This window comes from Papaver somniferum, chromosome 1 (genome assembly GCF_003573695.1).
Source record: "Papaver somniferum cultivar HN1 chromosome 1, ASM357369v1, whole genome shotgun sequence".
Taxonomy (NCBI): domain Eukaryota; kingdom Viridiplantae; phylum Streptophyta; class Magnoliopsida; order Ranunculales; family Papaveraceae; genus Papaver; species Papaver somniferum.
Window position 1 is genome coordinate 31,972,242 of NC_039358.1, and position 72,089 is coordinate 32,044,330.

Consider the following 72,089-nt stretch of genomic DNA (forward strand, 5'->3'; position numbering starts at 1 on the left):
AGTATCGTCCATATCAATCGGCTCACCCACGGAATAGATCTTGCCAAAGGAGAACTCTTGACATGCGACAAAAATAGATAGCGGAGGACCAACGTTTTCTTCCATTGGTTCCGCAGAAGAAGTCAATCCGACGCCTCCACCAGGGGAAGCTTCTGTCTCTACAACTCCACTACCTCCAGGGGCAGGCTCTTTTTCCACATTTTCACCTTCACCAGGGGAAATATTCTCCTCAACAACATCATCATCAATATTCCGACCATCCTCGTGATTAGGAGGAGAAGTATCAGTACGTTCCTCGTCATCAGTCAGATCTTCGTCTTCCACTATGAACTCTTCGTTCACGAGGCTGTTAACCTCCTCAAGAACCTCTGTTTCATCAGCCGCAGCAGTGGAAGATTGAAGAGGCCCAATTTTCTTTTTTTTTTGGTTACCTAGAAAGATAACATGGAATCATTACGACGACTATTTCCTCCTTATTTTGATTAAAAATCCAAACAAAGAAGAAAAGGGGCAAGTATACGGTGTAACAAGAAGCCATACCTTGGAAGCAACATTACTCTTTGAAGGAAGAGCGGCATCAGAACTTTCTTCTTCATCCATATCAGCGGCATCGTAGGCGTAGTCAAAATTCATGCCTTCAAAATTCAACTGCCAAGGGCAGAAATTACCATAACGAGTCGGGGCACTCTCACGAGCTTGACTGTCAGCAGTGGGACGCCATCCATGCGGACCGGGCACCCAGCCATAAGCCCAAGGACCAACAATCTCGATAACGGTGGCACGCCACTCATAGTCATGATCACGCTTTATCCGCTCACAAGCAGTAAAAATCTTCCTGTGGGGAGTCCCTTCGGTACCAGGAACATACTTCAGCTTTGAATCACTTACTTCACTCAAGAGCCGAATCTCACCACGAGGAGCAGCAATGGTTCGAAGGCCGATGCTCCATGGTTTACAGTTCTTACCATTAACATAATCCCCGAAGGAATTATTTAAATTATTGGGAGTATACCAGTGTCTCTCAGCAGGATTAGGAGTGTAGCAGGTCATCATCATTTCTTCTTTGCGCCGAAGATACACTACAAAAATACTAAGTTTTAGTCACGCCAGAAGACCGTGGAAGTTGATCAAAAATCCGTGGCAAAAGATATCTTTCCACGGCTAGCGTCCCGTAACAAATAGTCCAGTGGATAATTCTATTTGCCACGACGATTGCCACGGTTTTTGTGTCGTCTCTATTGGTAGAAGGCCATTTTCCACAGATACATCCGTGACTGATTAAGAATTATGTAGGATCAGAATCTCGCAGCAGTAATGCCTCAGCGAAATTATCAACAATACAACACAACAGTGTAGCAGAACAATTTCAGAAATAACATAATAAACGACGTCAGCTAAATCATAAGAAAAATGTGATGGTCCTGCGAAAATTAGAGAGTTTGCGAGATTAAAATTTGTAAGGTTGCGAGAATATCGCAGGCCATATCCGAAAATAAAGGACAGATTAGATGTCATCCACTATGTAATTCCCTATAAATAGCCAATTCAGTTGTAAAGGAAAGAGGGAGATCTTTTTTGAGTGAGAAGCAAGTAAATAGGAGAGAGAAAATCTAGAGCAGTGGTTATTCTTGATTCCTTTATATTTTCTTGTAAGATTGTTCAAAGATTCATCAATAAAATTAAGATTGTTAATCCAAAAATGAGTTTAATGTTAATATAATCTTGTGAGGGGGTGTAGTGTAGGATTTCCTGCAACTACATAATGGCGCTAGAAACAGGGAGGTTGAAGATTGAAAGTTGAAGATTGTTGTTGAGGTTGTTCAAATCAAGAAAGTGATTATACAAATTAATGAACCAGTTAAAAGAAAAATGATTAGAATCAATGAAGATGATAAAAGATTGGAGTGTAATATGATAACAAAAACAATGGTTAATGAATTCCATGAAAACATCAAATGAAGAATACATAAACGAAATTTTGAAGGAAGGAAGGTTATGGCGGTAGAAAAGACATCACCCTTGAAAGATTGGGAAAAGCAAAAAGTCACATTCATGGCGGCAAAAATACCAAAAGAAAATTTGAACCACACATCTCCATTGGTTATTAAAGTACCTATTACGCAAAAAGAGAAGGGGACAACAACAAAATCCACGGAAGAATGGATATTGAACAGAACTTTAGTCGATACAGGAAGTTCAGTGGATATAATATTCTATCATGCGTTCAGGGGAATGAGATTTAAAGATGAAGAAATGTCCAATTCAACATATCTTGTTCATGGATTTGTAAAATCCACAACAAAACCTAAAGGAGAAATAGTGGTACGAATTCCACTAGGAGAGATCGAAACACACGTGACATTATGCGTGGTAGATATGGAATCGCCATATAATATTTTTCTAGGAAGACCATGGATACATGCGATAAAAGCTGTAGTATCAACGTTGCATCAATGTATTAAATTCCCCACACCAAAGGGAATAGGTGAAATCAGAGGAGATGTTGACAATGCGAAATTATGTCATCAAATTGAAGTAAAGCATTATGAAGGACGAGCAAAAAAGAAACAATTTCGCAGAAAGTTGGCAAAGGAGGCAAAGAAAGAAGAAGAATTCATAGTGTACACGATAAGGGCAAAAGAAGGCAGGGGAATACCCAGCGAAATTTCGGAAGAAGGAGAAGGACCTGTGAAAACAATAAAAGAACCAACACCAATGAGAGAACCCAAGTCCATTTACACTGTCGCAGAACCAACAAAAGAAGTAAACGTTGGGACTATAGAAGAACCTCTAATATTGAGAATTGGAACCAAGATGGATGTAGAAGAAGAAGAAAGAACTGTTAACCTTTTGCGAGAATATAAAGACATTTTCGCAGGGAGCATGGATGAGATACCGGGAATAGATCCATCAATTGCATGTCACAAGCTGGAGATTAACAAGAATGTGAGACTATTTAAACAAAGAATAATAAAAATCGCAACAACCTACCATTCCCAGATAGAAGAAGAACTACAGAAAATGCTTGATGCAGGAATTATAAGAGAACCTAAATACCCAGAGTGGATAGCGAACATGGTCATTGTTCCAAAGAAAAACAAAGGAATAAGAATTTGCATAGATTTCACTGATTTAAACAAAGGCTGCCCTAAAGATAGCTTTCCGTTACCAGATATTCCTCAAATGGTGGAATCAGCAGCGGTAAATGATAGGGTATCATCTTTATATGGGTACAAAGGATATAACCAGATCCCTCTCGCTGAAGAAGATCTAGAGCATACTGCTTTTTTCGCCCCTAGAGGTTTATATTGTTACACGAAAATGCCATTTGGTTTGCGAAATGCAGGAGCAACATACCAAAGAATGGTAGAGAAGGTGTTCGCGAAATGGATACACAAAACATTAGAAGTATACGTGGACGACATGTTAGTAAAGAGTAAAGAGGCCAAGGACCATGTACAGGACCTGAGGGAGATTTTTGAACAAATGCGGCGGTATAACATTAAACTGAATCCTGAGAAGTGTACTATTGGAGTTGCATCGGGAAATTTTTTAGGCTACATTGTATCAAAGGAAGGAATACAGGTTGATCCTGAAAAAGTGCAAGCAGTTCTTGACATGCCAACACCAGCAACAATAAAAGATGTACAGAAGTTGAATTTAGCTTCGCTGGGGAGATTCATTTCGCGATCATCAGACAAATGCAAGTATTTTTCGATATACTCAAGAAAGGTGCGAAATTCAAATGGACTGATGAATGCGAAAAAGCTTTTCAAGGGATCAAAGAACATCTTATGAATACAACTATTTTATAAAAAGCAGAATCAGGAGAAGAATTATTAATCTATCTTGCGACGACGTCGCATGCATTAAATGCTGTATTATTGCGAATAGGCGCAGGAGTGTAGAAACACATCTATTACATTAGCAAAACTTTTAATATTGCCGAGAATAATTACTCAAAGATTTAGAAGATAATATTAGCATTAGTTTATGCATCATTTAAGCTCCGCATATATTTTCAAGCACACAAGATAAGGGAATTAACAAAAGTACCAATTGAATCAGTGATGAAGAATTCAAAAAGATCAGGAAGAGTGGAGAGATGGAATGCACAAGTAGGCAACTTTGATATTAAATATGAAATTTTGTCTTCACCAAAATCACAAGTTGTTGCAGCTTTCTTGGCAGAATTTCCTTTAGAAGAAGATGAAGCGGTAGAAGAAATGATGGATATAGAAGAAGAACATGGAGATCCAAAAGTCTTATTAAAAGAACCAAATAGATGGGAGATATTGGTAGATGGATCATCAAATGGAGAAGGCAATGGAGTTGGAATTGTTTTAATTTCGCCAGAAGGAGTGAAGATGGCTTTTTCATTCAGATTGGAATTCGCATCCACTAATAAAGAAACGGAATATGAAGCTGTGATACATGCCTTAAAGTTCGCAATAGAAATGAAACTAGAAAATGCCAGGATCACTAGTGATTCGCAGCTAGTTATTCGCCAAATAAAGGGAGAGTACACTACAAATGAACCATCCTTGAAGAAATACAAAAAGCTCGTTGAAGAATTGTCATCGAAAATCCCAAAAATAAAATGGAGGAACATTTCAAGGAAGGATAACAGACTCGCAGACGCTTTTGCTTTCATCTCAAGCATGATGACAGATCCAACTGCGAGATGCATAAAAATACAAACACTTCTGTCACCATCAATCAATAAAGAAGAAGAAGAAGTGAACGTGATGATAATAGACGGTGAAGAATAAGAACAAACGAACAATATCACGGATTGGAGAACATAACTTCATGCATATTTGGCGAAAGGAGAAACACCAAGAAATAGACTTGAGGCACACAAGTTAAAAAGCCGTGCAACAAATTATGAATTGAGAAATGGGATGTTATACCGAAAATCCTTTAATGGACCATCACTCAGATGTCTGACACGAGAAGAAGGAGAAAAGGTGCTAAAAATGTTACATAGTGGAGATGTTGGCAATCATAGCGGGGGAAGATCTTTGGCACATAGAGCAAAAATGCAAGGCTATTACTGGCCATACATGCACGAAGATGCAAAAAAAATATCAAGACATTGCGAAGATTGTCAGCGGCATGGAAAGAAAATACATGCACCTGGAGCACCATTGTCATCTTCAACCAGTGTGTGGCCTTTTGGAAAGTGGGGCTTAGATATTGTGGGGCCATTTTTACCAGGATCTGGACAAAGAAGATACTTAATAGTCGCAACAGATTATTTCACAAAGTGGACAGAAGTGAAGGCTGTAAAACACATTCGCGACAAAGATATCTTTACATTCATATTCGAAAATATCATTTGCAGATTCGGAATTCCTGCGCAGTTGGTATCTGATAATGGGAAACAGTTTGAAGGAAAAAACATAGAAATGTTACTTAATGCATTTAAGATAAAATGTAGAAAGTCTACTCCTTTGTATCCACAAGCTAATGGGCAGGCAGAGGGAACAAACAAAACAATTGCAGATTTATTAAAGAAGAAATTAGAAGGACACAATAGAGCATGGTGCGAACAAGTACATAATGCAGTATGGGCTTATAATACAACTAGAAGAGAAGCTACTGGAATGTCACCTTTTTGTTTAACATACGGAGTTGAAGCGGTGTTACCAACAGAAGTTGTTATTCCGACAACAAAGAGAGAAGCTTGGGAGAAAAATCTTAGTGCGGGTTTGATCTCAAACAAACTTGATGAATTAGACGAAAAAAGAGAAAGAGCTTTACAACATATGGAGAATTATCAGCGAAGATTAGCCCGAGAATATAATAAACGTGTCAAAGTACACGAATTCCAACCAGGAGATTTAGTTCTGCGATAGACACCAATATATCAGCGAGAAAATGGTGGAAAATTAGCGAAAAAATGGGATGGACCTTACATCATTAAGGAGATAGTTGGAACAGGAGCTTATAAATTAATGGATCCAGAAGGTAGAGATGTTGGTCATAGACTTGACAGACCATGGAACAAATTGTACTTAAAAAGATATTATCCGTAAGAAGCTTTGAGAAGTTATGGATTCTGAAAGAATAATTGCGAGATTATTCATATCGAAACAAGATCATGATGCGCGAAAATTTCGCAGAGATAATCATAGAACAATGACATAAAAGAAAGGGGCGAACCTTTATGGCGTACACCCTAGTTCGCGAATAAAATTTCGCAAGAGGCAAATGTAAGACCTAAAGTACGTCATATAAGGGGGTACCTGTTGCATGGCTCAGGGAAAGGCTACACCGCCACCGGAACCTGAGTCATGGAGATTTGGGGTCAATAAAGCCCATCCGGGAGAGGCACCTTGGATTCTCAGCTTAAGCATATGACTTAGGTTGGGCGACTAAGGTAATAAGGACTCTCCCAAGGAGTGCAGAATCTGATCAAGGCGCCGAGGTACACGGTTGAGTCAAGAGTGCCAGGGGCGTCTGGAGCGTACCTTGCCATTCTTGACAAGTCTTGGCTTATACTGCACTCGGCCCGAAGAAAACCCCACTTAGGGTGCAGTCTCGTAACCATAAACCCTATAGGTAAAAGGGATAAGAGGCTGCGAAAACAACTGGTTGTTGTTAAGACTGGATGGGAGGAGCTAACCTTGTATGGTAGAAGTACGCCTCCTTGAAGGGGCAACCAGGGGGAGATAAGGGCGGCACCCTCCATTAGGGAGCTGATAAGTGTCTTAAGACGCAAATGTCATGAGGCTTTTTACTCGCAAGGGTATTAAGGCTTGTCATATTTGTGCAACAATCCTGAAGAGGCAATAATACTAGAAAAAGATAAGACGAGATCAATGGGTTTTCGCATGAAAGTGCGAAGACGTCCTGCGATTTCGTCGCAAGACGGCAATGTAATGGGGCTTTATTTTCGCAAGAATATTTAGGCCTATCATATTGTCGCAACATTCCTGAAGAGGCATAATACAAAAGAAAAAGTTAAGGCAAGATCAATGGGTTTTTGCATGAAAGTGCAAGGACGTCCTGCGATTTTGTCGCAATGACAAGAGGTGGCATAATAAGACCTTTAATTAGGAAGCAAAATAAGACCACATGACAAAACAAAATATTTATAAGTATTCATAACAGATCATTTCTCGCAAGAAAGATAATGAGAGGCAAGTATGGGAATCAGTAAACAAGAGGCATTATCTTTCTCGCCAGCAAAATACTAAAAGGAAAATTAATTCCAAAGTTGGTTGAAGAATATTATTCGCAAAAATAATAAAGATGAACAATTCAAGAAGATAGAACTAGATAAGAAGCTCATGCTTCAGTATTAATTCCAGTAGAAGGAGATAATGGACGCTCTTCGCCAATGTTCTCATTATCGCCAACCTCCTTCATTTCGATTCTGATCTTCACCAACAATAATTCCTTTGAGGGACTTCTTTTTCGCCGCCACCTTGATTATCGCCAGCAATTACTTCTTTAGAAGAGATTTTTTTTCGTTTTCATCTTGATTAGCACCAGCAGTTGCTTCCTTAGAAGGGATCTCTTCTCCATCTTCCAAAAGACTATTCTCTCCACCACTTTCATAATCATAATCACTGTCAGCAGGACGAGGAATTTCATCATCATCTACTTCCAAAGGTTCGATTGATGTAGGAGGAAGAGATTTGGACAATAAAATATCATTTACAAGGACTTCAGCCGGAGATGAACTTGACGAAGAAGTGCTCTCTGATGATTCCTATCTTGAATATCCTTAAAGTAAGCAAGATAATCAAGTCTTCTTTCTGCTCGGTCGCGAGAACCAGTAAGGACAGAGACGAGTAGTGCATTTTCTTTGCGAATTTTGGCATATTTAGCCTCCAAAACAGAAATGGAGGAATGAAGATTTTTCTCAGACTCTGCGAAAAGTAGAATACAAAATTTCAGTAAGATGAAGAACTCAAAAAGATATGACAAAGAAAAGATAGTTAAGGCAGTCAAACTATTATGACTACCTTCCTTTTGCGAAATAAGGTGTTGAATCAAGGTCAGACAACTATTCTCCCAACGGTCCATCGCATCATCAAATTTATCTCCAACTAAACCTTTAAGTCGAGACTGAAGATTTTTCTCTTTAGAAATAAGAAAGGCATTTTTCTTCGCAAGAGAATAAGATTCTTCTAATTTGGAATATTGTTCTTTAAGTTGATTCGCCTTTACACTTAAAGCTATTCTACCTTGAATGAGTGTATCTCTTTCAGCGATAGATGACTCTGTTACTTCTTTAAGTTCATTTCTCAAAGAGCGAAGAGATTGTTCTTGGTCATCACATACTTTCTGAAGGATGCTAAGTTGTTGCGAAGATATCGCCATCTTATTTAAACAAATTCGCTTCTCTTGAGATAGAGTTTTATTCTCATCTGATAAAGATTCCATCCCTAGATTAGCTTTAGTTAAAGAATAAGAGAGGCGAGATTTCATTACTTAATAAATCTTGCCTCCGAACTAATTGGGTATTTTCATTGGTAAGATTATTTATATGATCAACAGAGTATGAATAGAGGTTATCTAATTGGTTATATTGATCCATCAAAATCTTTATCAACACGGGCTTCTTCAACAGCAGATTCAAATTGATATCTCTATTAGTTTCTGGTTTAAGGCTTAACATGCGAAAGAGGGATTTCAAGGATAATTAAATATGGAAAGGATAAAATCATTAGAAAGGCAAATTGAAGACACAGATAAGGAAATCATACCTCTCAGTTCATCATTCTTCTTGCGAAGATTGTCGCGATCCAGCAAACATTCTGGAGCTTTTGATTTTCGAGACGAAGAGCATTACACTCTTTTTCCAAAGTGTTTGCGGAAGCAGCTCTGTCAGAGCCAAAATACTTACTCAGAATTTCGCAAATACCAGACTTGACAGGATCAATGGGAGACTTCTTGCCATCATCCAGGACCTCAGACAAAACTTTGAAAGCAATATCTATTCCTTCCACGGTTTCTTTCGAAAAAGGAAGAGGCTCAGGTAGAGAACTGGCAATGATAGAAGGTTGAGAAACATTATCAATAGGAGGAAGAAGTTTCATTCACAGAAGGATTAATAAGGGGGGTTTCAATCATTGAAAGGTCAGTTGAAGAAATGAAATCTGAGGCAGCCTTTTCGCGAATTGGAGATAATGGTTTAACTTGCGAAGATGTCGCAGGAGATTTAGAAGAGATAAGTAAGTGGAATGGAACAGAGGTTTCAACGGTTTTAAGGTGGCGAGATTTCTTGAGAGGTTTGTTGGCATCCTTATCACCCTGCGAATTACAATCCAGATAAGAAACAGAGGCAACAATATTGTTATTAGAAAAGAATAATGTTTCTTACTACCTTCTGATTCGCAGACTTTCTTTTGTTTACAACAATCTTATGCTGCGATTTGGGAATATTAGGGTTCTGAACCGTAAATTTGGTGTTAGAGGCGTTTTTGCTGAAATAACAACAGTATGGGAATCACATAAGCATCATCATCAAATAAAGCAGTAAGCAAGATCAATTTCAGCAAAACCCATAAGAAAAAAAAAGAAAACTAACCTCGATGAATCCATGGAAAACACCAGCAGGAAGATTAATTCGTAAAAGTTAAGAAAGTTACGAACAGTGAAGATCTACAGAGGGACCAATATGGAGATGAAGAAGAAAATAAAAAGAGTAAAAGAAGAAGAAAGAAGAAAAGTTTCAATGCTAGAATTTATGGAAGAACAATAGAGTTGCAGAGATGAGAGAATAAAAAGAGAAGAGAAAGTAAAAAGAAAATGGAAAGAAGAGTAAGAAGAATATATAGAGAAGATTTTTTTACTCGAAGAGATAAACACCATTAATACGAAAAGACGTGAGCGGTTAAAAAGCAGCGGTTACAGAAGACGTGTCAAGAAATAGATGGAAGAAAGGATACGTGTGATAAATGCAGAATATGAAGAGATGAACAACTGCGGCATTTCTCACATCGTTCTCTACTTCGCAGAGAAGATATGAGAAGAGGCAAGATGTAGGATCAGAATCTCGCAGCAGTAATGCCTCAGCGAAATTATCAACAACACAACACAACAGTGTCGCAGAACAATTTCAATAATGACATAATAAACGACGTCAGCTAAATCATAAGAAAAATGTGATGGTCCTGCGAAAATTAGAGAGTTTGCGAGATTAACATTTGTAAGGTTGCGAGAATATCGCAGGCCATATCCGAAAATAATGGACATATCAGCTGTCATCCACTATGTAATTCCCTATAAATAGCCAATTCAGTTGTAAAGGAAAGAGGGAGATCTTTTTTGATTGAGAAGCAAGTAAATAGGAGAGAGAAAATCTAGAGCACTGGTTATTCTTGATTCCTTTATCTTTTCTTATAGGATTGTTCAAAGATTCATCAATAAAATTAAGATTGTTAATCCAAAAATGAGTTGAATGTTAATGAAATCTTGTGAGGGATGTAGTGTAGGATTTCCTGCAACTACAAATTAGGATGCACATGTTTATGGTAGTTTGCTACGATATATGCCAGAGTTTGGCTATTGGTTCAACTACTTGCTACCGTTATCTTGTTACAAAATGCCATTTCCCTTGTAATATTTTGATGTCAACAACTTCAGATTGACCTGGAAATGATATTTATTACACTGCAATCTTTCCAACAACATCATTTATTCATTCAAAAAAGAATTACAAGGTCTAAATTTATTACATTCAAGCAACACAGAAAATCTTAACACCACAGAAATTCAAGTTCAGTGCTGAGTTTCCAACAAATGATATAGTTGAAGGTTAAAAATAAAACTATAACAGATGGATTAAGTAACATTTCTTCACTTGCAGATTGGTCTACCCGGGAGTTTGGATGTGTTTCCAGAAATATAATCTCTCTTAAGTATGAAGTTACTTGTCCTCCCAGCAAGAGGTGCATGATATCCTGATCCAGTGATATAATATCAGTAGAGAATGAACAGTTAGAAAACATGACACATTAGTTGTCCCACAGCTTCAGAAGAAGCTCTGATTTTAAAAAACTGATATATGCAAAGTGATACACTAATACTAAAAAAAACAAACGTACTGTGTTCATCAAAATGAAGATGTTCATAAATGAAAGTCAAGGAGCAGAAAAAACTTTACTTTCCTGCAAACTGCATAGGAACTGGATAACGTCGAAGATTAGCTGTAATAATGAAAATGAAGATTAGAGATGAGTAAGACCAGATTATTGTATGTGGGTCGAAACATAAAAATAATATACAGTCATACTGCCATAAACGAGTACATGTGCTCATGCATTTTAAAGTAAAAATAAGAGAAATTCATCTTTTTCTACCAAGCACTATATGTGAACCCTATAACTTAGGATGTGTGTGTTGTATAAACATCCTACAAAACTACTACAAGATCGAATCCTCAACCACAACACTTGACAAGAACCCAGGGAAACCCACCTCTACCTCGTTGGTCGGAAAGAGCATCCAGGACATAGCCTTAGAATATATGTGGTAAATTATGTACATACCATAATCAATTATATCACCCACCTGAATAACAAAAAAAGAAACTAATATATGTTATGTGGAGAACGATGAAAACGTAATAAACCACTTGAAGCTCTGAAACAATGTAACACTATATTATGTTTGAAAAAGTTAGCTAATCCTTTATGTCCTTGTTTCCAGCAGTAATGTTTGAGATAGTCCAGCAAGCTTCTTTCTTTATATTCTTTTATTGGTTATGTCAACATGTTCATGAGGCAGAGAAGTGCTTGAAGTTCAATGATATCACTAGATAGAGGACAAAATAAACATAAGCCAACATAACAAAAAATGAAAAAAAAAAAGTTTAAATACAACATTTCGTCACATTTCATAAGGATGGAAGATGGTACCTGAGTCTGACGATCATCTCGAGTAATAATATTGCCAACAGTGCGGAGGGCGGGAATGAGTACAGTAGGAGATGGGTGACTGCAAAAGAAACATAATACAATGAAGTGATACCTACATCGATAAATCAACAAGTCGGCGACATGCACCAACTGCAATAACAACTTGAATTTAGTCATTTGTACCGTCAGATAAGAAACAGCCCAGCAGGCATCTGTAAGTACTTCTTCATCAGTTGAGTTAATAAGACGCTTAAGAGCAGGGAGTGCAGGATTCCTGGATTTGTCTCCACAAGGAATTGAAAAACAAAGAAAATTTAGTTTCTATTAGGGATGCCAAGCAGGACACCATAAACCAACCTAACAGTAGTTGTAACTGGCGACTCATACCTGTTCAAAGGAAGGTTGTGGCTTGACCCGACAAAATTATAGATAAAGTCCAGGTGGAATTTATCAGCATAGAAAGTTTGGCATGCTCATTTAATTGATTTAACAAGATCTCGGCATTTAGGTGAATGACCGACAACATTTCCAAGTGCCCGCATAACCTAGATATTTTTTTTTTAAAGATACAAGAAATTGTTAGTCTTAAGCCCCATTTTATTACACATGGAAAGTAACTTCACCTCATCTCATCCTTTAAATTAGAAAAATCATGCCAAGTTATAAAAATAAGAAATAATATTAAAGAAACTCCACTCCTTATGTCTTTATTCTCAAGTTACATGTTCTCGAACATCATTACTGGGGGGAACTGAGAAGTGCCACAAAGATTCGGATAGCTCCCTGCCCAATGACCATTTTGGTATTCTCTGAGATTCCAGAAGCAATGTTCATAAGAGCCAAAGCCACCTCAAACTGTTCTAAAATCAAAATCATGATAAATTAGTGGATACAAAAGAAGGGGAAAACCAAAATAATTCACTAAACCATTATTTACTTAATTAATTGTACTCCAATATAAAAAAAGGGGAAAACCCAACTCAATTTCAGAGCAAGTATTCACCTGAAGTTATGGAAATTGCTCCCCCTGAAGAAACTGAACAAAACGAGGAACTACACCTGACTGGATAACTTCATCAATCAAAAGTCGGGTTTCTCAGTGTATTCATTGTGATTTTGGATCAGCCACCAATTCACCAATCTTACTCACCAAGTCATTGATTCAGCCAAAACCTACAATACAAGAAATTGGAAGCATCAGGACTATCATACAGAGTTATGTAATGTTTTCCAAAATAAAAAAGTTCATGCCTGTCTTCGCAAAATCGTCATCCCATCAAATTTTTATGAGCATTTGCAAGTCAAGATCCACCGTAATTAATATGGGTTCATTAAAGGATCAAAGAAATTCAGATCATCATAGAAGCTGGAAAAATCATCAATTCAAGTAATTACGAAATCCATATCCATAAATAAGGAAAAATCAAATTAAGACAGATTAAATTTCAAAAATTGAATTACAAAATCATAATAAACAAGAAATTAAACTGCCAGACATAAATTGAAAGAATTTAGATTTACAAGAGAAGGAAACAAATTTGGGGATATCCCTTACCCTATGAAATTTTAGCATCTAGGTTTGTAACAGGACTAATCATTATCTAGGTTTTGCTGAAGAAGAAGAAGAAGAAGAAAAAGAAAGAAGCAGGAGAAAACTCAAAACAATTGCTTCGGTTTTGATTTAATTTTGATGGTATTTAGGGTTCAGTTGGTTAACACGATTTAGGATTTATAAAGCGAATGATTGATAAAAGGTAGGAATGATTTTCTCGTCGGGTTGGAACAATCGAGTAGGAGATGAAGAATTGACGTTTAGATTTAGGCATTTTCTTCGCATGGGAAAGGAGAGAAAGATGCATTTTTTTTTTTTGGTTTTTAGGTCGATAGTAACGGGACCTGAGAGGAGAGGAAGAAGGAGAAGTGGTAGGTTATCTTATTTAAGAACGTGGGTCGAATGCTATGTCGTGGCTAAGAGCCCACCAGTTCTCACGACATAGTCAGTTCTCACGGCCTACTATGTCGTGACTAAAACGCCATGGATTACTCTGGAGATGACAAGTACGAGTAAACTATCAGCCGGAAGCAAATACTCTACAAGCTGTGGCAAATGAGTGACCCCCTGCCACGTTCCAGGCTAAGCCGTGGTTATATGTCATCAATAGCCACGACTAGTATGAACCCGTGGCAAATAGCGCGTGGCTAAAAGTAGATATTTTCATAGTGATAACACTCCTTAAGTGTACGAAGATAGTTTCCAGTCAGCTGCACCACCGAGCGGCAATGGCTGTGAGGGGTGGAACCCTCACGATGATCCAAGACGGCATAGTAGAAAGAATCTCCCGACTTATATAAAGGCAACATGAGGCCAGCTCCGAAGGCTCCCACCGTAGTTAACAGATGAAACTCATCGTATTGATTATTCGAAATCAGATCATAAGTGGATCATCATCGGGAGCGTAAAACCTGACATCAAAAGCTTCGAGTTCATGTTTCGCCTTGAACGCTGCAAGATCTACGTACTTGAAAGTAACCTTCTTTTTACCAAATGTGACGCTTCGTATAAGTGGGGCAGTGTCCGAATCGCCAGCAGGATCCGGCGAAGGTCTCTTCGGGGACTCATATCTGAAGCTTTCCTTTTGCTAGGATGATTCTTTGATATATCAGCTTTCGATGCGGGACCCTTAGTAGATTTTCCTCTCACAGGAACGGTAGAAGGTGGAGCTGTAGGTTTCTGTAGGGTTATCGTAGGTGGAGCAATAGAACGAAGAGGTTGGGCGTTCAGCGGCTCAGTACGATGAGGCGAAGGGGTGTGCGTATTTGCTGGCACAAAGCATTGAGAAGCAGCAGGGCGATTAACGACATACCTAGAACCCTGAGGACCCTCCGTCTGATCCCCTTTCTTGACAGATGAAGCTCATGGACCAGCAGTAGATGAGGTCCTCTGAGCACGAGGGTCTAACTGCAAAGGCCTAGACGAAGCACCCTTCGGCGGAGATATATCAGGACTTCTATGTGGGGGAGACCTATAAGGGCTCGGTGGCGGTGTTTGATAGGGAGCCCGCTGACGATCAGCCATATCTACAAAGAAGCATAAAAACAAGATAAAGATACAAGCATAGAAGCAAATGAAGATCATAAAACGTGAAATTTTTCAAAACTTCTACCGTCAAAAAATATCAACTGAAAACCCTAAATTCATCAAAAACGAAAAACCCTAACTTAATTGGGAACATCGTGGACAAGCTTAAATCTTCGAGTACGAATCCGTAAGTTTTGTGATAAAGAACAGGGGCAAGTATGTATACTTTGTATATTTGTTCTTCATCACAAAACTAAGAACACAGTAGCAGAAGATGAACAAACAATCGAGATCGAAGAAAAAATAATCTCATACCTGTATCAAAAGCCTTATGAGCGGTAGCGTGCGATAGGAGACAATGAACAACAACAACCGTCAAACTTAGAAGAATCCTAGGAAGATCTTACTCACAATATCACCAGCAGAAGTTAATGGCTAGAAAACAAGAAGAGAAGAATGAGAAGGTTCAGAGGAGAAAGAATTATGACCTGACAAGAGAATGAGGGAATGAAATTTATTTCAAATTTTTAGCATTCTCTCTCCTATTTATAACATTAAAGAAGATAGAAAACGTCCCTTAATCCAAGAAGAAGTTATTACCAAGAGTGAGAAACGTGCCCATAATCCAAGGAGAAGTTATTACCAGGAGTGGGAAACGTGCCCTAAAATCTAAGGGAAGTTATTATAGAGAGATGAAGAATATGTGAGGACGATTTTCCTCTAACTTCAACTGACGCCTCAGTCAGAAGATCAGGGGCAAATTGTATGCACATAACTCATCACTCGCCACGTGTCTAGAGAGACACACGTGGAGGACACACAACCTGGAGCATCGAGATATGATGCCATGCATAGATACTCAAGCAACACGTTTCATCAGTATAAGACCATCATCTGATGGATCTGAGGGCTGAGAATCGAGGAGCATTGAAGGAAAGGGTTACTGCGAAGCACTGAAGAACACCCAAGAGTTCACTTTATTCCATCTCGAGAGGGATCCAAGATCAACGACAAGGGTTGGTCCAACTGACGCGGATGTGACAGGGGTGAAAGGCAATTAGCTGGCGCGTGCAGACGACCCAACCACCCGCATTAAACAACCTAGATTAGCATACGTGTCAACCAACCCGTGGAGGGGGAAGAGGCGACTCATCGTCACCAAGTATAAACCGCTGGGGGCATCGGTTCAAAACGAGGATACCAGTGAGATCTACACAAAGAACAAGAAGATAAGATTCCAACGGCCTCTGACGGTGGACCCCATGTACCACTACCATAAATACCCCTCTCCACCAAGAGAGAATGGGTCGACCAATTGAGAGAAAAACTAGAGAAGAGTTTAGGAAAAAGAAATAGGAAGAGTAAGTATGATTTCTATTCCCCATGGCATCGTTATTCACCTAAAAGTCATTCAACTATCTTTGTAATATCTCCATACATAGTGAAACCCTCAACCCCGTGGACGTAGGCCTTAGTGCTGAACCACGTAAATCATTGTCTCATTTACATTTCAGCACTTACTTTCTGTTATCATTATTATGTCTTGTGATATATGCTTCGGAACTGTGTAGAATAATTGAATCGATCCCTCACGACTAGACAAGGACGAGTCCAAAAGCTCTGAGTCGATGAGTCAACGTGATCCGTGTCGTTTTGTATTTACATTATTCTACGTATTGTTTATCGGCTCACGCGATTATTGTTTGGGAACACGTGGACGCCTTCATAATTTATGTGTTCACACAACCAGCCCGGGAGTAATGCCACTTGCTTTCTCTAATTTTCTTCATATTTGGTTGGCATTCATCGTGACAAGACGTGAGATTCACTACCCTAAAGCTTTAGGTGATTATTTACGACCAAGTCTGTATGAAATAATTGGATAACCGAAGGTAGTCCTTCTGTATGATCAGAAAATGCATTTTACGTCTGTCACGTATTTTTCAACAGCATTCCAATTCGATCAAATTGGATACAAGTAGGTCATTTTTTACAATATTGATTTGATAATCAAAAATTGAAAGTCCCCAGTTATTGTAAACTCCTCCATCAACTCGACCTAAACAGATCGATGTCGTCTTTAATTTCTTAAAATTAAAACAAAAATGAAAAACGACCGTTTACACCCGTTCCTATGAGTAGTGAGATTAGAAGGATTAGTCATAATTAGTTTGGATTTCGATCCCCTCACCGTGCAAGTGGTTATCTAGTTAATGGTATATTAGATTGTCAAATCTGCTAAAATCTTATTAATTGCTAACGTGCAATGCAACTGTAGCAATATCGACATTCAAACATTAAATTATGCACCGGAGACCTACCTAAACTATAATGTTTGCAACCAGAAGGAACTAAACTTCTAAAGCATTACTGATTACTTGGAACAACATGGATACTGTCAGGAGAAAGTACCTTATGATCTTCAATTGCATCTTATTAGCAATTGGTGCCACTGGAGGTCCGCTTCTAATCCGTCTCTACTTCGTCCGTGGTGGTAAGCGAATATGGTTCGCGAGTATGCTAGCAAGTGCAGGTTGGCCGATTCTAATCCTCCCTCTCTCGGTTTCATACATCTTCAATCGCCGCCGCGGCGGTGTTGAAAATGGCAGAGAAATTTTTTTTCACCATTACACAGCCTCTGATAATTGCTAGCGCTTTTATCGGTCTCCTCTTGGGGTTAAACGATTACTTATACACTCATGGTGTTTCCCTTCTTCCCGTCTTGACATCTACATTAATAATGTCCACTCATTTGGCCTTTACGGCTGGTTTCGCATATGTTCTTGTTAAGCAAAAATTCACTCCGTATTCTATAAATGTAGTTGTGCTTTTAACAGTTGGGTTTTTTTCTCACGGTTGGAGCTTCTGTAATCAGTGGATTGTTGTTCCCAGTGGCGGAGTTGGTGTACATTAAAGCTAAGCAATCCTTAACTTACAGTTTAGTGATAGAAATGCAGATTGTGATGGCTGTGCTTGCTTCCCTTTTCTGCATTGTTGGGATGATTGTAAACAATGATCACAAGGTATCAACTTATTCAGGATTTTCTTACCGTTTTTTTTTTTGATCAGATAATTTGTTTGGATGTTAATATTTAATACGAATTGAATTAGGAAATATTAAGAGAAGGTAAAGAGTATGAGCTCGGGGAGGTCAAGTATTACGTAGTGCTAGTAGCTATTGCCATTATGTCGTAGATTTACTTCGTCGGGACAGCAGGAGTTATATTTTGTTCAACATCTTTGCTTGCTGGTATTATCGCTGCCGTAATGCTACCCATAACGGAGATCCTATCTGTCGTATTCTACAATGAGAGTTTCAAATCTGAAAAGGGTATTGCGTTGTTCCTCTCATTATGGGGTTTCATTTCTTACTTGTACGGAGGCTACAAAGAACACATAGAAGCGGAGAAGCAGAGTTCCGAATTAAAGCAAGACGAAAACCTCCCTCCTCAAACCAGTAATTTAATATACTGATTTTTTGACTACCAAGTTTTGGGTATGAATTTAGAGATCGGGTATTAAGAATTATCCAATGATCATGTAATTGATATATTCAGTTTTTGGCCTTTTGGGCCAAAATGATGATGAAATGCTTGCACATTAAATTTTTTTAATTAATTTAAGAGAATTTAATAAAGTGCCACACTTTCAGTTTCATGTTTAAGAAAGTAACTTTTTTTTTTCAAAATTAATAAAATGCCATTCGTTTGACTTTTCCGTCTTTAGTGCACACATGACAGTTAATCTACCTGTTAAAAGACAATTAAACCCCCAAAATATTCTTATTAGGACCGAGTTGTGACGGCGACTCAGTTTTAAGACCGAGTTGTGACGGCGACTCAGTTTTGAATCATTCCTCAATTCACTGCTGCTGTTTATCTTGTTGCAAAAGAAATTAAATTAAAAAAAACCAACAAATTATTATAATTCGATTGATCAAACCCACTGGAATCACCAAGCTAGGATAAACAGATTCGGGTCTTGTTTCTCCCTGCAAATAGTTGGAGTTGAAGTTGGTGAACAAAGCGAACTGGCTTGGGAATTCTATCGAATACCTTCCAAGCTTGTTTCTGGTAATGAAGGGGTGTCAACTGCTACTGTTTTTATCAATCAACAAATAATCCTAATGAATAAAGATGAAATAGACGGAAAAAAAAATCCATACAAAGAATTAATAAGCAATGGTTCATGAGATTGTTGCGCAAAATCCGAGTATGTACTATAGTTTTGAACTGATCATTTCTTACTATTCACGTCTGTACATGACTAATTTCCCATAAATCAAAATCTGACTGTAACAATAATTACCAATTAACAAATATCATTCATGTTAGCGAATATCGAATTGAAAGCTTACCATGACCACCAACGATTACCTAACCCTGGATTTTCTTCCTTCCGATTTAAGAACCCTAAAAGAAATCACCAATTTCATCAATCAAATTGAAACAACAATAGAAATCTTAATTAAACCCAATCACCAAATTTGTCTCCTTAATTCATCACTCAAACAATTTTCCCCTCTTAACATTCACAATCTTCTAAATTCATTCATGGAGGACCTATACGGGCAGCAGCACTAGAAGAGAGGCAGGCAGTTTTTCTTTTCTGTTTTTGTTTTTGTTTGCCGGTGATAAAGATGGTGAACCCGTGATTATTATGTTTTCAAGGGTAAATATGTAAATCGTAACAGATTCTTTTGACCGAGTTAACAGAAAAGACCAAGATTGTGGGTTCTGACGGAAAAGCTAATAGTTGTGGCATTTAATTAATATTGAGAAAAAAACGATGGTACTTTATTAAACCGGATAATGAAAGTGTGGCCGTTTCTTAAAATTCTCATTAATTAATTTATTATTAAGTTCTTAGTTTTTTCCCGTGCCATTTCAATGCTACCGGAGACGTGCCATCCGCGAACAAAATTATAAATCTAATTCAACGGTGAGAACAGGCATAAAATATTTTCATTTGCACGAAATCAATTATTAATACAAGCAAACTGAAATAAAATAACACGATTAGCAAAGGGGATACCAAGAATTTTTTGTCTCCTATGAATTAGTATCCCCCTTCAGCAATCTTGTTAACCAAAAAAAGAAAAAAGATACACGCTTATCACGAGTAGTTTCAGCAAGAGGAGTACAACACCAGTACTTTAGAATTTCTGATCATGTCTTAACAGAAGCAGTAGAAGCCTCCTTCATTTCAAGCAATGCATCTTCAAAACACTTAGTGAGGAACTGAGGGTCTGGTATAATGTCTTTAGCCACAAGAATTTGCATTTCTGCTTTTCCAGCGTAACTTATCATATGCATTGTGAGTGCCTGTAGTTTAATTACTTAGAATCCATGAACCGCTGAAACAAATCATCATTGAAAAGGAAAAAGCTGCTTACATGGGGTAAACTTGAGGAAGTTGCTCGTAGTGAAGTTACTGGATTTCCTCCAAACATAACCTCTTCTTGCGGACCACCGACATTGGTTATCGTAAAACTTGTATTGCAAACAACCCTGTTGGTGAGCAAATACGTGACCTGCAACACACAATAAAATCTGATCACTCGTACATTCCGGATGGTTCAGAATCTGATCACTTGATTAGTAGTTTATCAACCTTGGGACCCAAAAGTGACATTGCTGATTTAGTAATTGCGTAAGTTAAATGAGCTTCATACGATAGTTTCTTCTTGTCAAGTATTTCTTTGGCGTTCATGACATATCGAAGCGGATTGTTACCAACACTTTTATGGGGATAAATTGGGAGTAAAATGTATCCGAATATGTTACCCCACCAACTTGTCACCGAACTGCTCTTCACCAAATTTTCCATATCCTGTAAATTTATATGAGACGTTTATATGAGAAATATTATCAGGTAACTCCTTAAAATAGATGCAAGTAATTAAGGTGATTATGCTAACATCACTTCGATGAAAGGGTTGTACCGTGCATCTTCTTTAGAAAGAAGTCTGCTACTAGTGCACTATTATATATAGCAGGCCAGCCAGAATTATGCAATAAGAAAGAGTTTGAAGTCGTTAATGTTTTGGACCTGCAAACCACGCGGTTCTCTAAGGTTAACCATTGCCATTCCCGAGATTTGAAGTCCCTGTTTGGGTGCTAAACAAATAATTCTTTAAGAATTAGCTCAGATCAAACTCTAGCAGCAGATCAAAAAAAAAATCAGCATTAATTAAATTGCTCGAGAGTCCAAGGTGTAATTAGCTTTCTGAGCGGGAAATAAATTTGATAGTTACTTGAGTTCGGGGTTCGATGGTAATCCAAGTATCGTGATAATCCAGATGTAACAACTCCGATAAGAACGTCATTGATTGTCTGCCAAATAAATTTATACACATTCTGAAAACTAAATGACGGTGAAAACACACTAAAAGATGGAGGGAGACAGATAATACTAACAGCGTTAAGGACGGCATTCTTGACAGATTTCATGTCGTCTAACTTGAACGTAGCAGTAGCAAGCCTCCTGGGCCATAGTTCAACACCATGTCCACCACTAATCTTGCTTTTAGCATCTTTCATAAACAAACATCTAAGTGAGAAACCCATTAAATAAACAATAGTTAACCATATCTTCATTACAAATCTCCATATCATTTCACACATATTGATCCTACTACTTTTGGGGTTGTGTTTAGGGATGCTAGGTAATTCATCAGGCTGGTCAACTTTCCTACACATGGTTAAGATCAAAGACATTATAGATACCCCATCAACTAAAGAATGATTAACTCTCAATACTAGACAGTTTTGATCCTTCAGTACATGTAATTCCCATAATGGTTTATCAATGCTGAGAGGCATGTCTCCAAAATGACCCCAATTATTCTTAATCTTATTTTCCACAATTATTCTTAATCTTATTTTCTTTTAAAGTTTGGATTAATAATGAGCGATAAATGTTAACAAGGAGAATACCCGACCTAGGCTCAAGGTTCAATTCTTTGGAATCTGGACTAGGGGTGGGACTTGGGTTGGGTTAACCCACCCAACCCGTGCCCAACCCGAACGTTGGGCGGGCATGTGCAACGTATTTTAAAATTTTGGGCAAGTTTGGGCATAAATTTTACAAACCCGAGTTAAATTTGGGCAAGCATGGGCACAAATATTTCTAACCCAAGCAACCCACCCAATCCGAAGAACTATGATATAGTTGTATAAAACTATTTTTATAATTGGTATTATTATCTATTTAGAGTAATTTTAGATATTATCTTCAAATCTAATAATGAAAATATAAATTATATCTATCTCATTAATCATTCAGTATAAAAAAAGATTATATTATTGTAAATAATCTTCAGTTATTTGGAAATTTAAGATAAATGGAGCAATTGAATCTTATTATTACTAAAGTTTGTTATTTTCATATGAACAAAATCGTATGTCTAGCGAAACTTGGGCCAACCCGAGGAACCCGGGAAACCCGAGGAACATAACTTGGGCGGACTTGGGCAGTACGTCCATGGGTTCCACGGGTTCGATGGGCAATCTGGGCACATGACTCCTAGCTCGGCTCTGCCTCGGCCAAGCCTTCTAACCCGCACAACCAACCCAAGTCCCACCCCTAATCTGGACCTTAGATCATAGCAACACATATCCGATTTAAAGTTTTGACCAGTCAACACATATCCGATTTAATTAAAACGCATCTCTATCCACAAGTGTGGGACTCCTCGTGTGTATTAGAAAAAAAAAGAGTAACAGATACCCAGAAATCTGTTGCTGCTAAGAGCTTCTCTAATAGAAGGTGCATGAGGAAAAAAGTCTTATTCCACATAGGATCCACAACTAAGTAGATATTTTTCGGAATGATTTTGTAGCTGCTATTATGAATTTCTTCGATAAGGGAAAGCTCTTTAAATAGGTAAATAGTATACGTTTATAACTCATGTTGCTAAAGTAGATAACCCCTATCTCTATTAGTGATTCTAGGTATATTTCTTGTTGTAATGTAAATATATAAATGTATAACTAAGATATTGTCTTTTAAAAATGAAAGTAGTTATGAGAGGGTTGATTAGTTCGAACTGATCGGTTTTTATTTCTAGAAGGTACATTCAGGATAATATAATTTTGGCCCACGAGTTGGTTAGGACTATCATAGGCAGAAGAGATTTGCTTACAAAAAAGACTTGAAGAAGGCGTATGACTCTGTTAGCTGGAATGATGTATCTGTTTCACTAGAAAACTTTGTTTTCCCTACTGATTTCATTCGTTGGGTGATAAATGTTGTGCATTTCTCCTTCCAAATTTTCTATTTTGGTTAATAGTTCACCATATGGTTTCTTGGATGCTAAGAGGGGGATGCGAAAAGGTTGTCCTTTATCACCTTACCTCTTTTTGATTGTGATGTTATTTTGCAAATGCAAGTGGTTCACGGCAAGTATATATGGGTTTCATCCAAGATGTAAATATACTAAATTGTCCCATCTTTTCTTCGCCGACGATCGTTTTGGTCGTCTTCAAAAGTACTCTTGAGACTGCTGAGGTGATTAAAGATTCTGTGAAGATGTTTAGTGTTAGCTCTGGATTGGAGGTTAGTAGGCAGAAATCTTCTCTTTATCACTCTTGTATCCAATGAGAAGTTTTAGATCCTATTTTTCTTTATGTTTGGTGTGTGAGGGGTCCCTCCATGTTCGATACTTAGGTATACCACTTATTTCTACTAGGATATCGTAAATTGATTGTTTGCCTCTATTAGCTAAGTTAAGTATGAGAACTAAATCATGAAAATTGGATTTTTAGCTTATTCTCATAGGTGATTGCTTATATGAAAGATGTTTTGTATGGTATGGTATGGTATACTTTTGGTTCTCTTGTTTCGTACTTCCTAAGTGGGTCTACAAGGAACTTAATTTTATATTCATAAGATTTTTATGGGCTGGTACTGACATTGGCAAGAGACATAATACAATCATTTGGATTCAGATTTGTAAGCCATATGCTGAAGGGGGTCTTGGTGTTAAAAATATTGAGTTGACCAACTATGTTGCCAATTTGAGACACATATGGGATTTGGTTTCGAGGAATCAAACTGTTTGGACTTAATCGGTTCAGGGAAACTTGGTTAGATCCCAATATTCTTGGAGTATGGAAGTGCCACAAGATTTTTCTTGGAGTTGGAGGAGAATTTTAGCTTGCAGAGATTTAGCTAAGCCATTCGTAGGAACTATTTGGGGGAATGGTCATGCTACTAGTTTCTTGTTTGGCTTCTGATATTCAAGAGGAAGACTTTGTGATTAGATACCTATTGGTGATATGGATTATTTTATTCAGCGGGGTTTTTATTCTGTATCTGATTTTATTGTAGATGATAAGTGGACTTTACCAGAGGATGTTGGTGGTATTAATCTTCTAGAGCACGTAAAACAAGTGGAAGTGGATTCTAGATAGGAGGATAAACTGATTTGGATGGCCAGTTAAAATGAATACTTTTCAATGAAAGATACTTATGGGGCTATATCTCAGTAGGGGAAAGTGGTTGATTGGTTCAGCTTGTTTGGTTCAAGGGTTCAATTCCTTGCTAATCTTTTATAATTTGGTTGGCTATGCATAGGCGGTTGAAGGCTAGAATTTTTTTTTTTTTACAGTGGAGTACTATAAATAATGTTAGTTTCTTACATTGTAATTAAGGAGGTTGTGAAAGATGGAATCATTTGTTTTATAGTTGCGTCTTTCTTATACTATTTGAAAGGGTCTTATGTATAAGATAGGGTACACCATGTGTTGTTCTTTGGATTAGTAGCAAATTATTAAGTGGTGTATGGTAAATTTTGTAGGGAAAGGAGGTGTAAATACCATCAGGAAATTGGCTATAAATAGCTTTGTGTATCACATTTGAAACGAACGAACTAAGAGGTTGCATATGGACAAGGTATTGTTGATTCTATAAATTTTATTATACCCGATGTGAGATTGAAAGTGAAAGCTAGTCTTTTTTCTGATATGGACTCACTGTGAGTTAAATCTTTTCTGGATAGATGAAGTCTTTCTTATATACTTAGTCTACAAAGAGTTATCCCTTTTAGATGAATGTATCCTGCTGTGGATGAGGTAATAATCAATATCGATGGGCCAAGGAGGGATTAGTCTGGAGGGTTTGGTTCAATTATTCAGAATTCTGGTAGGTTGCCTGTTGGTGGTTCAGGTCCTGATAATGTTGTGAATTTGGAACTTAAAGGTGCTGAGTTAGCTCTGAAGCTCACTTTAAATAGGAAAAAGTCTAAAATTAACATTACCACTAGTTCTATGGATGTTTATAAATTGTTTAATATCAAGAATCCTAAACCTACTTCGGGAATATACATAACTGGAGACGTGTATCTCATTTGTGAAGATGCTTTCTTGCTGCTGTTATGCATCTTGCTAAGGCTTTTGCTGAGATTGCGCCCGATGATTTTTGTGAGGATTTGAAGGAAATTATTGAGGAGGATAGGAATTTCACTCTTTAGTTTCGTGTTAGTTATTTTTGGTTTTAGTTTTGCTGTTTGGTGGGGGTCTCCTTAACCCTGCGGAATGTTTCAAAATTTAAAAAAAAAATAAACAAAAAATGAAAATTTAGAAGGTGTTTATTTGGCTATTATTTCGATGTTTCATCTGATGAGACATGTATTATTCAAATTGCATTGTGTTGGCAAACTATATTATGGTTAAAGATGATGCTAAAGCTTATTTTTACCTCAGGTACACCATCTTATGTGTTGGGCAACTCATGTTTATCTTTTTGTTAGTTATATTTGCAGTTTAATAGTACCTCCTCTGTTTTTGGAAAATATATATCACTACTTTTCCAATTTATCATATTTCTAGGTTAAAATAAAAAAGTGATCTGTCTCTTTTCCAAAATTTTGGGAGTAAATGTTGAGTAGGTTTTTCGGGATTGTATGCTTAATTTTTAGAACATTTAATGGTATGACTCGGTTTTTTTTTTTTTTTGCTGAATCACAATTTTATTTCTTTTAAATAGATTCAGAAATTACAAAATTTGAAGAACAAAAAGAAATCAAAAAGAGCTGAAATTACACTTAAGAAGACCTGTTATGGCTAACAGAATCTATAATACTTTCTACCTGGTAATTCTATTTGAGATAGAGATGAAGGATTCCCTCTATTAACTACCACAGACCCCTGAGGTAATCTAGCACCCTGTTTAGCTAGCTCAATTGCAGAAAAGTTCACTTCTTTATAAGATTGTTCATAGATAGTTTCAGTAATCTCCTTCTTGGCTTTCATCCATCTTGATTGTAAGCACCAAGGAATCACACCTTTTTTTGCATCTTCTATTACTGTAAGAAAGTGAGATCTGATGAATATCTTGCTGCATTGTAATTTAACTGCCCATTCTATATCCCACACAACAGCTAGTGCATCATCTACGTAAGTAGTAGCAATACCAGTCCCACCTGAGACAGTGGCAATGACCTGAAAATCATGACCTCTAGCTAGAATGCCAAAACCAGCCATACCTGGATTACCAACAGCCATTCCAGCACAACAAAATAAAACATAGCCTTCATTTGGATTGAACCACTGACATTCTTGTATTCTTTTGAACTTCATATTTCTCTGACCAAGGTTAAAGAATTGAAGTATTTCAGAATTATAATTTTTCCCCCATCTTGTACCTGCCATTCTGTAACCACCATGGAACACTAAGCTCATGATTTTTCTTTTGAAGCACTCCAAATTTGGAGGTATGTTCTCATGAATAAGTTTATTTTTTTGGAACCATAGTTCTCTCATAGTTGCACATGCTGTTGTTATCCAAGCTTGTTTGACAATTGAGCTTTTATGTTTTGCAAACTTGAGAATGTCTGAGAAGGAAGTAGGTATTTGGAATTGGAAAATAGTGACTAACCATTGCCATATATGCTTGTTGAAACTGCAGGTCCACAGGAGATGATCCATACTGTCCTGATGATGCTGGCCGATACAACATTTAGAAACAAGAGAATAGCCTTTCTTGTTTAATTTCTCATCATCAGTGTACACCCCTTGTTGAATTTTCCATACAATACTAGCAATGCTTGGATGCAGAATTTTTTTCCAAATTTGATCAGGCCAATGTATTCTTGGTTGCTTGTTTCTAATTTTCTCAACTGCTGATGATGTAGTAAAAGATCTTTTCATATCTCCACTCCATATGAGTTTCTCTTTCTCTCCGCTTATTGTTGGTAATGAATTTGGGATGAAATATTACAAAGCACATGGAATACTCCATTTTCCATTATATCACTCTAAGACAAATGCAACTTGTCTTTTATTCTGTCAGTGCATCTCACAGTATCAATTAAAGGTTTATCACCTACCCAAGTATCAAACCACAATGATATTTTTCACCATTCCCTACATGATATGACTCGGTGTTTATGTAGATCTTTTGGGGGGAAAAGTCAACTGCTTCAGATGTGAAGTTGAGTTGGAGGAGTGCAATAATTCAAATTTTAATTGAACGGTCAGTAATAGTATCTATGCCCGTTCATTTGAGTAGATTGCCACATGTTGTAATCTCACAGTCTGTCTATTATAGCCCTTCAATTTCTCCAGAATCCAATTTTGTGCACACTCCTTTTAGGAGTGTCCACAAAACAAACCGATCATATTGGCTCCACAAAATCAGCCATGAACTATATATCAAAAATCAGTTTTCTTTTATTTCTATTTTATTTAAATCTTAAATATTATTACAGGATATATATAATATTTAATATTACCTAAAATGTAGGATTCCTGAAAAATTGAAATTGTTAATAATTCGTTAATAACTTCAAAAGTGGTGGATTGAATTTTTTATTAAAAAACATGATGTTGAACTGATCATCATATAGTCCTCGTCAGATTTACTATTGAAACCGTTAATAGTTTGTTAACAAGTCCAAAAATGGAGGATTGAATTTGTTACAAAAAAACATGATGTTGAACTGATCATCATAGAGTCCTCGTCGGAATTACTATTGACATCAACAATAAGGACGTCGTTTGAAATAATATATCTTTGTCTTAAGATAATTTTGAGTTTATCGATTATGTATGCCCATGACATCATCAGCTGGATCATATGCGACGTCCTTGAGCCCTTTCAGCCAAATTCGTGACTCATTATTCTTATCCTCTTATCTTTGCTTCTCCCCATCTTCGCTAATACTTCCACGACACCATTAATAAGAATACCTTTTGTTGCCATTACAAGATTATGTAATGCGAATAAAGCAAGATCAAGAAGATTGAGAAATGAAGAAAAAATTCTTTAGATATTGTATAATACTTCAAACTGAATGTTAATATCTATTTCTTATTTTAAGAAATTCTTCAGATTATATATACCCTTTTACCATTTTTAAGATTTAAACAAAATTAAAATAAAAGAAAATTGATTTTTGATATATAGTATACTGCTGATTTTTTGGAGCTAATATGATCGTTTTGTTTTGTGGACACTCCTTAAAAGAGTGTGCACAAAATTGAACTTATTTCTCCAATAGGTCCGCGTATAGCAGATCTCCATATAAACACGTGAGTGACATGTGACGGACCAGATCCGCTGGTGATTCTTAAGAGTTTCTCCAATGGCATGTATGTGGAGATAAATGTCTAAATCCACCTAGGATGTACATCCATTTTCTCTAAAATCATTCTCCAACCCGGATGCCATAAATCGATGTATGCATGACTTTAGGTAGAAAATGTCAAGGAGAATGTCTAGTTTCTCACATTCCCCTTGACATTGTCTACCATCCTAGTCAGCTTTTTTTAATTAAAAATATATTTTATTTACTAAAATTAATCCTGATGCTATAAATAATCATTTTTAGATTTAATAAAATCTTAAAATTACTAAACATAAAATTTACATTTAATAAGAAAATGATCACAAACAACATCATTGGAGATGAATAACTTTCTTCACCTAAAATTAAAGAAAATTTGGAATAAAGATGTCTTGTTTGTATTGCCACATAGAAAATACATACTACAATCATTGGAGAAGCTCTAATCAAATCTTTTTAGTACTTTTCATATAAACACATGAGCGGCATGTGACGGACCAGATCCAATGGATTCTCAAACACGTGGCAGCATAATAGAGCATCCACCATCTTGGGGATCTTGGGGAATTTTTCCGCATTTTCCGATTCTGAGAAGTCGGGGCCTGGCGACCCCTCTGCTCATTTTGGAGCATTTTTCCAATGTGCCCTATACTATATTAGTTTACATAAATTCAACTTACTCTTATAATAACGACTATCAATCTCTCTTTCATTCTAATAATCAATTAACAACATTTGATTGATTCTAAATTGCTTGTCAACGGCTGGTTGTTGTCTTTGGTTGATTACTATGTGATTGGATTAAAGACGCGAGCTCGTCACTATCTTTCTGACTTGCATTTTGGTTTAAACTATGGAAGTCAGAGTTACACCTAATACATCCTCATCGCACTAAAGATGATGGACCTACGAGAGTGCTAATTGGGACTTTAGCCCCATTGACCATCCCGGTCCACGAGCCAATAAAATATAAGAAATGCAAATGTTATGCTTCTCATATGTACTAGTCCGGGTTGAAAAAAGATTCCACTATTATGGGTTCGTCCCCAACTTATCGGGCATATCGTATCTGTAACATGAGATTTTCAGTTACGCGTGGTAAAGATTTGTCTTGGGAAGTCTATGACTATATATATTTGATACATGTGTATCTTCCTCTTTTCGGGAATTAGTGATTCTCAAGAAGGATTAAGGATAAAATCGTAATTTATGGAAGAAATACTGATTTTTTTGACAGTATTCTTAGATAAGGAAATATTCTTAGACAAGGTAATATTCCTAGATAAGAAATTATACCTAGAAAAGGAATATTTCCTAGATAAGGTAATATTCCTAGATAAGGAAACATACCTAGACAAGGAATTATTTCTAGAAAATGAATTATTCCTAAATAAAGAAATATACCTAGAAAAGGTATTATTCTTAGATAAGGAAATAGATTCCTAAGAGGTTTCGGAAACCTTTAAAGCTATAAATAGAGATGTTTAGCTCATAGCTAAGTCATCTGGAGTGTGGTTTGTGATACAGACACACCTAAATCTGGAGTGTGTGGTTTTAGCTCTAGAAAAGGAGGTTTAACACGCACACCTAGAGAGAAGTTTGTGAGGCAATTGATTATCGCAAAAGGAAGTTTAGCAAAACAGTTTAAGGTTGATCCATTGTTTAAAGAGATTGTGAGCGTAACAAAGAGAGAATTCTAATAGTTTTCTTGTTCATAATCTAGAGAAGATATTTTCTTCGAATCTGGTTTCTTGTGTGTTCTGTTTTCTATTTTTCGTCTATTATTATTCAGAATTCCGCCTCTTTAATAATAGTCACCAAGGTACAAAGATCAATACGTATCAAGTTGGTATCAGAGCCAGAGCCGTTGATATCAAGTTGGTATCATAGCAAGGTTCATTTCTTTTAGGGAAGATTCCTGCGGTTTATGGTTTTCACTAGATCTCTCTTCAAAAAAAAAACTTGGTGAGGTACTCGAGAAGCAAGAAGACGTTTAAAGAACAAGGGAATCAAATATGGGAAAGTCAATTGATGATCCTAAGCAAAGCGAACCACAAACTATCGAAGAGAAGGTGGTTGTGCTAGAAACAGACATGAAGTATTATACACCCAAGCCGAAGACGAAGAAAAATACTACGTTTTCATCTGGTGTTTTTGAAGAAAATGATGAGGAAGAAGAAGAACCACTCGAAGAAGATTGAATTATGGAGCGAATAGTGACTAAGATAAGACGAGAAGATATGGACGCTTTTCAAATTAGACGTCAAGATCAAGTTTCCAGCAAAGATAGATGGTTCAGCAGGGTGAAAGGAACGCCCGAGTTCCATAACTACCAAATCTAACTTTCACAGAAGTTCAAGTTCTCGAGTGAGGGCTCATGATACATGTCTATCTTCCTCTCTCCGGGAACTAGTGATCCTCAAGAAGGATTAAGGATAAAATCGTAATTTATGGAAGGAATACTGATTTTTAGGCAATATTCTTAGATAAGGAAATACTCTTAGACAAGGTAATATTCCTAGATAAGGAATTATACCTAGAAAAGGAATATTTCCTAGATAAGGTAATATTCCTATAAAAGGAAACATACCTAGACAAGGAATTATTTCTAGAAAATGAATTATTCCTAGATAAAGAAATATACCTAGAAAAGGTATTATTCTTAGATAAGGAAATAGATTCCTAAGAGGTTTCAGAAACCTTTAAAGCTATAAATAGAGATGTTTAGCTCATAGCTAAGTCATCTGGAGTGTGGTTTGTGATACAGACACACCTAAATCTGGAGTGTGTGGTTTTACCTCTAGAAAAGGAGGTTTAACAGGCACACCTAGAGAGAAGTTTGTGAGGCAATTGATTATCGCAAAAGGAAGTTTAGCAAAACAGTTTAAGGTTGATCCAATGTTTAGAGAGATTGTGAGCGTAACAAAGAGAGAATTCTAATAGTTTTCTTGTTCATAATCTAGAGAAGATATTTCCTTCGAATCTGGTTTCTTGTGTGTTCTGTTTTCTAGTTTTCTTCTATTATTATTCTGAATTCCGCCTTTATAATAATAGTCACCAAGGTACAGAGATCAATACGTATCAATATTGGTAATGGATGAGTGTACATTTTTTTTTTTGTCGATAATAGTGGAGCATATTTGTTGACTAAGATATTATGGAAGTGAGAGGCTTGGGATGTTTCCTCGGGTACATACTTGGTATGTTTTTTTATCTTTTTTAAAAAACAAACTTTATATTTTACCAAACAGTGGATTACATACACGAGAACAAACCAAGACTTAACCAGCACAGACACTGAACAATCCCTAAGACTCAAAGCAAACTACAAAGACTTGATAAAGCAAACCATAGACTACAAGAGTTAACTTGAACTTGGTCTGGGTCTTGATCCTCCTACTATAACAGCCTCCTGCTGTATTAATTTTAAAACGCCTTCTGGTGGATTCCTAACCCAATTGCTGTTGCAATTATTTAAGCGAGCAAACTTAGCCAACGCATCAGCTGCGTTGTTACAGACTCTATTGACAAACCTAAACTCAACATCCACTAAGTCTTCATAAAGTCTAAAGCTTTCATAATCAGAATTTGATCTTCCCATCTGATATTGTCATTACAATTCCTTTGAATAACCTCCATCACTGTCTTATTATCACCCTCTACCTGTATTTTACATAGACCCTTGAACTTAATCCACTGCAACACTTTTAAGATAGGTAACACTTCTGCTTGATCAACATCTCTTACATTTCTTGTCCAGGCCACAACTTCCACGCAGGCTCCTAGAGAATTTCGTAACACAATAGAGAAACCAACAAAATCAGTATCTGGGAGAATAGAGACATCAAAATTAAGTTTCAGCCAATCACATGGAGGTGGAATCCAAATTTTCCTAGTTTTAGTATCTAAATGATGATCAATATAACTATATGAGCTACCCATATTATGTATGTGAATGCCATGAGAGTAGCAGGATTGAAAAATTTGTTGAACAACGATTGTGGGAGATTGCACTTTTCCTTCAAACATTTTCAAACATCTGCACTTCCATAAGAACCACATTGTGATAACTGCCAAATTTATAAGATTGCTTCTTTTCGACGAGACATACTTGGTATTTTTCAAGATTGTGGGTATAGGTACTTAGCCAGAACCAAAAAAATTATTCGTAGGAATGCCGCATAAATTGGGCTCTTATTTGTATCCACATGAAAGTGCATCAGCCACCAAAGACTAAATATTAGTTTAATTTTAATCAGAAAGTGTAAAATCTTATTGATACACAAAATGATACACAAAAAGGAGGATACAAGAAGTGAAATGCCAGAGCACTACAAAGGGAAGACTTAACGCCAACCCTAACAGACACGGCTTGAAGCCAAACCAAACAACATAGAGCACAAATCCCAAAACATACCATTACCAGGCAACTGCAAATTAAAGCCTTGTGAAGCAAAATACAAAATATCGATAAGAGCCCAGAAAAATGTTATCTAGAGCCAAAGTGAAAATTCTGAAACAAGGAGAGAACAATACAATATATCTGCATCAGATAGCAAATGGAAGAAGAAGAAGAAGAAGAAGAAGAAGGAACAATGTACTAAAGCTAGAAATAAATGGAATTGATAACTTCAACCAAGAAGACATAAGGAAGGAGTTTGAAGATCATTTTTCTGAATTATTTAAAGAGAATCATTAATGGAGACCACCTATGGATACATCAAACTTCCCAAAGATTTCATGTGAAGAACAAATTTGGATGGAAAGACCTATAGAGGAGGAAGAAGTATGGCATACAATTAAGCATTGTGGGGCAAACAGATCTCCAGGTTCTGATGGGTACCCAATTGAGTTCTATAAAGCAGCTTGGTTAATAATCAAATATGATGTTATGGCAGTGATTCAAGAATTTCAAGACACTGAGAAAATAGACTGGAGATTAAATTGTGGTTTCATCTCCTTGATTCCTAAAAAAGAGAAGAATTCAATAGACCTCAATATTTCAGGCCAATCAGCTTAGTGGGGAGTGTATACAAAATTGCTTCCAAAACACTAGCTGAAAGACTCAAGAATGAGCTTCCTCAACTAATCTCAGAGCATTCATACAAGGAAAACAAATACATGATGGCATCTTGATTGTAGGAGAAATCATTGATGCAAGAATCAAATCTAAAATACCAGGTGTGCTATGTAAACTTGACATAGAAAGATCATTTGATAATGTTAATTGGTGTTTTTTGGACATGCTTCTTGAGGGTGCAGGCTTCGGCATGGAATGGAGAAATTGGATCCAGTGGTGTCTATCATTAGCTCAAACTGTTTTCCTGGTCAATGGAAGTGCAATTGATAAATTTAGACCCCATAAAGGACTCAGACAAGGATATTCTTTTTCTTCATATTTTTATTCATTCTTGTAGCTGAAGTTTTTATGAAACTACTGGAAAAAGATGAATCTCTTCAGATGATCTCTCGCTTCCACATCAATTTAGAAATAAAGGTGTCTCATCTGCAATTTGCAGATGACACATTGATATTTTTAGATGCCAAAGAGGAAATGGTGGAAAATATAATGATGATTCTTTAGGTGTATGAAGCTGTAACAGGATTGAGAGTTAATTTGGAGAAAAACACTGTAATTAGTATTGGAGCTGAGCATAAAGTGCAGGAGATTGCAAAAACCCTAAACTGCAAGATTGAGACATTACCTCTGAAGTACTTAGGTATGCCCCTTGGAGCTACAGTGAAACAAACAAGTATATGGGAGGTAGAAGAATTGTTCTCATTAACAGTGCTCTAGCCAGCTTTCCTGTTTATTTTATGTCACTACTACAGATGCCAGCAAGTAGAGAAACAAATGTCTAAACTCATGAGAGACTTTGTTTGGGGATCCACAAGAGAACAGAAAAAAAATTGCTAGATCGCATGGGATAGATGTTGCTTGCCTAAGGATTTGGGAGGAATAGGCTTACGAAATCTGAAGTCAACAAATATAGTACTGCTGGCAAAGTGGAGCTGGAGATACACCCATGAAAAACACAGTTTGTGGAGGAAGATACTTCTACAAAGAACAAAATCCGATGTGAATGATATATGGCCTAAAGAATGCACCTCTACTCATGGGAGGGGTTTCTGGAGAGGAATTAAAAATTCCAAAGGAGTGGTCCAATGGAACTCAAAGTTCTCAATAGGCGAAGGAAAAAATGTGAAATTTTGGCAGGATGCTTGGAAGAGTGTTATCCCTTTCAAAGACACCCACAAGAAAGCTTACAACGCTACAAATAGGAAAAATGCCAAAGTAGCAGACTTGATCCAGAATGGATCTTGGTCAATTCAGTTAAGAGAGAACTCATCTGCAGAAGTACTTGCAGAACTAAATGACATACACATCATAATTGGTGCAACCCCAATTCTAAATGACAATGAAGACATTTTCAGTTTTAATACCGCTGGTGGCTATACTTCTAAGGAGGGATACAAATGGAAGATGAACAATCTCCAAGCTGGCAGCACATCCTCTTCCTTCAAGCATGTATGTACATCCCTCCAAAAGATCAACTCTTTATCTGGTTTTCTATCAACAATGAAATTCCTACAATCGACAACCTTCTTAAGAGAGGAAGTCATATCAACAATACAATGTGCAGCCTGTGCAGTGGAGAAATTGAAATTGTTGATCATCTCCTTTTAAAATGCTGTTTCTCAAAAGAAATATGGAGATATTTCAGTTCAAGGATGGATGTTGGTTGGGTTCACAAAGACAACATAAAATCTAGTTTGAAGAATGGAGATCAACTCAGCACAAGACTATGGTTGGACGATGCTTCCTTTTGCCAAATCTTGGGTTATCTGACTTGAGAGGAATCAAAGAACAATGGCAAATAAGAGATCCAGACATTATGATTGAATTATCATAGAGGTTAAGAGAATAGTTTTTCGATGGGGGTCAATTAGAAATTGGTTTAGATTGATTACGTTTACTGAGCTCGTTTCCAACTGGGAAGCTTCAGTTGATAGAAATATCTGATTGGCCTGAGTTATGATAACTCTTGTACTGGGCTTCTTGCCTTTTTTTTCTTTTCTATTAATATAAAAATTTACCCCTTTGCTTCAAAAATAAAATAAAAAAAGCAAAATATTTTTTCGTTCCATCTGGAGTTGACTTTTATTTCTGGTACCAAAAGCATTAATCTACCCGATTTAATTATGAAGTAAAAGGATTTTAGTTCCCAGAAAGTTTATTTCCAAATGTTGATTCTTAAAAAATCGCCAAGCTAATTTCTGACGGTTAGACCTAATAAAGTCCAGAAATGATTGTTCATTGTGTATCCAAAAGAGACTATATAAATTTTTTAGTCCTACATCGGGGGTGTTCATCTTCTTAAGTTGTATTAGTCCATTATATAAACAAATTCTCTACTTTTGTAAAATCTAAAAGAAAAAAGATTTCTCTATATTTTAGAAAGGAAAAATATTTTTCTATTGTTTTTCTTAAGCGTTTACGTTTTTCCTTAAGGGTTTTTCGAGTTTCCAAGTTCAAGTTGAGCATCTACTACATATGCTAGTAGTAGGTGTAATATGATGTTTTATCCTGGAGGCATCCGTCCTGTGAGGGCTATAACATTACTTTTTGGATGTAGCTGGGCGCTAATGTCTTAAGGACAACGTGTTGAACACGCGACTCACTCTGTTTTCCAAAGTTTTACCATGTTGTTGTTACGAAGACCCGGAGAACTCTTCCGTTTCGTTAAATCGATCACTTCCATTATAAATAAGCTAAGTATCAATAACTTTTATTTATTTAAGTTTTCATTATTTTCGATTATTGCATCCAACATGTAACACATTGTCAATCTATCGTGAAAAATTATTTAAACACCAATCAATAACAAATATCATCTCATGAACTTCAAAACTCTAATTCCAAGAGTAGCGCGAAACACCGTCATTTCATAGCAAATCCGGCCCCGTAACAAAGAAGCAATGTAATCACAAGCGATATTAAAGTTACTTTTGTAGGCATTCTTCCTCCATCTTTTCTCAACACCATAGCTTCATAAATAGGCAAACAATTCACCAACACAAATCCACTTAAAAACAATTGAACGAACAATTCTTCCAAATTTCCATCCATAAATATCACCTTCGCAATACCAAAGCTAAATGAGACTAAATTGACCAATGCAAATGTTGATAAAGCCACGAAAAATGGCGATTCTACTCCAAAGTCGAATATCTCTTGGTCATATCTTTTTTGTTGTTCATTATCTATTACTTTGCTTGTAATATTGAAGTTTGGAGTTGAGATACCAATCCGGCTAAGTATGAATTCTATAAATGAAAAACTGTAACACGTCACTCCCCGAATCAACCACATTCTTTGTTCGTTCCACCATTTTTTGAAAGTTATTCCATATACGTAATAGCTCTCAATAAAATCTTGAATGTATGTTGCTGAAAAGAGGTATGCATATGGATAAAACCATTGATCAGAGACCTGCATTCAACATACATATTAACAATCCATTACAGCTAGTAATGCTAAATGAAACCAAATTTTAGAGAGATGGAGATACCTTGGGAAACAAATATATGTCGTGTATAAGGCAAAGCTGCGGAAGAAGACCATATATGATATTAGGGATAGCCAATACAGGCCAGAAGGCACCAAAACTATAAGCCATGCCCATAAGTAGAGAATGGTTTTTTGTACCAAATGTTAATGGGCAATACTTTGAGAATCCAACCTCAATCAATCCAACCGACCACCGTTGCACTTGAACTAATGAATCGTTTAAGCTGATTGGGAAATCTCCAAGAAATGCAGGAATTGTTGGATTGCAAAATACTGATCGCCATCCTTCGCATAGCATACGATAGCCTGTAAAAAAATCTTCAACCATGGATCCATATCTGAAACCCAAAGTTAATCCCCATTGAGTTCCATGTTCATAGTTGCAATCTGCAACTTTATCAGCTGCTTCCAAAATTAGTTTTGAACTTATTGTTTTTCTATTCGCCAATAAATCACTTTCATCATCACTGTTGAATCCGGGGAATATGTTTACTTTTGATTGAAATGGACCGCCGTAAAATGCTTTTCGGTTTATAAAGGGACCTGTGCCAACATAATTCATAATACCAATTCCATCGAACCCTTCAGCATATATTATAAATGGCCTTGTGAGCTCGTTGTTGTAAATGTCAGTTGGATTGATCCCTTTGTATCGTTGAGGAAATTGAACAAAAGCAACCTTTGAACCTTGAACTGGGTCCAGTAGATGGCAAAGTGCTAGACGTGGAGCTTGAGGATTATTACAGTACATGTCACAGTCAAGGCTGAGAACTATCGGTGCGCTGCTCATTACCGCTGATACACGTATCTTCATTAAATTTATCAAGAGATAACATCAGCCAAAATATATATATATATAATATATACTAAAAGTTGTTGTTACTAACATATATAGTTTCATTTTTCTTACCAACGCATTCAGTGCACCCGCCTTGAAATTGTGGTGAAAATGCTTACTTTTTTCCCGAGAAAGGTAGATTAAGTTAGGTAGGGGTATCCCTGAGACATCAATGTCCTTGAGGCTTTCCATGAGCACCTAATGAAAACTTCATTACATTAGATTACAGCAATGGAGTGATAACTATACAATATTTTACAAGGTGAGAAATACCTGAATGACGGTAGGATGATGTTGGCGTGTAAATCCATTGACTTTCCATTTATTGAAAACATGACGCTCTTCTTCATTATCAATCAAATCATCATCTACGAATCCTTGTTCCATTACATGCTCTACTTTCCTAACCATTTCCTCGTATAATGTCTACAAAGAAAATAAATGATGACCGAATTTAAACTACTCGAAAAATGAAAACGTTCCCTTAAAATCTCATAAACATATATGGTAAATATGGTTAGAACAGAAGTTAGCCAGAAGTTGTTTAGGAATTAATGCAAGAACAACTGTTTTTACCAATTTAGCTAGGCTCATCATGAGGTATAAGTATAACGCCAGGCAGGCTCATCATGAGGTATAAGTATAACTACAGTAACTTGAGTACTTGGCTCTAAATCAGTACCACCAACATGGACCAAACATATATGGACCAGTTGGACGTCATATAAAGTTTCAAGTATGAGAGCTGGGCTCATGGCCAGGTAAACAGTGGAATACTTTGTTTTGAAAATTAAACAGTGGAAAATTTGTCATCCGCATGTTGACGATGATCCATGGGTGGAGGAAAAATCCTCACCTCGTATAAATTGCGCCGTTTGGTACTACTAGATTACTCACATAGTCAAATGTCCAATTGGCTCAACTCAGCGTTTCAAAAAAAATTATATAAAATTTACCCACCCCAGTAGTGTAAAGGGCACTTCTTGAACAACTAGCAAATGGGATCATCTATATATGCTCAGTAAATATTTAAACATGATTGTAGTGGAGCTCGAATAACCCCTGATTCTGATTATCTGCTTGCTAAATCAGCAGGGAGGAAAAAGTTTCACATCCGCACAAAAAAAAAAGAAAAATTAATTGAAAGCAAGAATTTGATGCTGTCAAACTATGTCCAGTCAAAATTTGACGTAAGAAAAGTAAAAAAAGAATAGGGGAGGAGAGATTACCTTCAAATTTAGAAACTCCTCTTGAAAAATACACGACTTAATCTGTTGATAATCAGCATCAGAAGAATCATGCTGGTTGAAAACCACTTTAGGACATCTCCTCCTGAGATTATGCTTCCTACAAAACGGTAACCAGTATTTGGCAAACTTTGCTCCATGCATCAACGCAAAAAGAGTCATTTGAGACCCTCCATCATCAGAAACAAACACAGATATCTTATCCGAAGGGTAGTCGAATGCTAATACAGATAAAGCTGTATTCACAACTTCCATCGGAGGTTCTTTGTATGGATCGGCGGTACATATAAATACATCCAGCGCTGGAAGATCCTCTTCCTTTACAAGTTTGGATAGATTCTCTGGGTAAACTTTTCTACGAATAGGACACCATCGGAAAGCTTGAGATATAACCCACATGAAAGTTAGTACTAAATCAGCGATTAACAGTAAGATTGATGGCAATAAATGATTTGAATGGAATATGAGACTAGTAAGATGATGATAAAATATAGCCATGATTCCACATGCATAGATTAACATGAATACACGATTTGGTTTTGTTCTTCGAGGAACTTCATAAGTATTCAGATGATAAACAGAGCTTTTCTCTCCTTTGTTTTTCATTCTCACTCGCTCGCTCTGTTCCTCTCCTCTGTTTCTTATCTACTTCACACGCTCTATCGATGGTACTTATCTATTTAGATTGTGGCCTGTGGGGGCATATGGACAAAGAAATGAACGACGTCATATATTATTTGTCTTTATGTGCACCTGATCAAACCGAGGTCCTATTTTTACCGTGAGCGAATAGCTTTGGGCAACATAGATACTGATTTTCGCAACCAATTTCTACTTTTTAACCTACTACTATTTTCGTTTCTGATAAAAATGTTATTTTTACTTTTTTATTTTAGCCTAAAAATAGGCCAAAAAAGGGAAAGAAACACTTTTTCAGAAACAGAGGAAGTATTACTTATAATAATTCTTTTTTAACTCGTCTTCCTTATGTGGGGTTGAGGGTTCGACCCTCATAAAAACTTGCATATCACCCCCCTTTGTGAGAGGAGGTGATTCAAGTTAATTAGGGGCCTTTGGGTGAGTTGGATGGCAATGGTTGGGTTGGCCCAAGGGGCGGGGCCCAGCTCTATATATAAAAAAGAAAGACAAAGCCGTAATGGCAATTCCTATGACAATCAACAAACTTATTATTTTATTAAGCCACTTGGATATACAAACTGCATTTTTCAGTATGGGAAACAAGGTAAAATGAACAAATCTGATATTTTAGGGTCCCACAAGTGATTTTATTAATATAAACTACTAAGAGTTGGGTCCCACTAATGATTTTATTTATATAAACTAATAAGAGTTGGGTCCACAGATTATTTAACTATTAAAATAAATAATAAAAATAAACATGAATATAAGAACCTGGTTTTGGAGAGAGAAAAGCATGGGGCATTTTTGCTTCAAACGCTGGCATTTTTCCTTCCAACTCCAGCGTTCTTCCTTCCAACGCCCGGCCTTCCATCGCACGCGCATTACATGTTCCACCTCAATTAACAAACCAATAAATTTGTTGGTTTGTACATCCATTTTTCATGTTTGTTGAGTCCATAAAAACTGCTCCAAGGTGCTAATTTTTTAGAGCCGAGTTACCAGACGGCGACTTGTCCCCTTCAAGGTTGATGGAACTTTATCTATTTCTCTCAATCTTATTGTGAATTTGTGATGATCTCAATTCTCAAGAAACCATTGACCTTACTAGTCACTTCTAGATCAGATCTGATTTTTTTTTCTCATTTGCTAGAGAATCTGTATATGTTACGATGGACTCTCACTCACTTAAATACGAGCAAGTCATATGGTCCTGTCCACGGCAGAACACAACAATATTCAAGGCACGCTATATTGCTATATCCTACCACTACCCTCCAAAGCATGTGTAGTTGTAGGAAATCCTACAACCACACTCGTAATGAAATCTATAGAACAATTCAAGTAATCATCATAAAATTCATAAGAACATCTATTAGATCTTTAATTTGAATACAAAATAACAAGAAAAACTCTAACTTGGAGAACAAACAATCTTTCTCTCTTCTAAATTCCTTGTCTCAACTCTCCCAAAAGATCCTTCCAATACAAGGCCGCTCAATTCCTTATATAGGGATTTACATAGTGGATGAAAGCTAATAAAGACCTTATTTTCGGATCTGGCGTGCGTCATTGACACATTCTTACATTTACTCTTTTCACACGTGCTTTATAATATCGCATGGTTCTTCACACTTTTCTCGTGACTAAGCTGACGTCATCTGTTGCGTCATTCTGGATGTACTGTATGTGGTTGTCTTCGCTCAGTCCTGATGGTCGTTATTTCGCATGTCTAATAGGTGTGCGATATTTTACTCTTACATTTTGCCTCTTCTCATATCGTTCTTTTGATAAAGGGAGCGATATAAGAAACTCCAATCTACTCTGCCGCACCCGTTCACCTTTTCATATTCTTATCTACCGACATATCTCCATGATTTCAGTGTAACCGTCTACACGTGCTAGTTTTCTCCTTTTTACCGGCACGTTCGAGCATAACCGATCATCTTTTTTATCTATTTATTAACCAATCTTGAAGAGAGATAATTTTTTTTTCTTTTTTATTTCGTATGACCTTCTCGTTTCTGTGAATCCTCTGCAAATATTCATCTTCTTCAAATTTATTCATCTTCATTTTTTGAGATCCCAAATTTGATTTTGCTGCTATTTCTATGGATTCTCATCAAAGGTTTGATTTTGATTTTATTGATATTCTCATTCTTTCTGATTCTGCTGAAACTGATCTTATCTTTCTGTTAAGATCATAGTACTAATCTGCTAATTTCCATATTGTTTCTTTTTCAACAAAAGTTCTTCCACTGGCCATACCAAATTTACGATTCCCAACCATAATTCCTCTTCAAATTTGAAAGACAAAGAGTCTCTCAAGAGGAAATCATCGCATAACAAAGGAGTAAGAAATATGTTTTCTTTTATGAAACAATATTGTTGCCTCTATTTCTTATCTGCGTTGTTATTCGCAGGATTCTGAGTGTAAGACGGTTGGCGGTAAGAAGTTGAAAATTAAAAGTGTTCGCAAAGCTCCCACGCTCAACAAGAGTCTCATCATTCCTGAGTTTGGACGTAAGGAAGTCTAGGTCCCTTCTCGCGTTAATATTGATACTCCTACTCAAGGCTTGATTTCTTATGCTTATTTAGATATAACTGCTTCTCCAAACGAAGTTTTTGATGCCAAGGAAGATGTGTCAATTGATCATGCGGTGAAGGAAATTTCTGCTCATTCAATTATGATCGCACCACCAGTGAATCAAACTGTCTCTACCTTTGTAAATGTCCCATTGTTTGTGAACATTCTCGCTTCTGTAGAGAACATCGCACCTATGAAAGATGTTACTCCTGTAAAGAATATCACTTCCCCTGCATCTATGAGTATCGCTTCCTCTACTTATGTTCCTTCTTCTTCTAAATTTGTCCCCCTTCATTGGAGTCTACCTCTGTTGATAAGGGATTTTTGGAGGGAGTAGATCCTGTTTCTCAAGCTTTATCTGATATTTATCAATGTCGCTCAGTCGTCCATTACCAACCCCTTTAAACTTCGCATCTGTGATGCTCTAAGTAAGTTATTGTGCGGTTTTCCCCCAAACAAGGAAACAAGGAGCGAGATCTTCTCTCGTATTGAACCAAGTGTCCATATAACTCTTGGTCTCTTGGTGAATGTTCTTTCCCATATATCTTTTTATTTAAATCGTTTTACTACATATTCACGCTTGTATTATTTTCCTTTCAGGAATCTCACCGCCAGATGTTCTTGACTGAGGGATACTTTGAGTCTAACAATTCTGCACTATAACTTTCTTTAGAGAAAGAAGTTAACAAGCTGAAAGGGGGACTCCAAACTGTAACTCTAGAATGCGAAAGTTTTCGTAGAAAGAATCAAGATCTTAGAGGTGCAACTCTCTTCACTCTTATAGCGCCTTTAGAAGTAATTTATCTTTTTTGTTCCATGTTTTTTGAATTTCCTCGTTCACACACTAAGATTTATATCAGAAGCGCGTTTTGGAGAGGTATGATTTTCAATTTGCCGCTGAAGATGCTCGCGCTGATAATTAGAAGTTGCTGACCCAAATAAACCAGTTACATAACGAACATTCATATTCTCTTGACCAGATTGAAAAATTAACAAATGAGAATGTACATTTAACTCAACAGTGTGAGACATTGGGTTCCTAGATTTCCCATCTATCTAAATTGTTATATAGTGCTGATTTAAGACATCAAAATTTGTCAGATGAGAATGAAAGTCTTTCCATTGAGAAGCGGTCTTTCTTAAAGAAAGAAACGATATTTTCGCATCAATATCTCGTTCTCCAGAAAATTTGTGATAACCAAGAGAAATATCTTCGTACGTTAAGGAATCAGTTTGATGAATCAACAAAGACATCGACCGCTCAAAATGAAAGGATCATTTAAAGTAAGATAAATTTGACCACGAAGATGAACCAACTTCAAGAACAACACGCCCAGTTAAAAGAGTCTCATGATTCCCTTATGAAAGAGAAGGCTTCTCTCTCTTTGGATGATAAGAAAATTCGGTCTCACCTTAAAGGTTTAGCTGGTGATGATTTTGACAAGGCTATGGAAAATATGAAGAACAGTAGTTTTTTGTTAGCTCAATATCTCATTTCGCAGAGGGAAGGTAGTCACATGGAGCTGACTTGCTTGTCTTTTATTATTTAAATCTTTGCTTTACGAAAAATTTTCTACGGTTATGATTCGGAAAACTTCTCTCTTGCAGAGTCTGAGAAGCTGCATCAATCTACCATCTCTCGGTTTAGATCCGATCTAGCTAAGGCTCGCAAAGAACATGCGAGATTCTCAACTGCTCTTACTTCTTATCGTGATCGATCTGAGAGGAGGTGTTCGTATCTTCAAAGATTCATGGAAATTGGTACAAGAAATGCTGAGAAGGCTGTCGCTCATGACGCTCATATTAAGGCTCAAACTCTTGTGAACAACATTCTTTTTGGGAGATCACTCCCTTTGGTGACTGTTCCACCTCTTGATATAAGCGATGACGAGCAGCTTCCTGATCCTGACAGTGATTATGATCATGTGAGCGATGAGGAGGAATATCTTGAAGTCCCCCTTCAAGAAAATCAACTTGAAAAGGATGGATCTGATGAAGGTTTTTCCAAAGATCCTAACAGCGGGATCAATGTTGAAGCTTCTGTGGTTGATCAAGATGTGTCTTTCAATGATGCTTAGCTTTTTCTTTTGTGTCTTTACAAGTGTATTTTGGCGTGCTTGAAACATATCCCCATTTTTATCGTTCATTTCTTGATAAGGAAGATAATATATCATTTATGTTAATTCATATACTTTCCTCTTATTAAATTCCTTGCAAGAAATGTGTGAATGATTCTGTGTGTCTTACTTCTTTTTTAATTTCCACTGCAAAACAATGTTAGTGCGAAATTTAATTTTCTCATGAGGTCTTATTTATTCTGTACGACGAGATCGCAGGCGGTCTTTACACTTTCGTGCAATGACTCATTGATCTCACCTTATCATCATCTTGTATTTTTCCTCTGCAGGTTTTATTATTGCGCAAATACGACAAGCCTTAATATTCACGTGAGTAAAAAGCCTCATGATATTTGCGTCTTTTGACACAATTCAGCTCCCTAATGAAGGTTGTCGTCCTTATATTCTCCTTGATTTCCCCTTCAAGGAGGCTTACCTTTACCGGGTTAGGGTGGGCTCCTCTTATCCAGTGATGCAACAACCAGTTGTTTTTGCGGCCTCTTATCCCTCCGATGATATGGATTGGTTTCTTTGGACCGAGTGCATCATAGTCAAGACTTGTCAAGAGCGGCCAGGTACGCTCCAGATACCCCAGGCACTCTTGAATCAACCGTGTACCTCGACGCCTTGTTCGAGTTTCTGCACTCCTTAGGAGATATCTTATCACCTTAATCATTCGATTTAGGCATCTCTCCTGGATGGGCTTTTATTTCACCCAAAATCTCCATGACTCAAGCTCTAGGGTCGATGTAGCTTTCGCTTGAGCCATTCTAACTAGGTTTTTGCAATTGTGACGCACGTTAGGTCTTATTATTGCTTTTTTCTGTATGCGAACTAGGGTACACGCCACAATTGGATACCTAGCCTCCCTATTGGAGTCTTTACTTTTGATGCCTTCTATTAAGGTCTTATTATGAGGTCTTATTTTTGCCTCTTTGAGAATTATGTTTAAAAGAGCGAAATCTTCAAATTTATTCATATGTTTGAATAATATATCTTTGATGAATCTTTATAAATTCGCATCTTCCACTTCACACACTTTACTCTCAGTTACATTGGATTGCTTTCTGCATGTGTGCGACCATTACCGCATAATTTATGGATAGTACTTCTTTAAATATAATATGTTCCATGGATGTTCAAGCTTGCGACCAGTATTCCTCCCTTCAGGTTCCATCAACTCATACTCTCCATTGCCAACTATTCTCTTTATTATGTATGGTACATCCCATCTTTTTTCCAGCTTTCCATCCTTTCCTTTCTGATAGGGCGGTATTTCCCGCAACACTATCTCTCTTGGTTGAAATTATCTTTCTTTAACACGCTTGTTATATTCTCGAGCTATCCTTTTTTGATGATTTTCCATATGTTGCAAATAAATTTCTCTACTTTCTTCTAGATCATCAAGTTTTGTTAAGATCAAATATGCGTTTAAATTCTTTTCCCATGCTTCTTTCTTAGTTGTAGGAATTATAACCTCAGTTAGTAACCCCGCCTCAACTCCATATGTCAAGCAAAATGGTGACATTCCTGTGGCTTCTCTCCTGGTTGTTATGTATGCCCATGCTGCATTATGAACTTGTTCGCACCACCCCTTGTTGTGTCCTTCCAACTTCTTCTTTAATGTATTTGCGATTGTCTTGTTAGTTGCCTATTGTTAGAGCACTTCTCGGTCAAACTCGCATGCGTTGCTATCTAAAGCATGTTTGTCAATGTTAGTGATCAAAACTATAAGTTTTGATTTCTAGTCTATTATAGCTAAGTCTCGGACTAGGATAGTAAGTGTAGTTGAGCTCAAGGACTTCATGGAGATTCATCAAACAAGTGGAAGAACTACTCAAGGAACCAGTGGAACTTCTCCATAAAAAGGTATGTGAAGACTTGAACTTATCTGTCACTCAAAAGTCTATCTATTCTATCTCCTACTTCTTGAGACAAAACTCGTATACTATATATATAGACTTAGATTATACACATTTGGTATTTCGATCCGAGTATACCTCGCCTATCTATATCTCGAAATATGTGTTGGTAAGCGTTTCGCTTTTATCATGTTTTTCTTTACCTAATAAAGCAAGTCATGTATGTTTCAATCATCTTGAAAATTGCTTTGACGAGAATTAGTGTAACAATTATAGAACATCCTCTTAGAATGTTTCAATGATTGAAATGAGAGTTTAGATTACATGACCATAGTGGACATAAGTATGTTGTGGAAACACATATGTTCATAAGTCCCATGCTGGAAATCGTCTAGTAGCCAAGTCCGCGAACTCAGTCCGCGAACTGCCGAAGTTCTCAAACCCGAGAATTTCTGCTGAGTTATCAAACTGTATTGCGTGAACCAAGTCCGCGAACCCAGTCCGCGAACCAACGAAGCTCTCGAACCCAAGAATTTTTGCTGGAGTTTAAAAACTCTTTCCAGTACTTCAAGTCCGCGAACCTAGTCTGCGAACTTATATAGGTTATAGATGATTTCGGAATTTAACTCATAAAGGCAAAGGAATTCTTTTGCAAACCGTGGCTATAAAGTTCATGAACCGCTTTATATGAATCGAATCATCTTTGATTCAATTGTGTCCTGTGTAGTACATGAGATTTCCTTGCAATTGAAAAACTCTCTAACTAGTTCATGTGAGTCATTTGAACTAGTTATGGTGAAGAAGAAATTGGTTGGTATGAAATGCGCAAATGGCTAACCTTTTGGTTGACTGTTATGGAACCAACAATGCACACGTTTGGGTACGATTTACAAACCTAGAAGCGTGTAATTCATTTGTGTATGACAAGCTAAGATTTCGATCTAATGGTTGAGATATATTAGCTTGAATCTAAATCAGGTTTTCATCTAGGTGGATAGCGTTTGCTTTGTCAGCAAGGAAAAACCATGATTTGAAAGACTATATAAAGGGACATTAAAAAACTCTACAAACTAATCCCCATATGTCTGTGTGATACTAGTTTGTAAGATAGAGTCGATTCTCCTTTAACCCTCTGGTTTTATTTTCTCAAACCGGGTTAAACGACTTAAAGACTTCATTGGGATTGTGAAGCCAGACCGATACTACTTTTATCGTAGTCGTGTGATATGATCTTGCATCTTCTATCCTACGAGTAAAATCAGATTGATTGGTTGAGATCGTGAGAGTTCTCCGATAGGCAAGATATAAAAGTAATCACAAACATCTTCGTCTCATCGTTTGTGATTCCACGACGTCTTGTTTCACTACCATACGATTAAGATTGTTGTGAGGTGATTGATTAATCTAGGTTGTTCTTCGGGAATATAAGACCGGATTATAAATTGGTTTCTGTTCACCTTGATTATATATCAAAAGACGAAACAAAAACTTTAGGGTTTTTCTATGGGAGACAGATTTATCCTTTGATATATTTTTCCGTGGGAGACAGATTTGTTTATTGTTAAAGCCTGCGATTTTGGGTCGTAGCAACTCTTAGTTTTGGGTGAGATCAGCTAAGGGAATCAAGTGCGTAGTATCCAGCTGGGATCAGAGGCGCAGGGGTGCAACTGTACCTTGGATCAGTGGGAGACTGATTAGGGTTCAACTATATTCCAGTCCGAAGTTATATTGGAGTAGGCTAGTGTCCGTAGCGTATTAATACAGTGTGTATTCAATTTGGACTAGGTCCCGGGGTTTTTCTGCATTTGCGGTTTCCTCGTTAACAAAACTTCTGGTGTGTGTTATTTCTTTTCCGCATTATTTTGTTTATATAATAGAAATAATACAGGTTGTGTGTTTGATCTAATCAATTGGAAATCCAACCTTTTGTTGTTAATTGATATTGATTGATCCTTGGACATTGGTCTTTGGTACCATCCAAGTTATTCCTTGTATTTGATAAAGACTCGCTATTGTTTTTAGCTTGAGTAAAGATCAAATCAAGAGAGGGATATTAACTCCTCGATATACTTTATTTTATATTGAGTCTGACTGTTTAGTTGATTCAGTAGTAAAGTATATTGGAGTTAGTCCATACATATTGCTAAGCAAAATATTGGGTGATGTTGTTAGACCCCCTCTTTTTCAATTGGAATCAGAGCAAGCAAACACATTAAAGACCTTACAAGTATGTGTTTCTAGCGATCTGATTATGGACGAGTCTATCTCTAATAATGTACCATGTCAGAAATTACCAATGTTTTTCAAAGCTTGGATTCACTTTAGAGACCTAGCACTTCTATGTCAATATCTAAACATTCTCTTAATATAAAAACTGTTGATAACTGCGAAACACTCCTAGAAGAACAGTTGGATGAACTTTTTGATGAAGGTGATTCAGATATTGATAGAGAGGTTGATGAGGAAGTCTCAGAGTATGCTAAGGATTTGAATTCGTTGGAAAATATGAAGATGAAAACTTCTCATTTCACACCTCTTCTGACTCATCTCTGTCGAAAAAACAAGCAGTTGAGAAGATGTTACGCAGGTCTTTATGCTTCAAATCGTTTTAACGAATGGATCCTCAAGTATTCTGAGGAAAACTTACGTATGAAGTCACTTGAATGTGATAATCTTTATCAAAAGTACTTTTCGTTGGAAGAGAAACTTGCAGAATCCGAAGCAAGGATTAACTCTCAACAAGTTAGTTTTGATGACAGAGAATGCGCTTTTCTCGCTCGAGAAAATTGTCATGAGGATGATTTAGCTGCTGCTCTTGATAAAATCAAAATGTTGGAAGATGACTTGAAAAATTTTAATACTAGTTCAAGAAAGTTAACCACTATGCTAAGAGAAAGTAAAAATCATCGTGATACACGAGGATTGGGCTATAAGGGAATAGATGCTCCAAGTACTAGCAAAGAGGTAAAATTTGTCAAGGATAGTGATTCTTCTCAACAAAAAGGTTTACACTGATGGAAAAAGTGAAAAACCTTCACCGGAAGTTAAGGTTCAAAAGAGAAAAGTTTATCAACCTCCAAAGTCAGCACACACAGATCGAGGTAAGAACATTTCTTATGTTTGCCACTATTGCGGAAATAAAGGTCACCTAGAAAGGAGATGTCGTTTCCGTATAAGGAATGAGAAACTTCATGATGTTCTTGTTTGGGAATCATGATAGACGCATTTATCTGTCTAATATAGCCCAATTGTATATATTGTTAGTACCCATTTTTTTTACTTATGATGGTATTTTATTTATTTGTAGGTGTTTTTGGAAAAATAAGGTTTTGCGGCGAAAGTGACTGAATATGTGGCATTTGGACCTCTGTAAACAGTGAACCGGAAGTACCCCGAAAGTATGTCGGAAGAGCCCCAGAAATGTCCCGGAGGAACCCATAAAAATTACTATCCCCCCCCCAAAAAAAAAGGATGTTTTCACCCCAGTTGCTAAAGGGACACCCAACAGTGGTTAGGGGACACCCTTTCTTCACGATTCAAAAAATGGCGGGAAAATCTTATGCCATGCACACTTCACTGGCAGTTTAGGGTTCGATCTTGTGTGGGCTTTGAGCGAGATTCAATCGCTGGAAATGATTGGGATGGACCTAATATAGCCTAACAGGCTTGGTACAATGAATTGGATCGAAAAACTTGGGCTGAACAATCCGTTAGAGAATATCAAAGCTAAACAGGGACCGAAGCATCCTGGAAAGAATATATGTGGAAGATACTCGAGTAAAGAGGGAAGATATTGTACCTAGAAGGATATATATCGAATCCTAGAAGATAGAAATACCAAATATCTTCTATTAACGCATAATCAGAGTTTGAAAGGAAACAGAGGCGTGCAAAAGGAAACATGGAGAATAAAATCTCCGGTGACTTGCAGAGAATAAAAGGGAGTTATTACAAAGATATTCTCAGTATTTACGTGTCCTGTTGTGTATATAAGGTGCTTGGGTATCACAGTAGAGGGTGTTGAGAGTTGGGAGTAGAGAGGAGAGCGTTGCAGAGGAAGAATCCACCATTTTTCTCTGTTGCTGCTGCTGCCATTGATGAAGATGAAGAACACGAAGAACAGATAGCCAAAAACCGTCGTTCTTCAACAGTGACAACGACCAGTCCCTTTGGGTCGTAGTCAGCTACGCAGACAACAACAGTAGTCTTTTATCGTTCTTTGTAACGGTGTTTGCAACAATTATAAACGTTGCAAACACCCGATTTTCATCATTTTCTCTTTATTTCATCACTGTGAACTATTTTTGATCCATAAATAATTATTTTGAGAGCATTTTTACTATGGTGAGTTAAACCCCAACATTGGGACGACGGAGGAGGCCGAGCTTCATACATGTGTAATTTTATTAATTCTTTTTAAGACTTTTGCATTAAAAATTAATTGAAATATGATTTGATTAAATTGGGTGTTATTTGATTAGATGGGTCATGCTTAGCTTAGGTGATTTGATGTTCCATGCTTAACATTTACAATCAATTTTTTGAGAATCTACTTTGGCAAAATAAGAGTCCATATAACTTATGTTTTGAGCGATTATTGTCGAGAATAATTCATTGAGCCCTATTTTATGAAGATTGGTCGAATCATTAGTCCCAGTACCTCTCACCATTGTTAATATTTTATTGTATATATATATTTTTTTATTAAGTCTAAAAAATTATCCTTCACAAATCTTAGACTTCGAACCATCCTTACCATTACTACTACAACCCCCAGAAAAATCATTAATCATTTTGGCGCCGCCGACGCGGATTTGTGCTTAGGTAGAATTTTTAGGTTTATTTTTTTTTTTACTATTATTTGTTCCTCTTTACGTTTCTTTTTGTGTCTTTGATTTACAGGTTCGAAGTGGAATACTAAGGACTTGAGAACAAAAAGCTTAAAGCTAAAAGCTAAAAGCTAAAAGAGAAGAGAAAAAAAAGACATAATTTTTTTTAGGATTTAATTTTTTTTATTTTTTTTTTTTTGTATATAGCTTTTATTTTATTTTTTTTAGAATTTTTAAATAGGCTCTATTTTTCATAATTTTTGTAATTTTTGGACTTTTTATTTGGACTTTATTCTGGACAATTGGACTTTATTCTTTTTTTAACCCTACGGAAGGGTATTATTAAAAAAAAATTATATAAACTGTGTGCAGGGAAGGACGACGATTACTATATCATCTCGGCCCCTCGGATTCGTACATGACATAGGAGTCGTGGCCCGATTCGACTTCAACGGTTCATCCCTCGTCTGGTACGGGAGGTAAGTCCATCGAAACACTCGCGAATCTCCTGTAAGCGAGTTACTGTATTCCTTAAGGTGATTCATTGATTGAGGACAAATTTGGACTGTTTTTAAATTCCTAGTAAAGGGCAAGGCCTGACCAATACAAGATAAGGGTTCGGATTTCATCACCGCTCCTTTCTTGCCCGTCTTAGGAAAACGAAACCTAACGCGAACCCAAGCTTAAAACTTGACTAGAACGAGACCGATAGGGTATCGCGCTTATCAGGAAAAATTTTCGAAAGATATTGGTTACTTTCTTAAGCACACCTCGAAGTTCATGATGGTTTCTGTGAGTTGAATGCGTGACTGCGCCGCCTTGTGATAGCGGTGAGGCCTTGGGTATCAAAGCTCCACTGAGCTTCCCTCGCCTCAATTCAACTTACTTTGACTCGGATTGATTCTAGAGGGGTTTGCTTAAATTGTAACGAATTCCCCTTCGAGAGATAGAAGCAAGTCTAGAAACAATCTAAGTGGAGCCATCATGCTTGTTGTTTGCTAGATTTTATAGGTTTGATTTGGTCGAGTCAGCCTTGTTTGTGGTTGTGTAGAATTCCCTTGCAATTAAGAATGTCAAACTGGTATGATAGAAGCCAATACAATGAGTATCGACCTGAATTTGAATATGGACATCATCAGTTTTATGACCATGGTGGGAATAATAGTTGGGAACGCCAACCTTTTCAAGGTTATGGTTCATACCATAGTGAGCCCAATTACTATCCACACACGAATTGGTCTTACGAGCAAGAAAATCAGGAATATTATAGTACTAGTCATGCGTTTTTGGAAAATTACTTAAAAACTAGTCCTGATTATGACATTTCTAAACCTGTTCAATCTCTAGAAGAAACCTACCAACAAATTCGAAGGGAGTATGAACGTGCAGTTAGTTCAAGAGAAGAGAGTACACAACGGTCTAAGATATTCAATGAGACTTGTGAACGTATAAGTGTTACGCTCAGTGAAATTCAAGCACGTTTAGAGGCAGAAAATGAACAGTTAGCTAATGCTGCTCGAAATAATCTAAATTTCCAAAATAGTGTTTCCAATTCTACCCTTGATATCAATAGTGAGTATTTGCCCAATCTAGAGGACGAGGTTAGAATAAAAGACACTACTTATTTAGATAAGGTTCAATCATCTTTGTACTATTATGATGATGAGGATAGTAGTAATGAAGAATCTGAAATATGTAGGCATAGTGATCAGGATTCTATTAATCCAATTGAGCTTTATAATGATTATATTATTTCTAGTTCAAATCCAAATAATTTTTATGATTACTCACCTATTCAAAAGGACGAGGATTTGATTAGGGATACCACCGTTTTAGACGATGTAGTTTTTCCTTTTGATTACGAAGCCGATAGTGGTTTAGAGGAACGGGTTCATTTCGAAAATACTGTTTTAGAGTCAAGCGACTTAGAAACAATAGTCTTGGAAGAAGAAGATAGACCCGTAGAGATAAGTAAAGATGCACTACCTGATAATAACTTAGAAGAATCTCTTGAATATTTTAAGGACTCTGAAGATACGGAAATTCAAGAAATAATTAGAGGTCTATCTAGAGACACTGAAAACTCTAAGTTTGGGGGTGATTATCACTTACCTAGTGCCTTACCTTTAACTCTCAGAAAGTCCCCACACTTACTACTTGATATTTGTGCCTCGACCATTTTACAAGATTACCTTCATACTCGTTTTCCCGAGCCTAATGATGTCCATGAAGGAGTTCAGTCGTTAGAAACCCATCCTCTGGTTGATGTGGTTGCCCAGGCTATGATCCCCAGATTGACTTTGTTTTCCCACCAAATAGTTTTCTTCCAACTGTGGGAACGTTTATATTCCAAATGTGTCGAATATTAAGTTGTGAGACTAAACCTAAATGCTTTAGGAAATTAGAATCGACACATTTGCTTAAGAATGACCACTACTCTCATTTTAGTCAATTATGTAAGTCAAATCTTATTGACTTAGAGGATCCTCAGTTATTTAGGTTATTATTGTGCGCTTCTAAGATCATATTTGAGTTTTTCCAGACTCTAGGACCTAATGATTCGGATCCCACCTATGAAGAAACGCAGCCAATGAAAATTTTTCTATTTAGACCCTTTTATAGAACCTGAACCTGAACCACAATTAGATATAAATTTCTTAATCAGGAAACTAAGTAAGGGCATGCTAGTCTTGTTCACTTTCTTGGTTCATTGCAGTTTCCTTTGGTCAGCTCTATTTAGTTTCGAAGACCCACAGTTATTTCGACTGTTATTTTATGGTTCGAGTTGACTAATCCTTTACTAAGTCTGGCTGAAGACTTTAAACTTAGCACTTCTTGGGAGGTATCCCATGCTCATGCAACACGGTAATATCTTTCCTTAACTCTTCCGCTTCAAATGGTAACAGTTTCTCCTTGTTCATGCTTTTAGTTTCTTCTTTAGAACATTGAGGACAATGTTAGATTTAAGTTTGGGGGTATGGGAGAAACTTTTTAGTTGCAATAAATAAACTCCAGAGCCTTGAAATTTATGCGTATTTAGGATGGCACTAACCAATATAAGTGGATGGAAGCATTTTGGTTGTAGGAGTTGAGGAACCAATCTGAATAGATGGAAACATCTAAAGAGTCTATTCATAAAAGCACAGAGCTCAGGTGTTAGAAATAACATGATAGTTTCACCATATTTCGTTGAGTCCTTTTCACTTCTATTTTTATTTTTTTCATTTTAAACTATGTTTCTCTAAGTGATTAGGTGGGGCACACGATTCAAGTTGTTACCACTGCTAGGGTGAATTAGAGCGATTGAGTTACTATATTAAAAAAAAAAAAAGTTAAGACCGGACCAGTTAGACCAATCGGAATAAGTATTAACACTTGGATAGCAATATGCGTGTGTTCTCCCTGTTTCCGTCGCCTAAGCAAGCGTGGAATGCAGGACCCGTGGGAACTATTGTGTAATCTGCTGACAAGAAGCATGCGCTTGGATCAAAAAGATCTATTCATGCCGTTAAGTTAAAAAAAAATAATAATAAATAAAAAATGGTTATTGTTCTGTGTAGTCAACTGCTGGTTCCCTTGTATTTGCCAGTTTGTTGATCTAGATTTAAGTTATTGACCGCTGGTTCCCTTGTATATGCCAACAGTGTTGATATTAGTCAGACCGGTATCTCAGTCCATTAGGATAGGTTCATTTTAGCAGTGACCTTCAGACAGATATGTGAAACATTGATCATTTGGTCAACATCAACACCATTTATGTTTTTCTACATCCATCTCTTAATCTTTCCATGTGATTAGTTTGACTCTGAATATGATGTCCATAGTGCAACTATCTGAGTAGAGCTCTGTCACTTATATATGAATTTTAGTATGCTTGAGTGCAAACTCGTGTACATCAATTGGAATTTCGCATCAGGGTACTTCCTCTTGTAGTTAATAAGTATGCCAACCAAGGAGATTCTTTAGTGCCTTCCAAGGTTCGTTGTAGATAGATAGGGTCTGGAGTATTAAGGTTTTGTGGGTATATCTCCTGTAAGCCCTCCGGCCACTAGGTCCACCTAGGGGTTTAAAGGCTTGTTGCATACGCTAAGTGCAATCGACGATGCCTGCGACAGTGAGTTAGGATTTTATTTTCTATTTGATTTGCTCGGGACTAGCAAATAATAAGTTTGGGGGTATTTGATATACGCATTTATGTGTCTAATATAGCCCAATTGTATATATTGCTAGTACCCATTTTTGTACTTATGATGGTATTTTATTTATTTGTAGGTGTTTTTGGAAAAATAAGGTTTTGCGGCGAAAGTGACTGAATATGTGGCATTTGGACCTCTGTAAACAGTGAACCGGAAGTACCCCGAAAGTATGCCGGAAGAGCCCCAGAAATGTCCCGGAGGAACCCAGAAAAATTACTATTTCCCTCCCCCCCAAAAGGATGTTTCCACCCTAGTTGCTAAAGGGACACCCAACAGTGGTTAGGGGGACACCCTTTCTTAACGATTCAAAAAATGGCGGGAAAATCTTATGCCATGCACACTTCACTGGCAGTTTACGGTTCGATCTTGTGTGGGCTTTGAGCGAGATTCAATCGCTGGAAATGATTGGGATGGACCTAATATAGCCTAACAGGCTTGGTACAATGAATTGGATCGAAAAACTTGGGCTGAACAATCCGTTAGAGAAGATCAAAGCTAAATAGGGACCGAAATATCCTGGAAATAATATATGTGGAAGATACTCGAGTAAAGAGGGAAGAAATTGTACCTAGAAGGATATATATCGAATCCTAGTAGAGGGTGTTGAGAGTTGGGAGTAGAGAGGAGAGCGCTGCAGAGAAAGAATCCACCATTTTTCTCTGTTGCTGCTGCTGCCATTGATGAAGATGAAGAACACGAAGAACAGACAGCCAAAAATCGTCGTTCTTCAACAGTGACAACGACCAGTCCCTGTGGGTCGTAGTCAGCTACGCAGACAAAAGCAGTAGTCTTTTGTCGTTCTTTGTAACGGTGTTTGCAACAATTATAAACGTTGCAAACATCCGATTTTCATCATTTTCTCTTTATTTCATCACTGTGAACCATTTTTGAGCCATAAATAATTATTTTGAGAGCATTTTTACTATGATGAGTTAAACCCCAACACTGGGACGACGGAGGAGCCGAGCTTCATACATGGGTAATTTTATTAATTCTTTTTAAGACTTTTGCATTAAAAATTAATTGAAATATGATTTGATTAAATTGGGTGTTGTTTGATTAGATGGGTCATGCTTAGCTTAGGTGATTTGATGTTCCATGCTTAACATTTACAATCAATTTTTTGAGAATCTACTTTGGCAAAATAAGAGTCCATATAACTTATGTTTTGAGCGATTATTGTCGAGAATAATTCATTGAGCCCTATTTTATGAAGATTGGCCGAATCATTAGTCCCAGTACCTCTCACCATTGTTAATATTTTATTGTATATATTTATCTTTTTTTATTAAGTCTAAAAAATTATCCTTCACAAATCTTAGACTTCGAACCATCCTTACCATTACTACTACAACCCCCAGAAAAATCATTAATCACATCACAAGAAGTTGTGAAATCAAGATCATATGTTAAGACTAATCCCCTTAACGTTACAGGTTGTAACTGTCCAACCTTTAGGCAAAGGAATCAGTGATGTGATAAACCTAGATTTTCCTATTAAGAAGCCTTTTCACAATCGTAATGGTTATAAAAAGGATAACTTCGTAAAGACGAAGACAAGATCCGATGCTCCCAATTGGAGAAAGAATAATTTGCAAAAGAATAGTCAATCCAATTCTCTTTCGAGAAATCATGAAGAGAGTAATGGGAAGAAGATTTCAGTTGTTCCTAAGCAGACTCATAAGTGGATAATAAAGAAATTCAATGATGTATTGAGTGTGAAAAGGAATGATCTCCCAGAAAATTCCATGACTATGGATAAAACACTATCCATGACGTTGGAACTTAATAAGTTCTTTGGAAAATCGGATTTGGATGTGGAAGGTTTCTAAAAGCGATCTCTTTCATGATAATCCAAAAGTCACTTGCGGTGAGCAAGACATTTTTAACCTCAACACAACTTGAGTGTATTGAAAGTGCATCCTCACCAAGGAATGCCCCGTTATGTATACGGTGAGCGAAGCACGAAAATTAGGGCGCACAGATTATGTTGGTAAGGCTGTAGAATTCAATTGCATTCATATAAAACGGTATGTCTATAATCTTGAGCATGATTTGTGTTTTTATCATTTTCTTAGAGTAGTTATAATGTTCCACGTACCTTTCTTATCGTTCATTTCTACCTAACTTGATCTGTGTTTAAGGTTCTTAAACGTTTAGGTTTGAAAATAGTAGTTCGGGATGTTTGGACTACATGGTACACCTACCAGGTATGCATAACTTATTTTAAAATAAAAATCAAGGGGTTTAAGTTCGCAGACTTTAGAATTCGTTTGCAAACCCGTATGCATACTTGACATCGATATTCGGTAAACTTGTTTTGGCCGTATCTTCTTCGGCCGAACTCGGAATGACCTCATTCTTTTTGCAGTCTCTTCCTGTTTGAATTATCTTCAAAATGAAGGTGATAATTATTGAATTTGGATGAGTTAAGATTGGTATTTGTCCTGTCTCTTGTCTTTGAGTGTTTTGCTCCGTTTCGTTGCATTTGTTCCACTTCTCTTGAACTTGGGCACTTGGATTCATGGAGTAGTACTCTTATAAGCTCATTTGTAGCTTTTAAAAGAATGTTTTTGGTGAATCACAAAGAAGGAAGTTCAATAATGGGCAGTAGTACGCATTACTATGGGATTCTTGAATGTTCACAATCATTTTATGTGAACTATGGTGCATGGTCGTCAATGAATTTGTATGTTCTTCTTTGAAAGTCCTTTTATATGCCTTTGGTATCTATTCTTGGTATAAATCCGGGTGAAAAAGATTGATTCTACTCTCTAAGGACAAATCATCTTATATGTGCATTACGAGTTTGTCTTGGTGCCTAGGAAACTTCTTATGAGAATTTATTCTTATTTTTGAGAAGGATTACTAGAGTTTAGAATAGCCATTATTGTGATTACACATATCTATGTCCAACGTTTTCATCTTCATATTTTTAGGTTTATGGGTTTAAATTCTAAAAATATTTGGAGGATGATGGTTTGCAATATTTAATCTTATGGTTTGTTATATTGCAATGTTTATGAGATTTGTGTGTTTACGTCCGTGAACTTTGTTGTCCCATATTTTTTCAAAAGTAAAGTCGTTCATTATCGGTATTCATGTATTGGTTTAAGAATGAATAGACTTTTGACAAACACAAAAGTTAAGCCTATATTTTCAATTCTTTGATGGAAGATAGGTTAAAATCTTTTGTGAACAAGGATAAAGTCTATTATTGTTATGCGAATAATGATTGAAAATGGAATAGATCCTTGTCTATTCCACAGTATTGTTTTCCACAGTATTGAAAGACTTTTGAGGCTCCGTAATATGTCTCTTGTTGAGTACGATACGACTAAGTTGATTATTTTTGATTAATTTGGTTGGTTGTTCCATAAGGTGTGTTATGTTGAGCATTTGTGAACTAAATTAATCATCTCGTTTGGTTATTTAGTTATTTTCTCATTAAGTTCTCTTATATCGAGCAAAACAAATAACAATTAAATTGATTACTTTCGTGATTAGTTTGGTTGTTTGTATTCCAATTAGATTAATTATGGGTTCTCTTGTAATTAGTATAGTTGAGCATTCATATATTCCACAAGAATTTTCTTGTGTTGAGTATATGAATGACTACCCTAATATTTTTTCAATGGTTTTGGTACTCATATGTTCTGTAAGTTTACTTATGTTGAGCATAAACAATTAAGTTGATCACCTTGTGTGTTTAATTTGATTACGTATTCTGATTAAATTAATCATGGGGTTTACTTGTGATTAATTTGATTGACTTTAGTATATAGAAAATCACTTATCATGGTTTTTGGTGTCAAATAAAAATCCTTCTTTTCTGTCGAAGTTAAGGTCGCTCTTATTGTTCCCTTGGGAATTACATCTAATGGGGGAGAGTTCTTTTGAACTTGTGCTTAATGTTCATATCTTGAGGGGTCTGCGGCTGTGGAATTTTAAATGGGTTATCTTGTATCTTTAAACTCCTTGTTGAATGTTATTAGTTTCGGCTATATGATTGCGTCTAAATTAAGATGATGTGTGTGTTTTCTTTTAGTCATGAAATGTCTCTTGTGAAAATTTCATTATGGTCCCGTTCTTTTACCTTTTCCAATTTTATTGACAAAAAGGGGAAGAATTAATATGTAGTTCACACTACAAATACATATGGTTTTCGGATCATTGTGTAAGGGGGAGTGGTTTCCATGATCGAGATGGAGTATTGACTAAGGGGGAGTGATACATATCACCATAGTATTATTGTTGAAGTTGTGATACAATTGGACTTTGACCTTGTGTAGTAATACTATGACACTGTATAACAACGATCGAGAATCTCGAGTTTTCTCATTGTTATAGCTACGGATCTTCAACAACGGTGATGCTAAACTTACAATCTTTGGGATCATTGGAGTACTTGGAAGGGCGAAGATTTCAAGGAATGTTGAAGAATTAGACTTATGGAATATGAGCTACTAAAGTTTCATTATCTTTTTTGTATTCCATATGTATTGATAGTTTTGTCACTAAAATTGACAAATGGGTAGATTGTTAGAGCACTGCTCGGTCAAACTCGCATGCGTTGCTATCTCAAGCATTTTTGTCAATGTTAGTGATCAAAACTATAAGTATTGATTTCTAGTCTATTATAGCTAAGTCTCGGACTAGGATAGTAAGTTTAGTTGATCTCAAGGACTTCATGGTGATTCATCATACAAGTGGAAGAACTACTCAAGGGACCGGCGGAACTTCTCGACAAATATGTGAATACTTGAACTTATCTGTCACTCAAAAGTCTATCTATTTTATCTCATACTTCTTGAGAAAAAAGTCGTATGCTATATATATAGGCTTAGATTATACACATTTGGTATTTCGAGCCGAGTATACCTCGCCTGTCTATATCTCGAAATATGTGTTGTTAAGCGTTTCGCTTCGATAATGTTTTTATTTACCTAGTGACGCAAGTCATGTATGTTTCGATCATCTTGAAAATTTCTTTGACGAGAAATAGTGTAACAACTATATAACGTCTTCTAAGAATGTCTCAATGATTGGAATGAGAGTTTAGATTACATAACCATAGTGGACATAAGTATGTTGTGGAAACACATATGTGCATAAGTCCCATGCTGGAAATCGGCTAGTATCCATGTCCGCGAACTGCCGAAGTTCTCAAACCAGAGAATTTTTGATGAGTTATCAAACTGTGTTGCGTGAACCAAGTCCGCGAACCCACTCCGCGAACCAGCGAAGCTCTCGAACGCTAGAATTTCTGCTGGAGTTTGAAAACTCTTTCCAGTACTTCAAGTCCGCGAACCTAGTCTGCGAACTTGTATAGGTTATATATGATTTCTGAACTTAACTCATAAAGACTAAGGAATGCTTTTACAAACCGTGGCTATAAAGTTTCATAAACCGATTTATGCGAATCAAATCATCTTTGCTTCAATTTTGTCTTGTGTAGTACATGAGATTTCCTTGCAATTGAACAACTCTCTAACTAGTTCATGTGAGTCATTTGAACTAGTTATGGTGAAGAAGAAAGTGGTTGGTATCAAAATGCTCAAATGGATAACCTTTTGGTTGACTATTATTTAACCAACAATGCACACGTTTGGGTACGGTTTACAAACCTAGAAGCTTGTAGTTCATTTGTGTATGACAAGCTAAGATTTCGATCTAGCGGTTGAGATATATTAGCTTGAATCTAAATCAGGTTTTCATCTAACGGTGGATAGCGTTTTCTTTGTGAACAAGGAGAAACCATGACTTGAAAGACTATATAAGGGGACATCTAGCAACTCTACAAACTAATGACCACACGTTCGTGTGATACTAGTTTGTAAGCTAGAGCCGATTCTCCTTTAACCCTCTGGTTTTCGTTTCTCATACCGGGTTAAACGACTTAAAGACTTCATTGGGATTGTGAAGCCAGACCGATACTACTTTTATCGTAGTTGTGTGATCTGATCTTGCATCTTGAGAGTTCTCCGATAGGAAAGATATAAAATTAATCACAAACATCTTCGTCTCATCGTTTGTGATTCCACGACGTCTTGTTTCGCTACCATACAATTAAGATTGTTGTGAGGTGATTGATTAATCTAGGATGTTCTTCGGGATTATAAGACCGGATTATCAATTGGTTTCTGTTCACCTTGATTATATATCAAAAGACAAAACAAAAACTTTAGGGTTTTTCTGTGGGAGACAGATTTATCCTTTGATAGAATTTTCTGTGGGAGACAGATTTGTTTATTGTTAAAGCCTGCGATTTTGGGTCGTAGCAACTCTTAGTTGTGGGTGCGATCAGCTAAGGGAATCAAGTGCGTAGTATCTTGCTGGGATCAGAGGCGTAGGGGTGCAACTGTACCTTGGATCCGTGGGACACTGATTGGGGTTCAACTACAGTCCAGTCCGAAGTTAGCTTGGAGTAGGCTAGTGTCTGTGGAGGTTTAATACGGTGTGTATTCAATCTGGACTAGGTCCCGGGGGTTTTCTTGCATTTGCGGTTTCCTCGTTAACAAAACTTCTGGTGTCTGTGTTATTTCTTTTCCATATTATATTTTTTTATATAATAGCAATAATACAGGTTGTGCGTTTGATCTAATCAATTAGAAATCCGACCTTTGGTTGTTGATTGATATTGATTGATCCTTGGACATTGGTCTTTGGTACCATCCAAGTTATTCCTTGTATTTGATAAAGACTCGTTATTGTTTTTAGCTTGAGTAAAGATCAAATCAAGATAGAGATATTAACTCCTTGATATACTTTATTTTAGATTGAGTCTGACTGTCTAGTTGATTCTCTAGTAAAGTATATTGGAGTTAGTCCATACATATTGCTAAGCGAAATATTGGGTGGTGTTTTTTAGACCCCCGCTTTTTCACCTCTGCTTGTCCATTACTCTGTGGAAACAAAGGGGTAGATTTTCCGTTTTTTATTGTGAATGCATTAAGTAGCATTTCTATGTTTTCTCCTTCAAATTTTTTTCCATTATCGGAAACTAGTTGTGCTAGGATTCCGAATTTACAAATGATATTCTAAAATATGAAAGTGAATATATCTTTATCTTGAATATGCTGCACCGCTTTCACCTATGCCCACTTTGTAAAATAATCTGTTGTTATTATTAAATATCTCCTCTGCCCTGTTCCTGGTACAAATGAACCTACAACGTCTAAGACCCATTTTCCAAATGGACACACACTTGTGGATGAGCTCAGCGCCGCTCCTGGTGCATGTATTTTCTTTCTATGACGTTAGCATTCTTCGCACCACCTCGATACTTCTTTCGTGTCTTCATGCATGTAGGACCAGTAATATCCTTGTATCTTGGTTATGTATGCCAAAGATCTACCTCCACTATGTTTCCCAGCATCCCCATAGTGTAATCCTTCAAAATTTATCCCCTCTTTTCGCGTTAAGCATCTAAGTGATGGTCCATTGAATGATTTTCTATATAATACACCATCTCTTAGTTCGTATTTTATCACTCGACTCTTTAACTTATGTTCCTCCAATCTATTTCTTGGAACTTCTCCCTTTTCCAAATATAAATGGATTTGGGTTCTCCAGTCTGCGACTTTGTTCACTTGCTCTTCTTCTGCAGTTTCTACGATCATTACATATGCATCTTCTTCTTCCTCCTTCTTGATAGAGCGTGAAAAGAGAGTTTGTATCTTTATACACCTAACGGTTGGATCTACCATCATGGATGAAATAAAAGCAAATGCATCTGCTAATATATTATCTTTCCTTGATATGTGTCTCCAACTTATTTTTGGAATTTGTGTTGATAGCTCTTCGACAAGTTTCATGTACTTCTGTAGAGATATCTCATTGGTGCTATATTTCCCTTCTATTTGGCGGATAACTAATTGTGAGTCACTATTTATCTGCGCATCTTCTAACTTCATTCCAATTTCCAACTGCAGCGCGTGCACCACTGCTTCATATTCGGTTTCGTTATTGGTGGACGCGAACTCCAACCTAAATGAGTATGCCATTCTCGCTCCGCTGGTGAGATAAAAACTATTCCAATTCCATTGCCTTCTCCATTCGATGATCCATATCTACTAATATCTCCTATCTACTATGATCTGTCAACAGGTCTTTAGGATTCCCATGCTCTTCATCTACATCCATCATTTCTTCCACACCTTCGTCTTCTTCTAATGGGAATTCTGCCAAGAAATATGCGATAACTTGCGACTTTGGAGAAGATAATATTTCATACTTGATCTCAAACTTCCCTGCTTGTGCATTCCATCTTTCGATTCTTCCTGATCTTTTTGAATTTTTCATTACTGACTCAATTGGTACTTTTGTTAACACTTTGATCTTATGAGCTGGAAAATAAATACGAAGCTTTTTGTGTTGTATAAACCAGTGCCAGGATCAGCTTTTCAATCTTCGAATAATTTTTCTCTGCGGCATTATATGTTTTACTTATATAGTATACCGGCTTTTCCACTCATTGGTCCAAACGTAGCACTACAACACTTAATGCATGTCGTGTTGATGCCGAATATGTCAGTAATTCTTCTCCTGGTTCCGCTTTCTGCAGAATAGATAAATTCATTAAGTGGTTCTTTATATTTTGCAGCGGTTCGTCACATTCGTCTGTCCATTAGAATTTTATCCCCTTTTTTAGAATGTTGAAAAAGTGTTTGCACTTATCTAATGAACGCCAAATAAACCTCCCCAATGAAGCTAGGAGTCCATTCAATTTTTGTACATCTTTTACCGTCGCAGGTATTGGCATGTCACGAACCGCGCGCCCGTACCTTTTCTGGTTCGACTTTTATTCTTTTTTTTGATACAATATATCCTAGGAATTTTCCTGATGCGACTCCGAAAATGCATTTTTCTGGATTTATCTTGATGTCGTGCAGACGCATCTGTTCAAAGATTTCTCTCAAGTTGTCAACATGATCTTCATCTTTTTTACTTTTCACCAACATGTCATCAATGTATAGTTCTAATGTTGTATGTATCCATTTTGCGAATACTTTTTCTACCGTTCTGATATGTCGCACCTGCATTTTCTAAACCAAAATGCATTTTCGTATAAAAATATAATCCTTTGGGTGCAAAAGAAACAGTATGTTCTTGATCTTCTTCCGCCAGAGGAATTTGATTGTAACCTTTATATCCGTCCATCAGTGATAACCTTGCATTTCCTAACGTCGCTTCAACCATCAGTGGTATATCGGGTAATGGAAAGCTGTCCTTTGGACATGCCTTGTTTAAGTCACTGAAGTCGATGCAAATCCTGATTCCATTATTCTTCTTCGGCACCACCACCATATTTTCTATCCACTCTGGGTATTTTGCTGGTCTTATAATGCCTGCCTCAAGCATCTTCTGAAGCTCTTCTTTTATCTTGGGATGATATGTTGTTGTTATCTTTCTGATCCTCTATTTAAATGGTCGTGCATTCTTGTTTATATCCAAATTATGAAACGCAATAGAAGGATATATTCCTGGCATTTATTCCATGCTCCATGCGAAAATGGTATTATATTCACGTAAAATGTTGATGGTTCTTTCTTCTTCTTCTTCTTTTCCCATCCTGGTCCCAATTTTTAATATCTTTGGCTCATATGTTTTTCCAACATTTATTTCTTTTTTTGGTTCTGCTGCGGTAAAATTCGCTTTTGGTTCTACTGACGGTGTTGGCTCTTTTATTTCATGCATCAGTTCTCCTTCTTTGTCTGGAATTTCGTTTGGTATTCCTTTTCCTTCTTGTGCTCTTATCATGTATACTCTGAATTCTTCTTCCTTATTTAATTCTTTTGATTTTCTCAAGCGATCTTTTCGCTTCCTTGTGCGTCCTTCATAGTTTCTTACATCTATCTGATTGCAGATCTTCACACTCTTAGTATCTCCTTTGATTTCACCTATTTCACTTGCTATTAAGAATCTTATACATTGGTGAAGAGTCGATTCTACGGATTTTATCGCATGTATCCATGGTCGTCCCAAGAGCATATTTTATGGTGATTCCACATCAACCACGCACAATGTCACATGTGTTTCAATTTCTCCCAACAGTATTCGCACAGTTATCTCTCCTTTTGGCTTTGTTGTTGTTTTATTAAAACCATGAATGTGATAAGTTGAGTACGCCATTTCCGCATCCATGTATCCCATTCATTTGAATGCATGGTAGAATAAGATATCTACCTGTATATGGAGGATTTTCGACAAAGGGTAGAATTGTAAAACTATACTCCAGATTCGGCAACCGGATGAGTATCTAGGCTCATGTATCTCATTAAAGCATGAAAGCTCATGCCATAAATCTCTGACTGAGAAGGTTGTCTCTTAGAGTACGTGTAGATGTGTAGTCTCTCAGCTGAGACCACGGAATATCTCATGAATACTGAGCAATTTCAGTGATTACTCCAGATCCGGCAATCGGATGAGTATCGAGACTCATGTCTCTATGCATGAAAGCACATGCCACCTCTGATGGAGAAAGTCTCTCAGAGAAGATGTAGATGTGTAGTCTCTCAGCTGAGACCACGATACATCTCATACTGTATAAAATCGAAAGATTGGGCGGCTCCTAGACATCATGCCTGCTAGTATAGAGTGACAACGTCTTCGGGATGCAACCAGGTTTTCCCCGACTATGCAAGAGGAATATGACACTCCAGCAAGTTCATATTGCTCAAACCTCAGATAATTAAGGCTCCTAGACAGGAAGCCCTTCTAGTATGAAGCCGACAATTAATTATCTTAAATCGTCTGAATATCCAGCAATATTCTACGAGCCATCGCCTGAATATCCAGCAATATTCTACGAATCTTCAATTAATCGCCTGAATATCCAGTAATATTCTACGATTCTTCGTTATATTTCGTCACTTCAATTCGTGGTTCTTCTCAGCAGGATTCCACGGGTTAGTGATAAATACTCAACGAGACAGGCATCTGAGCGTCGAATAAGCCCTGACAAAAATGGTGCAAGTGTACTTAACAAATAATGCACAGACCAACATTTTGAATGCGCAAACGAGCATTTCAAAAAATACGAATGAACGAGGAACCTATGCAAAATAGGAAGAAATAATAATAAAATATTAGCAGAGGCGCCAGGGGATTGGGCCCACCAGCCGGTCGGTCATGCCGTAACCAGTCCCGCGCCCAATTTTATATTTAATCATATTTTACTAATTTTCCCTTAAATCATGAAAATTATCCAATTTCATGTATTTTCACATGATTTTATTAAAAATAATAAAATTAGGGAAAGGTATCGCGGGACCGAGCACCAGCAGGCCGGCCATGCCTTTGCCGTGGCCGGTCCCACACCTCACGTCCCCATTATTTTATTATTTCCCTCAAATTATGAAAATTCCTTGATTTCATGAATTTTCCCTAAAATTACCTAATTTCATGTATTTCTCCCTAAAATAACATGATTTTATCAAAAAATAATAAAATTAGGGAAAGGTGTCGCGGGACCGAGCACCAGCTGGCCGTGCCTTGGCCGTGTCCAGTCCCACACCTCACGTCCCATTATTTTATTATTTCCTCTCAAATTATGAAAGTTCCTTGATTTCATGATTTTCTCTAAAATCATAGGAAATATCAAAAATTAGGGAAAACTTGTGGGACCGGGCTCTAGCCAGCCGGCCATGCCCTAGCCAGTCCCACACGCCATTATTTTAATATTATTTGGTGTTTTGTTTCCTGATTTCAACAAAATATATTAAGTTTTCAACAAATCCCTTTGATTTTATGAAAATTATCTAAAATCATCAAAATTACATAAAATTGGGAAGAGCACCTTGGGACCCACGCCTATTGGCTATCAGCCATGCCGCGGCCATTTACGGTCCCACGCTCCCATTTCCTATTTTATATTTAATTTATGTCTCTCATCTCATGGAAGTTCCCTAATTTTATCAAACTCTTCAGTTTTATGGAATTTCCCTCAAATCAGAGAAAATACATAAAATCACATAAAACTATGAAAAGCATGTGGGACTGCGTCTGTCAGCCTGTCGGCCGTGCCCTAGCCGTGGACGGTCCCACACCTTGTAATTCCCTGTTTTATTTATTATTTACATCATCTCATGTATTTTTACCAGTTTCAGCAAAACCATGGATTTTACATATTTTCTCCAAATGTTGCTCAAACGTGCACCAGAAAATATCGAAATTCTCAGGACTGTAGCGCGAACACTATGGTGACATGGGAACATCCCCTTCATGGGATAATGGTGTTTTCAACTACGGCATTATAAAATGTCTCTGAATCCTGATTGAAAGAACAAGGTTTTTCAAACTCTCGAACAAGATTCGCCTAAACGAGCAATTTCTTATCAAAGTTCATACAGACAATCTTTCGTCTACACGAACTCACAGAAATCACTCTCAATTGGGCAAAATTCAATCATTCAGAGCATTCTTACATTGAATTCACATCACACCTACAATCTCAGATCACCATTGATCTCACGCATTTCTCATCTTCCCTCCTACAGATCAACCCATCCTCTCTTGTGATCGAATTAACTCTGGAACGACCATTGTTCTTGGTTTAGGCCGGGGTTCTACAGATTGATCTCTCAAACTTAAAGCACTTCCTTCTTGTAGTGCATCTGTGTGAGGTTCAACATTTCGCTCGGTTCAGGGGGTCTCCACATCGGTCGACTCTTCAATTCCATAAAAACCAGCAAATCGTTTTTCCCCATCTACATATTGGCGACCACAGTGGGAGATTAATCTCTCGGTGACAATCTCACGACTTCACAAGATGGTTGATCTTAGGTCACGCACAATTGATCCTAAAAATGCTAGCACAACAACAACAGCAACGACAAGGAGGACATTTCGGAAAAGATCTCGTCCACAAACACTGACGGTGGTGATAATACTCATCCTCACATCACAGAAGGTCATCCATTGTTCGGCCGGCACCCTGAGGAAATCAGAGGAAACCCACCACCTACCATTGTTGATCTCATCAAAGCACATGAAACTTTTGCAAACAATCAAACAGATATGGCTGCATCACAAAAGCAGTTATTTGATCATTTGAAGACCCTCACTGACAAGATGTCAGAGAAAAATTAAGAAAGGAGAAAAGAAAAGGAGAAATCCTCAGACGATGATCCTGAGGTGATTCCAATTCATACAGCGGATGATGACGAAGTCGGCAAAGCTGCAGGCGACTCATCAGCAAAGGAGTCATCAAATTTCATTACTCGGGAATACTTGGAGCGTCTTTTGGATAACCGTGGAAAAGAAAGGGCATCACATGTCCATCGTCACCAACCTCCTTATCCTTCCGCTACGCAGAGGATTCCTCTTCCGAAAGGTTATATTTCTCCAACTTTCACTTTTTATGATGGAACTGGCAATGCCCGAGAACACGTCTCTCGTTTCCTCGAAGCCTTAGGAGAACATGACCATAACCATGTCGTTCGTATCAAGGAGTTTTCAGAATCCTTAAAAGGCAGGGAATACATCTGGTACAACAGCATCGCACCGGGGACTATCAAAAATTGGGGAGAAATGATCAACGCCTTCTACAGGAAGTACTTTTTCGTGTCAGAGCAAGTCACTCTCTCTGATCTTGGAAGAATGTTCCAGAGGGTCCGTGAGAATCCCAATGATTACGTGAAAAGATTCAGAGTCCAGGCCCTGGACTGTCATGACCCAAATGTCACAGAGAAATAGCTGGTAGATTGTGTATCAACGACATGCTCCTGATTTACAGAGCTCAACTGGAGAATCTTCTATTCCAGACTTTCTCAGAGCTTCATGAAGCGGCGAAGAGATCGGCAACTAATACACCTGCCTTACTGGAAAGAGCAAAGTCCGCAAGGTCGAGGAATCTTGAAACAGCCGAGGCCTAGTCAACAATCTGTACAATCTCCATCCTTCAACAAACGTTGCTGCTGAAAGGAAAGCTGAGACACAACATCATAACGCTTCTCCAACATCTCAGGCTCCTCTGGAGGCACAAAGAAAAGATAACCAATCCTGAAATGCGCAAACCTCGACCCGACATCAACGAACGGGGAAATGGCATGACAAACTCAAAATTCTCTTTTCTCACGAAGGAGTGATCGAGTTACTGTAAATCTGCGTTCAAGATGGTACAATCAAATTCTCGTTCATCAGGAGAGATACGACTGAAAAAAATGGAGAATCCCAGGTAGTGTCACCTTCATAGATTCATCAATCATCCAACAATCAACTGCAAAATTTTGAAGAACATTTTCAAATAGAAGGTTGATCCACATTAGATTCAACTGGGGACTGAAGGAGCACACAAGAATCCTCTCCCAATCAGAATCGTTACACTCTCTGAACAACCTATCGAAGAGGCAGTTCAATCCTTGGTCGAACGTGAATTGTGTTATCTGTCGAAGGCAAAAAGGAGAGACATGTTCACTGAACTACGAAGTCCATTCCGGAAATACTTCTTGAGCCTCCGGCCACAGATCAAGAGATGTATGACTGGGGGCTTCTTACCACGGTCATCTCAGAAGAAACAAATTTGGAAGAACGTTGATCGATGTTGACACCGCCATCAACAACATTCCACTGAAAACCATTGGATCCACAGGCATCATCTACTCATGCTCCCATCTCAATCAGAGACCTTGAAGGAACGCTCAGAAATACTTATGGCTACATCACTCTCAAAGTGAACATAAGTTCAACCTGGACAGAAACCAAGTTTCACATAATCAGGAAAATACAGGATATGACATGTCATTCAGACGAGCATGGATCTACGCTGAAAAGATGGGTACTTACAAAGCGCCTTTAGTTACACATCTATCCAAAGAAGAAAATTCTGATCCATAAGATTCGGCGGACGTTCCATCATCAGAGCACTTGGAGGAATTTCGAACTTTGGCTAGGTTGAAACAAGAACCTACAAAAGATGCATATACATTCATCCAAAGGTCATGCACTCAGGAAAGTCTCATTCCTCCCATGTCTATGTCATTTATTCCTCACATGCTATTCTAGCATGAGGACTCAATTCTGCTAGCATATCTGCTATTGCAAGACGTTATAGGTGGGTAATCTCACTTCATCAATACTTTACCAAGTGGTTGAATCTGACACTTCTCCAAATCGAGCATTTAACTGAGACATACATTACTGAGATGATATTCAAGCACGGAAAAAAACACTTTGGGTGTTTCTCCTGCAAGTCCATGTGTTCCACAAAATCAGAAAGCTCTGATAGCTGCACAAGTATCGAATCCCACTACTGCAACGAAAAGTATGTTGAATCAACAGAAGATACTCCGGGGCCGAGACGATCAAATCTAAGACTTTCGATGCTTAAGTAATATGCGCTTCAACACTCAAGCACCTCAGAAGTCTTCAAATTATACTTCCAATCAAAGAGTACACCTTCACATATGGCCTCAGCACCAATATCTCTATGATGACACACTGATTCAACACCAACACGATCAAAGTGTAACTATACTATAATAAACAAGTCTTCATAAGATTTACGAAGAAGATGCAACATCATTCATACGTGGATGACACTAACTCTTTCAACATACACCGGGCAACCTGAGGTGATTCCACGAAACTTCATCAACGGAATTTCTCTACATCACAAGCCCCTGCACGATTGAGGGACTTCCTTTCTTCACCAATCACATCGTGTATGAAAACTTCTGCTTCTATCCATTGCAACAACGTCAACTCACTGAGGAAGCCTGTTCATAGCTCACTGGATGGAGGAACAAAGATTATATCTATAATCATGGTTCTATCCTTTTCGGTCTTTGGAAAAACTTCAGCCATGATATCAGCATCAACAATAATCTCTAGAGGAATACCATCCATGATCTCAGCATCGACAAGGATCTCTGGAGTGTAACCATTCGTGATCTCAGCATCTACAACAGTTTTACGAGCGACGTTCAGCTTCATCAACTATCTGTTCCCTGAAGTATTTCTTAATGAAGCGGAATTCTCCAAGAAATAATGATTCATATCAAGGTGTGAATGCATCAAATATGTTCACATGAAAGTCTTTATGAAGCTTGCACAACGGGCGGGCACAATCCCAAGTCTTCTACAAGATGCTCTCATCACCTCTACAAAGGAGATACAACATAATTCATCCCATGGGTTTAAAAAAACGTACCAATGGGTGAGTAATGGGACAATACTTCCTCAAAGAAATATGTTCGTTTATGTTTTTTCTACAATATGCCAAAAGGGAGCATCAATTGGACATACGAGCTGAAAGATATGGCCTTTACGGTCAGGTCTACGGAGTCTGAAAAATTTGTACGGGATTAAAAATTACAAATGTGCACGCTTCGTTGGCTGACCTCTACAACTCAAAATTGAGTTCTTCTTTTCTCATTTTATAACTCAGCCTCTTAGCTTCAAAATTTTGGGTCAATCACCGGATTCCGACGTTGTATGAGGTTCCTACAGCTTCTAGAGCATACAACATGCAAGCAGAAATTCGTAGACCGGATTCATAACCTTTACAGTCAATCGATGTCCACCAAGTATTTGCGATGAGTCTTTCATCAAGGTACTTCCAACTTCGACCACCTTGGTCTTTACATCAACTTTTATACCTAGGTCCTATATCTAGGTCCTTCCATAAGGGAAAACGAAAAGGAGAGGTTACTGGGGACTGACGGTCCACTA

General features: G+C 37.2%; 4 protein-coding genes and 1 long non-coding RNA gene across 10 annotated transcripts; 1 reads left to right on the forward strand and 4 right to left on the reverse strand.

The window, feature by feature from the left end:
- Positions 1-10,640: 10,640 nt before the first annotated feature.
- LOC113282493 lies at positions 10,641-13,772 on the reverse strand. 6 transcript variants are annotated; one of them, XR_003326988.1, is made up of 8 exons: positions 13,435-13,772; positions 12,883-13,052; positions 12,602-12,734; positions 12,267-12,424; positions 12,063-12,153; positions 11,880-11,958; positions 11,440-11,532; positions 10,641-11,168 (listed from the first exon to the last, which is right to left on the reverse strand). It is a non-coding gene; the product is annotated as an uncharacterized LOC113282493 (long non-coding RNA). The 6 variants fall into 6 exon arrangements; XR_003326982.1 differs by having other exon boundaries at positions 12,602-12,739; XR_003326980.1 differs by having other exon boundaries at positions 10,641-10,922; positions 11,067-11,168; positions 12,267-12,739.
- Positions 13,773-17,346: 3,574 nt separating this feature from the next.
- LOC113278473 (purine permease 1-like) lies at positions 17,347-18,432 on the forward strand. Its single transcript, XM_026527329.1, has 3 exons — positions 17,347-17,491; positions 17,851-17,981; positions 18,154-18,432. Exons 1-3 carry the CDS (start codon positions 17,347-17,349, stop codon positions 18,430-18,432), a joined length of 555 nt encoding a protein of 184 aa, XP_026383114.1.
- Positions 18,433-20,126: 1,694 nt separating this feature from the next.
- On the reverse strand, positions 20,127-21,782 carry LOC113278576 (O-acyltransferase WSD1-like). Its single transcript, XM_026527415.1, has 6 exons — positions 21,378-21,782; positions 21,215-21,293; positions 21,010-21,077; positions 20,572-20,790; positions 20,354-20,491; positions 20,127-20,282 (listed from the first exon to the last, which is right to left on the reverse strand). Exons 1-6 carry the CDS (start codon positions 21,780-21,782, stop codon positions 20,127-20,129), a joined length of 1,065 nt encoding a protein of 354 aa, XP_026383200.1.
- Positions 21,783-26,024: 4,242 nt separating this feature from the next.
- LOC113278681 lies at positions 26,025-27,110 on the reverse strand. The gene has a single exon (XM_026527470.1). The coding sequence runs from the start codon at positions 27,108-27,110 to the stop codon at positions 26,025-26,027; it is 1,086 nt and encodes a 361-aa protein (XP_026383255.1).
- Positions 27,111-36,306: 9,196 nt separating this feature from the next.
- LOC113282512 (cellulose synthase-like protein G2) lies at positions 36,307-39,836 on the reverse strand. The gene is made up of 5 exons (XM_026531535.1): positions 39,168-39,836; positions 38,212-38,364; positions 38,011-38,136; positions 37,102-37,908; positions 36,307-37,022 (listed from the first exon to the last, which is right to left on the reverse strand). The coding sequence occupies exons 1-5, from the start codon at positions 39,789-39,791 to the stop codon at positions 36,471-36,473; spliced, it is 2,262 nt and encodes a 753-aa protein (XP_026387320.1). The 5' UTR covers positions 39,792-39,836; the 3' UTR covers positions 36,307-36,470.
- Between the last annotated feature and the right edge of the window lie 32,253 nt (positions 39,837-72,089).

Bases quoted from the DNA above. Each gene is read 5' to 3' on its own strand.
- LOC113282512 (XM_026531535.1), bottom strand. From the start codon at position 39,791: ATGAAAAACAAAGGAGAGAAAAGCTCTGTTTATCATCTGAATACTTAT. The intron at 38,365-39,167 runs GTAATCTCTCCT...TTTTCTTTGTAG, and splicing joins AGGAGTTTCTAAATTTGAAG to ACATTATACGAGGAAATGGT. The intron at 37,909-38,010 runs GTAAGAAAAATG...AATTTAATGAAG, and splicing joins CGGGTGCACTGAATGCGTTG to ATACGTGTATCAGCGGTAAT.
- LOC113278576 (XM_026527415.1), bottom strand. From the start codon at position 21,782: ATGCCTCTCAGCATTGATAAACCATTATGGGAATTACATGTACTGAAG. The intron at 21,078-21,214 runs GTAACTATCAAA...TTATTTGTTTAG, and splicing joins CCATCGAACCCCGAACTCAA to CACCCAAACAGGGACTTCAA. The intron at 20,283-20,353 runs GTAAGCAGCTTT...ATTAAACTACAG, and splicing joins CTTCCTCAAGTTTACCCCAT to GCACTCACAATGCATATGAT.
- LOC113278681 (XM_026527470.1), bottom strand. From the start codon at position 27,110: ATGAAAAGATCTTTTACTACATCATCAGCAGTTGAGAAAATTAGAAAC.
- LOC113278473 (XM_026527329.1), top strand. From the start codon at position 17,347: ATGGATACTGTCAGGAGAAAGTACCTTATGATCTTCAATTGCATCTTA. The intron at 17,492-17,850 runs GTTGGCCGATTC...TGTTGTTCCCAG, and splicing joins GAGTATGCTAGCAAGTGCAG to TGGCGGAGTTGGTGTACATT. The intron at 17,982-18,153 runs GTATCAACTTAT...ATTATGTCGTAG, and splicing joins TTGTAAACAATGATCACAAG to ATTTACTTCGTCGGGACAGC.